Here is a 72,089-nt window from a genome sequence, read left to right as displayed (position 1 = left end):
TAACTGCAAATGCACTGTTCATTTACATATTTCTAAACTTGTATATTATATTTTTTTTACAACTCTTAGTTCCAGTCATATAATTTGATTGGTCAACAAGCTTTCCAAGTGTGCTTATATTTTATATAACAGCACTGCGATGTTTCACTACGCATATCACTCCGCTCTTCTGTGTTCGCCATGTGAAAATCCACTTCCTAGTTCGAAATGGTTGTGACAGTAGTGTTAGGAACATTATCAGTGGACATGACAAACGATACTTTTCAGGAATATTACTTTTGTCTTGTTCTTGTCAAATGAAGATGAAAAGGAAGAAGGGACACCAATTTTACTGGAAGCACCTTTATTGTGAATGTACAAATCAATGCGAGCCAGTTAGTCTGCAAGCCAATGACCTATAAACTGAAAGCAGTTTCATCAAGAGCAAAAATACACAGAACATTTGGCCATATTGTGTCCTAAATGTCACTTACTCTATATTCAATTCTTGTTTATAGAACTGTGGTGTAAAAGCAATATTGAACTCCCAATAGTGTAGATATACTCAATATTGGTATACTGATATACAGTATAACTACATTCTTGCTCATGCAATATTGCTTAAGTATATCATACTTTTATATCCATTCTACATACTGCTTAATGTTATGTGTACAATCATGGATGCACCTCAGTACCACTATTTGCACTGTATTGTACAATCTATATCATACATAATTTGCACAATTCATATTGCATACAATCTCAAACTTGTGCAGTACTTGCTGCCTTGTACTGTTTTCTCCATACATTTTGTCGTATGTATTTTATTTTAGCTATAGGAGAATGTCATTGTGGCAAGAATTGTAACATATGAAAACATATGACAATAAAACTTACATGATTTGATTATCCTACAGAAAGGTACACTGGGGCCAAATACAGTGTTAGATTAAAAAGTAATTAATGATGTAAATGATTTACTCTGGTCATACTGTATGTACTGCACATGAATCAAATCTTAGCAGTGGGATGACCATGAAAGGTTAGAGATTTACAGTTGGATAGAGTTGAACTGTTTGTGTAAACTACATACTTGCATTATGCAATGACTGTAACCACCATCACCCTGAGAACAAGTATTGTCTCCCTGCAGAAAAGCTTCATGGGTGTCCTACATCCCTATGTTGATAATGTTATAATGCCTCAAGTCAGTTGACCTTTCTGTCACAGTGACTGGAAACCTTTCCTGGGCTTCCCCTCATTAAAAGTTTGATGTGTGTAAAGGACAGTGGATTAATCAGCTTAGAGTATCTGTAATACCACATTTTCAACACTGATATGCTATTATTACAACCAAAAAACTTACTGTGAAATTATCCTGAGTCATGGATTAATGACTCGTCAAAAGAAAATTGCTCTTTAGGTACACCACTGCCGAGGTGATTAATTTAACCACAGAAGCATCTAGTTACAGCATCGCTCATAAACATGACCCTTGCTTAATTATGCCACATTGTTGTTTTGGAGGAGATCACATTACAGTCATCCACCTGCAGCTTCCTGTCTTTTAATTAGAGCAGCCTCCTAGAGGAGCCATGTAAGCCTGTCTTTATGATCCCACTATGCTTTTCTTGCTTTCTCACAGCCTAATAATGGTAACTGCCAGAGCTGCATGCATTCATTGTGAATCCCAATAATTTTAAATAAGCCCCTCTTTCCTCCTATCTAATCTTTTCAGACACAGATGTGGCTCCTCTCATAAGGTGCAGAGAGGAACATTTCATGCATTCATGCAGAGACCCCTAAACAGTGTTAGCACAATTGTTGGAAGGAGGAGGGTGAAAACAGCAAGCCCTGTGGGCTGTTGTGTAATTAAGAGCACTAATTGTAACGGCTGTTGCCATATTGACAAAGGACAGAAGCCGTGCTCTGGGCAGGTCTCCTGCGGATGGGGACACTGAAGAGTCCAGATGGAGGGCTCAGGTAGACGTTTTGCAAATATGGATTAGTTTATTGCTTTCAAAGAATGGATTACTAAGTGCACCTGTGCAGGCCTCTATTAAAAACAGTTTCTGGTTAAAATGCTGTGCAAAATCCCACCAAAGAGTATTTGAAATTTATATTTAAAGCCTGGGGTGTCCTAAAGAAAAGTGTCTCTTTCTATCAATTTCCAACTGACAGAGTTTTGCTAGTCATCATGGAATCGTAAAGAGAAAAAACAAAGCTCTCTAATCAAATGATAACCTAAGTTATGGTTAATAATGAGTGAGCCCAGGCCATGAATGAAACAGTGGCATCCCCGTGGGCCAGCTCTTCTCCCAGTTAATGTGGGGATCAAGTTTCATTTACAGCCCAACACATTTGCAAGGACTGGATGCAACATGGTGGCTGCCAGGGCTGCTGTGGCAGAACCAAGGTCTCAAACTTGCGGTCTGTATGCACGCTTTGCCACTGAACACAGCTCATTTGTCAGCCATTTGTCACCTGGCCACAGCTAAAGGAGACAAAGCTCTGTTAGCCAAGCGACAGACAGGCCAAAACATTACTCATCTGCTTAGGGAATCATTATGAGGCCATGAGGGCCCTAATTTTGTAGAGCCATATTTAACTGGCACAGCTATGGAGCTTGACTTCACAGCATCCTCCACCTCAAGCAGGAGGGCACAAAGTGATAAAAGCAGGCTACTTCCAAAAATATGCTTAGCAAACATCAAAGGTGTCTGTGTCATACGATCCTTCGGGTAATAAGGGAATTAACATGTCCAAGTTATGGTAGAGAGGATTATTTATTCTCCTCTTTTTGTACTACAAGCACCATCTTTTTGTGATTTATTCAGGTTGAAGGCCATGTGAAAGGACTGGCTTGTATCTTAGGGCATGTTCACACCTATTAAAAAAACACTGGCTGAGGAGCATGTAGGGCTGAAAAAGCATGTGTAAAACTCCATTCATTGGTCAGAATTATGGCAATGGAAAAAGGTAAACAAAGCTTTACAAGTGTGAACTGAAGTCAGAAATATCGCCCAAGCACAGAGAACATGAAGCCAGTGCTTCATAAGTTATGAAATAATTATATAAATAAGTAGTTTAAAACTTTTTTTTGTCACATCTACTGTCTTTTTGTTATTTGGTTCAGATCTCCAGAATAAATCACACTTCCTCAGTGCTACTGCTCTGTCCTTTGGATCAGTTTATTAGTTCGATTACAACTCAAATCACATGGCAGGTTTGGTTCCCTTAGTGCAATCATGTCCATTCAGTGTTGAATCACTTTCATGATAGAGTTCAATTGAACCAAACCAAGGTCACAGAGGTCAGATGATCTTGGACTGGCTATGGAAACTCCAACAGAGGCCCCCTACCTAGGTGTAGGCAAAACACTGAAGTCTCCAGTGGAAAACTACCCAATTACTGAACGGCCACGCCAGTGACCACTGCACATTTATTACATAATGCTTGAATAGGGAGGGGATGAAAAAAAAATAAAAGAAAAAGGGGCTTCTGATTTGTCTGACCAATTATTTGGATGCTAGGGGGGTTAGTGCCTGGAGAATGGCTTATTATGAGCACAGGCACAATAGCGAGGTGGTGTATCAACAGCTCATCCACTTGCCAGGTGGGCCATTCCCTGATGCCTAGGAGACCTGAATGGGTTGGACCGTTCTCCAGTCCAGGCCTTAAGCCATTAAGGTGCAGAACTGAGAAGGCTGCTCCACAGGGGAATGGACAACTCCATATGGAGCACCCAGTACAATAGAGACAATAGAGATGAACAAGGAAGGACTAGTTTTTGATATAGTGTGATCTGGACAGAAACTGCCTGGTGCAATTGTCCTCTTTCCCTAAGCTTTTTAAAAATTATGAGTCTTTTTTTTGTCTGTCATCTTAAAAACTGTCAGAGCATATTGACAATTTATGTTAAGATTCAATTAACTGACATTATTTAACAAATGAGAATGAACAAACCATGTACTTCAGCATTAATACACCATAAGTAATGGTAAAAAATTTATGCTTGTATTTATTGTTGTTGTTTTTAATAATGAAACAAATAATCAACACATACATGAACCATCAATGAGTGCTCTTACCATCAATGAATACACAATGAACCAACATGCCAATTAACATATTTATGGATATTAACAGATTGAAAAGCATATTTTAATATTTACACCTGGACTTCAGTAACTTATCAATATGTATTAATAAGCTGCAATAAATTTTGGCAAATTTATGTGGATTTATGTATTTTTTAGTCATGGATTGAATATCCCTTATAAATTGGATACTTTTGGTTCTAAAATCTGAATGATTGTACCACATTTGAAGCCTTGATATACACACATTTGTGACCACATCATAAAAGTTGAATTCTGCATGAATGTACAAGGTATTAAACCAATAAAATCATTACACTTACACCCTATATTACACCCTAATCTTTGCCTGTTTGCCTTAGAAACCAAAGCTTAGTGTTAATAGACTGCATCACATGGTGAAATAACACACTGTCACTTACATTATGTATTGTTTATTAATGCTTAATTTCATGGTTATGAATTAATTCAGTAACGTTAGTTTTAAGAGAACCTCATCTCAGCTATCTGAGACCGTTGATTGACACTTCAAATGAAATCTAATTCCATTTTTAGCAGGATCAGCAGACCATAATGTAAGTATACAGACTGCAGTGTTTATGGGGGAGCTCTTTGAAGCTCCAACACAGTAGAAATAACCTTAAGTCTTCCTGCTAATTGCTTCACTGGCTGGAGTAATCAGACAAAAGCATAAAACCCTCTGGAGGGTGTAAGGCAGGACTAGTAATGAGAAAGAGCAACATCTAATGCAAGAGGAAGAACACACTAATTCGATTCAAACCGACAGTGGTGTCATTACTGGCTGAGTAATGAACCCCTTGACTCTTTGCCTCTCTATCTCTCACACTTTCTATACACAGTTTTCCTTCTCACAGTGTATAATCCAAAATGGTTATCGAAATAGAACAGGGTTCCATTCTATGACCTTATAGCCCATTAATCCAACAGATAGAATAGAGAGGGAGCAAAGGCAAACAGTCTAGAATGTAATCCTTAAGAATGGCCGAAGAAGAACAAAACTGATTAGGGTGAATCTCCCTTCCATCCCTGTCCCTGTTGATTATTTCTTGCTATGTGGAGGATTCATAACTCATGAAGGTCTTAACACAATCCTTGGGAAAGGGGATGGGTGCTGGGGTGATCCTTGATGTTGTTTATGTTGTTTTCCTGCTCAATGGTTCACACCGTAATGCTGATGTGGTGAACGCAGTGCAGCTTGATATTGCTGCGACTTGCACGCTGAGTGGATTATGTTATCTCAGCTTCCTATCCTTAGCTTAGGTGCACTCAGCATTCCGGCATGCTCATCTCTGACTGAGTGAACATTCCACACTGAAAAGCCAGATCTCTATGTAATAACAATTTCCCCTGCAACCTTTGCCGTCAAAGGGCCACAGCTTACCTGGAATCCCTGCATCCCAACATACATCAGAAAAACATATTAAGTTGCCAACCTTCACGCATTTTGCGTAGGGGTTCCATATTATAACACTGGAGTATGCTAGTACAAGCTATCACTCAAAAATATGCCAGTCTTGATCCCCAATCTGGAATCTAGTATTGGCAATTTTACATTTTACATTTATTCATTTAGCAGATGCTTTCATCCAAAGCGACTTACAAATGAGGAAATACAAGCAAAGTGATATATCAAGCAGAGAACAATACAAGTAGTGCTACGATACAAGATATTTTAATTGAGTTCTAGAAAAGTGTGTAGACTAGAAGTGTAAGTGCCAGAGTAGGTTTTATAGGTATTTATTAGTCTATATATATATTAAAATATATGAAAATTTATATATATATATATATATATATATATATATATATATATATATATATATATATATATATATATTAGGGCTGCACAATTAATCGAATATCGATCGCGATTACGATTTTGACTGCCCACGATTAAATGAACATGATCGACTTCGATATTAACGTTTAAAGTTCGTCCTCTGCTCATGCTGCAGATCAAATCAAGCGCTTCCTACACTACAGCCAATCACCATAGAGCGGCGCAGGGATGACGTCATTTAGTAGTGCCAAAACCCGGAAACGGGGTTAAATCATGACTTTAACATGATGCTAAATGGCACTACAGAGGTTGTCGGGGACATTAAACATCATCACGCCGAACGGGAAAAAAAACTTTGCAGATAAACTCAGGGCTCTACAGTGCGACCATTTCACTCGCATTTGTGACTGAAAAGTATTTTGTGCGATTGTGAATAAATATTTATTCGCACCGGTGCGAGTGACCTGTTCGGAGTTGTAGAATACAATCGGAATAAAAACTACAGGAAGTCCAAAATGCATCTACAGTTACTTTCACACTGCTTTTCATCACCTCAGTCAACCGGACAAGTGTGTAAATACTGCAGAGAAGCCATTATGATGACAAGTAACATCATCTGCTTCAACTTCCCGATCTCACGACCGCCATCTTTTATTGATCCTGCAAAATGACCTGAACCCGCTACTGTGAGCTGCTCGTGTAGAAACAGCGGCTTTCGCGCGGAGTAAATTAATAATAATGCTAATGCTACAAGGTGGGTTTAATTCAAACTTCTTTATTAAAAAAATCCTCACCAATCATAATCAAGAGTAGCAGCTGTTTAGTCTGTACACATACAGTACACTGCCGCTCTCCTTCACTAACTCTAATTCACTTCATTTAAACTCACTGAACTGACTCCAGCCCAGAACCATGACAGTGGAAAATGTCTAAAAGTGTAGCGTTAAATATATTTAAGAGGAGCAGACTTCAAAGACTGAACATTGATGTTTATTGTATTTATTTACAAGGTGGAACAGGTTAACATTTGTTTTTTGCATACAGTCTGTAAAATGAGCTAAAAATATTAAATTTAGTTTATCAGAAGGTAAATTAATGTGTCATGGCTCACACTATGTTCCTAAATTCTGTCATAATTGACCAGCTCAAGTTTTCTCATGCCTACTTGTGTGTTATATTGTGGCATGAGAAAATTTAATAAACGTGAAAGTGCAATAAAAATATGTTATTGCTAAAATCAATTAATAATCGTGATAAATAATCAAGATCTCAATATTGATCAAAATAATCGGGATTATCATTTTGGCCATAATCGTGCAGCCGTACACGATGACAGCAATAACCTATGACATAAAATTCTAAATTTGTGATGATTCAAACTTGCGATGATTCAAACTTGAATCATCAAATTTGAATCAAACTTGAAACTTCACATGAATTTGTGATGATTCAGTGGGGAGGCCATTGTTGTCCAGAACACCTGAGAAGACACACACAGCCCAACCAGGAGACCAAATTGTCGTGGAAATTAGCAAGTAAACACTCGCAGACCTCTGAAGTTCCTCTGAAGGTAAAAAAAAAGGTTTATTACATAAAGATGGTTAATACAGGATAGAATAAATCAGGATACATTAATGAGAGCGCTCTGAAGTGCTTGTGCTGAACCACTACTATAGATATGAAACGCAGAGCATGACACACTTTTGTGTAGCGATAAGAAGTGGTTTGAGGAAGTTCAAACAGGCTTTGTTTCAGGGTCCTGGAAGATGAACCTTGAACAGAAGAATATGTTTGTGTCTCTGTATAGCAGATAAACATTCTGTACCGATCTAAGTGACATGACATGGCCTTCTTAGGCGTTATCCTCTGATGAGAATGAAACAGAACAAGAACAAAACTATTACAAAGTAAAAATTAATAATTTCCCTCACAGGTGTACCCCGCCTTGTGCCCGATGCTCCAGGTTTCCCGACACCCAGTAGTATAAGCGGTATAGAAAATGGATGGATCTACATTTTATATTTCTCAATCAATCATTACAGTCTGTTATGAACTTGGGAATTTCTGTAATATCCACTGAAAAGTTAAAAGTGTACGGCACAGCATTGTTTTGTCATAGGTTGATATAATCATACCTGAATGATGAACCTACATACATAAACATCAAAAGAAAAACAGCCTGCAGTTCAATCAAAATGTTCCAGGTTATGGGTTTACCATACTGTAGTGTTACAACCTGGAACCTGGAACTGACTTTTATATTAAAGTGGGGGATCAATACACACTAAAATAATACGTAATACAATAAAAACACAATTTGTTAAAATTATTTACAAAACAAAAACATTACAGTTGTTATTTCATAAGTATTCATCCCCGTTGCTGTGAAAGCCCGAAGTTCGTTTGAGAGACACAAGGCCACAGCTTCACATTTTTAGTTTGCTCATGAAGAGTTATATATTAGCACATTTTGTCATAATTGATGGCCTAAAGTTTTTTGTCCTGCTAGAGGAATAACAGTGACCCCGTGGGCAGTATGTTTGCCACTGCTGACCTAAACGTTCACCATTTCGCCTACAAAATATGCCGAATAGCGTCATCATTATTTTCCGATACACGTTAATACGCACCAAGACTTTATTTTGGGATTGAACGACGTCACAGGCACGGGTTACTCTGATTGGATAAATCCATGCGAGCTCATTGAATATTCATGAATTTGTCCGGTGCCCCCACCTGCCCAGTCTCCCGAATGTAAACGCTTCGAGGCCGGTGCGTGCGCGTAACGGTTCCTGACCAGTTTTAACGGCTCTGAAAAGCGATAAGGGATCAGAGAACTATCGAAAGGAACCACATAGCGGGTGTATGTGCTCATATGTAGGAAATATTTCACACGTTATCATGTAGCTTTTAGAAATTACTTTGGGTCTGTTTTTGTTTGATTATTTAGGCTACGGCCAGGTTGCTTGACAACTCTAACGGTCAATTTTGATAACATTAATGCTGTAGCTTGTTATTGTTAGTGATTTTCAGCTGTTACTGAAGATGAATGTGTTGTGTGTTAGCTAGCCACCTACTATCTAGTTAGTGCTAGAGAGTAATTGTTACATTCAGTCTCCTTTGTTTTCTCCCATCTTTGTACAAATCTTTTTAGCTGGAATGGAAATCATTGATACAACTTCTGTCACCTTGATCAACCCCACCTACTTCCCTGGCAAGTTGTGGCATTTGGTGAACGATCCACAGATTCACTCAATCTGTTGGGACGCCAGCGGGGAAGGAATACTTGTCCATCAGCAACCCTTTGAAGCTGAAGTGCTATCGTCCCAAATCAGGCAGGTGACCGAGTACTTCAGAACGACAGACTTCATCAGTTTCATTCGCCAGCTGAACCTGTACGGCTTCAGGAAAGAACGCACTGACCATGACATCTCAATGAAGCAAACCAACATCTCTCCCATTAAGCCCCAACTGCACCGCTTTTACAACCAGTATTTCAAAAGGGATAAGCCTGAGCTTCTGCTCGATATAGAGCGATGCACGCCACTCAACAAGGCCAAGCTCACCGGGATAAAGGTCACCAGCCGGAAGCCAAAACTTTTCCATCATGGGATGCTGAATTCGACACAGGAATCCTCTGCCTTAATGAAAACAGGTAGGTAGTGTTTCAACAAGCAGATAAAAAGGATAGACAGAATATATTCATTCATTCATTTCAGTAACAACTTTAACCTAGTCAGGTTCATGACTGATCCAGGGCCTATCCCGAGAAAACTGGGCACCCTGAATGGGACGCCAGTCCATCGCAAAGCACCGTGCGCACACACACATTCACACACTCGTTCACACATAGTGACAATTTACCATAAACACTCCACTTATAACCTGGAAACTGGAAGAAATCTACCTCAACCCTAGTCCACAGGTTTCTCCGCCACTGTGCGAATTTTTGAAATCTGGAAACATTTTAGCCCATGTCCTTTGAAAGACTGGATAGAGAAATCCATTAGCCTTAAAAAAATAAAAGATTATGCATATATAGGAATGTGTAGAAAAAAAGAGAAAATAGACAAATATAACGAGAAAGGGTACGTCATTTTGCTAGTACAGTGCCAGCTAGATAACTTTGTGGTCATCATCTGTAGTTTTAGTTTATTAATACTTGACTTGTCTCTATCTGTTCAGGTTCAATCTTGCTTGGACGTCAGGGAACCCCTTACCACCATCCCTGTAATGGCCCTCAGCAGGAGAAGAGGAGCAACACACCTCATCATTCACAGCACGGGTTTTACACACCAGGTGATGATTTATTACATTTTGTCCCCTTTATAATAGTTGTGAGCTCAGCCTTAATTAGTATAAGCATTCGATTTTCATGCTACTTTAGTAAATACAGTAGTATAGTGCATTATTCTGACGTGTAGTTTAATTGTATGCAATTTAGGATGGAGCTCAGTCCACTGTTTCACAATTTCAGTGTTGGTGTTTCTATCTATCTATCTATCTACCTATCTGTCTGTCTGTCTATCTGTCTGTCTGTCTATCTATCTATCTATCTATCTATCTGTCTGTCTGTCTGTATGTCTGTCTAGCTGTCTGTCTGTCTATCTATCTATCTGTCTGTCTGTTTGTCTATCTATCTGTCTGTCTATCTATCTATCTATCTATCTGTCTATCTATCTATCTGTCAATCTATCTGTCTGTCTGTCTCTCTATCTATCTATCTGTCTGTCTATCTATCTGTCTATCTGTCTATCTATCTATCAGTCTATCTATCTATCTGTCTATCTATCTATATTTTGTCCCAAATACCCACTTTTAATAGATAAAAATGAAGATAACCGATATTAGTCAATGTAATTCTATGTTTTGATGTTAAACCTTCAGTGCATAATTCAGATATTCAGAGTCTTGTAATGAGTCATTCTAACAACTGTTATATGTTTAATACCTGAACAACGTAGTTCTAAAGTTAGAAAATAAAATAAAATAAAAACAAAAAAAAACAAGCACACAACATGCCAGATTTAAATATCTATTAACAGCTAATAATATCTATCTAGCAACTAATATTTTACTTGAATGTGTCCCCTTTCACCAGCTCAAACTTCTCAGCATAAAATTAAAAAGGGCTGTGGGAGTGTACAGGAGCGGGGTATCAACACCATTACCGCCCATTGTCAGAACATGATTGTCCTTCATGTCATTAGTCTGTACCTATAAGCAGGAAGTCCCACAATGCCTTGCATAAACTCATTTTTAACATTAATTGAGTGATTATTACCCCATGGTGCTTGGAAATGTGGTGGGCTTTTAAAAAAACATATTCTGTTGCTTTATGCAGCAGATGCAGGCACAGCTTAATGCATTGTTGTTGTTTTTGTATGGCTTATTCATGGTTTATCATTTTACATATCTTCCAGGTTATTTGTACAACTCAGGAATAAAGCAAATTGACTTTTTCACCTTTAAATATTGACATTTCAACATGTTATTTAATACAATTAGCAAAGAATGAACATAAACTGTGTGCAGAGGGGCTGCAGGAGCTGTAATATCGTTTCTGAATAATCTATCTTATTGATGTGTTGTTTATGTCTTACCAAGAAATTAATCGTTTATTAACCTTCAATGTTTTCCACCCCCATTGTATCAGCGCTGTAGCCCAGACTTCTTGGATTCAACAGTGCCAAGCTTTCAACAACCAGCTGCTTCCTACTCTCCTTGTGGCTATTACCCTGTAAGAACTGAGAAACCTTTTTAAGTTTATGTACTGTTCTGGTCACTAAAAATGGCTTGTGTCGTTATTTTAGCCAGTGTAGGCATGTTAAGGTTTGATGGTACATGTTGCAGTATGAAGGGAATGCTGGGAGGTCAAACAGTTAAAAGTAAATCCTTGATGTGTAAATAATATTAATATGTATTTTCCCACTCTTTCCTCAGGACTACTCAGTCGGATACACTCATCGGATTGATCAGGATCCATACTTGGAAGCAGGTGATGTTCCAGAGTCCAGGACGAGTGACCAGGAGAAAGAGAAAGAGGAACTGGACGCTATATTAAATCTGGCGTTGGACATGCAGGTCAGATTAGATGATTTCCCATCAAGAACAGCCCTGAGAGTGTATCTGTGCTTACAGTGTAGTCAGTGCTGCCGTAGTACCATAAGGTCCAATAATCGGAATCCAGGACCAAGAACTGTTTACACGGTTCAAGAACATACAGTGCCCTCCACTAATATTGGCACCCTTTTTAAATATGAGTAAAGGATGCTGTGAAAATTTGTCTTTATTGTTGAGCCTTTTGATCTTTTGTTCAGCCTTCTTTGCTTATATTTACCAAGGGTGCCAATATTAGTGGAGGGCACTGTATGTGGTTTAAATCTCACGTTCCCATATCAAACTCATCAGAAATCATACCAAATCATACCAAATCATACCATGTGGCGGCTGTGGCTCAGGTGGTAGAGCGGGTTGTCCACTAATCGTAGGGTTCGATTCCCAGCCCACGTGACTCCACATGCCGAAGTGTCCTTGGGCAAGACACTGAACCCCAAGTTGCTCCTGATGGCAAGTTAGCGCCTTGCATGGCAGCTCTGCTACCATTGTTGTGTGTGTGTGAACAGGTGAATGGGACACAGTGTAAAGCGCTTTGGATAAAAGCGCTATAAGTGCGCCATTTACCATTTTACCATAAATGCTAACATTTAGCATTTATACCACACACTGTGAGTTTGCATGTTCTCCCCGTGCTGCGGGGGTTTCCTCTGGGTACTCCGGTTTCCTCCCCAAGTCCAAAGACATGCATGGTAGGCTGATTGGCATGTCCAAAGTGTCTGTAGTGTATGAATGGGTGTGTGAATGTGTGTATGTGTTTGTGAGCCCTGTGATGGATTGGCACCCTGTCCAGGGTGTACCCCGCCTTGTGCCCAATGCTCCCTGGGATAGGCTCCTGGTTCCCCATGACCCTGAAAAGGAGTAAGTGGTTGAAGATGGATGGATGGATGGATGGACCACACACTGTTAAGTCTTGTTGTTTTTTAATACTCAACTGTAGTGATGCACAAAATCTTTGGCCAGTTAATCAGGATTTTTTCATTTCTTAACCTGTTTATTAGCATAATTTATGCAATTTTGATTTGACTTTCAGGCAAACTGAATTAGGTACGGAAAAACAGTGACACCATAGTGTAACCATAAAATGTTTGCAGTGTAAATCAGTGTGTAGCCACCATTGTTAATCCATATTATTCATTATATTCATTCCTTATTTCTGTTCTTGCACCTGTTTTAAAATAATCAGCACATGACTGAACAAAACTTTTTTTTGTCATGAATTTGCAATCACAAGCTTAGAGACTTGTTTGTGAGGTAATGGATTTGAGTTTATGGGTGCGTCTCAATCAGCTCCATAGTTCAGTAGTCAGGACACTGATCAGGGAGTGGACCATTTGAAGGGCTGTCTCAATTGCGAAATCCTACCAGTGTGCACTGGGACTTTCGCTCCCTAAAAAATCCCACAATGCACCACGAAAACCAAGGAGCATAGATGTTCACTATTTTCCCTTACTGAAAATGACGCCATGTTTTCAGAAACCTCTCCGATCGAAAAATGTGGCGGACGAATGCTGTTGTTGTAGCTCTCAAATGATTACTTACGTTAGCGATTTTTAACTTTATTTGACGTTCTATATATATAGTTTATTTGAGTCTAACGACTTTATTGATTTTTTAAAAATCTACTAACTAGTCTACGATCCTACTTGAAGTACCATGACAGACAAATTAATATGACATATAATGTTAGAAAGATGTCCGTCCTGCATGTTGTGGTTAAGTGCCAGTGGTGATGTTTTACAACGCGAGTACGTAATCATGTTACCGGAAATTGAGTCATCAGTGTCCTAATGTGTAGTGAGTCTGGGTCTTTACCAGTGCCCGAGCTCATGTACACCATATACTGATTCACCATCTACGGATCTAGGGAGCTGATTGAGACGCACCCTACTGTATGTTTTGTGTAATGTGAAACATTAATGTTGGTGTTTTCTATATATTTTATTTATTCAGGCTGAAGTTGATGCCCGGAGGATGCTGCAGCGATCGGTCACCTGTTAAGACAGCTTGAGTGGGGAGCACATTTTATTTTGAAAATACACTGCCTCCCCTGCCCCCTGACCACACGGCACTGATACACACACACACACACACACACACACACACACACAGATATATATATATATATATATATATATAGATAGATAGATAGATAGATATACACACAAATACACACCAATAGACTACTACTGTTGTTGTTTTTTAGAAAATAAAATGTTTTTGTACATCATAAATGATTAAAGGGATTAAATCTGACAGCATTAATAGTCCAATTGTAAACTTATCCTTATATACAAATTTATACTGAGTTTTTATTTTTTAATTTTCTCTTACTGTAAGCGATAATGCTATTGTTACTGTATGTACTCATGCCACGTTCACATCATGTGGGAGAATGGTAAAATGTCCCATTGTTCTGACTTGAGAGCATTCGTGCATTGCCATTTTGTTTACTCAATGTAGTTTTTTATTATTATTATTATCTAACATTAGATAACATTAGCATACGATTGTGTTCATGTTAAATAAGTGAACATCTTCCTACATTTTAATAGCCCAAAAGAGGGTGGTGCAATTTACTGGCTGTAATTCATAATGACATTAAATTAAAATAAAAAAATGTAATTCCTTATTTCATTGGATGTGTGGCATGATTATGCAGTCCATTGCCTCACTACTGGTTTGGGAAAGCTCCCAAAGCTTGGAATTGCTACTCACGTTAACAGCTGCCATTAAAGGTTCTCAGTAGGAAATTGGGAATTACAGTTTTTCTCATATGATGTGAATGCAGCATTAACCAGCTCTTATGAATGTGACTAATGTGAACCAATTTTTTGTATTAATAAATGGTACTGATTTTTTATCTTTCTGATTTTCCTTACATTTCATATCTATCTAATGCTAAATTATACTAAACAGAGACTGTGTTTTGATCCTAATATAACTATAGAATCTCTAGAGTCAATGGAAGACAGATTTTCCAGCATATCTACCCATATGTGGAGATTGGCATGTCCAAAGTGTCCGTAGTGTATGAACGGGTGTGTGAATGTGAATGTATATATATCACATATACATTCACATTCACACACCCGCTCATACACTACGGACACTTTGGACATGCCAATCAGCCTACCCTGCATGTCTTTGGACTGGAGGAGGAAACCGGAGTAGCCGGAGGACGGGGAGAACATGCAAAGGGGGGTGGTCAGGGGGGCATGGCAGGCAGTGCCTCCCCTGTGTCATCATGAAATGTAAAAAACAAATAATGATTAAAAATAAATAAGTAATTGTCCACTGATCTGTGATAGAAATGTAATTACTGTATGATTCCAATCATTCCAATGATTTTTATAGTCAATATTACTGAATTTGTGTATTTTCCTGTTCAAATACGGGGGAAAGACACGAAGGGAGGCAGCGACGAGCTGAGCCTCCTCTCAGATTGCGCAATCCCTCACAAGCTGGATTGAGCTGTTTTTTTTTTTTTTTTTGCTGAACTTGAGCATGTGCAATTGATCTCTCTGTATGTCCCCAATGTAATGTTTGTACACACTTTTATTATATGTCCTCACATTCCATAGTCTAGGTCATGTATTTCATGAATGTGTATAATAGGGCTGCACAATTAATCGAATATCGATCGCGATTACGATTTTGACTGCCCACGATTAAATGAACATGATCGACTTCGATATTAACGTTTAAAGTTCGTCCTCCGCTCATGCTGCAGATCAAATCAAGCGCTTCCTACACTACAGCCAATCACCATAGAGCGGCGCAGGGATGACGTCATTTAGTAGTGCCAAAACCCGGAAACGGAGTTAGGATTTTAGCCCTCTAGCGGCCAGCTTCGCGTCGAGCTCCAGCGCTTTGCGCGAGGAGAAATCATGACATTAACATGATGCTAAATGGCACTACAGAGGTTGTCGGGGACATTAAACATCATCACGCTGAACGGGAAAAAAAACTTTGCAGATAAACTCAGGGCTCTACAGTGCGACCATTTCACTCGCATTTGTGACTGAAAAGTATTTTGTGCGACTGTGAATAAATATTTATTCGCACCGGTTCGGAGTTGACCTGTTCGGAGTTGTAGAATACAATCGGAATAAAAACTACAAGAAGTCCAAAATGCATTTACAGTTACTTTCACACTGCTTTTCATCACCTCAGTCAACCGAACAAGTGTGTAAATACTGCAGAGAAGCCATTATGATGACAAGTAACATCATCTGCTTCAACTTCCGATCTCACAACCGCCATCTTTTATTGATCCTGCAAAATGACCTGAACCCGCTACTGTGAGCTGCTCGTGTAGAAACAGCGGCTTTCGCGCGGAGTAAATTAATAATAATGCTAATGCTACAAGGTGGGTTTAATTCAAACTTATTTATTAAAAAATTCCTCACCAATCATAATCAAGAGTAGCAACTGTTCAGTCTGTAAACATACAGTACACTGCCGCTCCCCTTCACTAACTCGAATTCACTTCATTTAAACTCACGGTTGCCAGATATCACTAGAAAAGTCAATATCAGTTGCCATGTTTTGATTAATCCCCAAAACACACTATTATCAGCAGACATGGAACACTGTACTGGGAAACCCATCTAAAACTGATAAACAAACAAAAATAAAACTACTAAAATGTAAAGACAGAAAATGTGCTTAGTTATAAATAAATCATTTAATATAAAAAAGATATAATTTCATAAAATATAAATAAAATGAGAAATGAAATAATGTTTAATTACTATGGGTTGCATTTAATATCAATTTGACATTAAGCTTAGTTCGCTATTTCCTTAGAAAGCTATTAGCCTTTTTCCTAATATGGATCATTTTTGTGTTAGTCTACTCTTAATTAGGATTCTTTATTGTTTTTAAGATATTTAAAAATAAATATTTTATGCTTGTTTATTTATCAATTAACCAACAGTATCTCCTTGCTATTATTTTAATTCAGTTAACAGTGACCATGAGCAGAGAGCTTACATTTAACTGTTTATGACAGACCTCCTGATTAAAGTTTAAACAAAAAAAAAGATTGGTATCTGGATCGTATCGGCTGTAAAAATCCTGATTGGAGCGTCAGTAATGAACACCATTAAACTAAAGCGCTTTGCATCTGATGGGTAAATGAACTCACCCAATCACATCCTATATGAGATTATTCAGATATATACACAATATACACAGAGCGGTTCGAGAACTGACTCCAGCCCAGAACCATGACAGTGGAAAATGTCTAATAGTGTAGCTTTAAATATATTTAAGAGGAGCAGACTTCAAAGACTGAACATTGATGTTTATTGTATTTGTTTACAATGTGGAACAGGTTAACATTTGTTTTTTGCATAGTCTGTAAAATGAACTGAAAATATTAAATTTAGTTTATCAGAAGATAAATTAATGTGTCATGGCTCACACTATGTTCCTAAATTCTGTCATAATTGACCAGCTCAAGTTTTCTCATGCCTACTTGTGTGTTATATTGTGGCATGAGAAAATTTAATAAATGTGAAAGTGCAATAAAAATATGTTGTCACTAAAATCAATTAATAATCAATTAATAATAGTTTACATAATATTATATTCATTTTATATATAGTTTTATATATATTTATTTTGTAGGTGTTTTGAACTCTTCAATATTAACCAGCCCTCTGGAAGCCCCACCCCCTTCCCCATTTGACATTAGTAATCTCAACTCAATTATCCCACTTGAAACATGCAGCATCCTTGCTGTCTCTCAAGGAAAACTTTTAAGTTCATTAATGTGAAATAAAATCTGTCAATATATAAAGTTTGATTTAGCTAACATAAGAAAAGTATATGGTTAACATCAGTGAACTACTCAGTAAAAATGCTGGGTTATTTTTAAACAACTCTGTTGCTAGGTTTATCTTCTCAGATGCAGACCTGAAATAGAACAGGCATAATGCATCAAGATAAAATTTTTTGAACTTCCCACTGCATCTATCTGAGCATCAACCAGAAAATTTAGAAATGTATTTAGCTTTTTTGTTCACATTTAAATTTATTTATTTATTTATTTATTTACTGTAACCTTTTGAAATTAGATTTTTGTAGACATTATGTAGGCAAAAACTTAATATGTCTGTAGTTTTTAAAGTGTAGTAGCTAGTGTTAGCCTGCTGACAAAAAGTATAGTACCTAACATTATATGAGGAGGAAATGTAAATGCGTAATCTTTTTTTAAAATAAAATTATAAAGATTAGGTTAAATCCTTATATAATTATATAAGGCTTGGTGGTTAACATGTTTGCCTTGCACCTCCAGGGTTGGGGGTTCAATTCTCGCCTCTGCTCTGTATGCACAGCATTGGATATTCTCCCTGTGCTTTGGGGATTTCCTCCGGGTACACCGGTTTCCTCCCCCAGTCCAAAGACATGTGTTGTAGGCTGATTGGCATCTCTAAATTGTCTGTAGTGTGTGAATGGGTGTGTGAGTGTGTGTGTAAAATTGTGTCCTGCGATGGGTTGGCAACCCATCCAGGGTCTCCCCCCTTGTACAGAAGTTCCCTGGGATAGGCTCCAGGCTCCCAGTGACCCTGTGTAGGATAAGAGGTACAGAAAATACGACAAAGAGGAACGACAATGTGTCAAATCTAACACTTTACAAATAATTTAAATGGTAATGATAAATACAGAGAGATTAAACATTCTTTTTGCTGTCCTGAGGCAGTCAGTAAAGACGTTCAAACAGTTTGAGAAGCAGCAGATCAACGGTGAAAATGTCAGCTGTGTGGAAGCATTTCACAGTGTCCATGAGGAAAATTAGACAAGCAATATGTAAGAGGACTATGTCAAAAATGTATTGTGATGTTATTTAGTGTCTGCTGCATTTTTACCCTTACCCCTTTACCATTTTTACCCTTACCCTAGTCCGTGAGACTAACGTTGTGATGAACATTGAGAAGAAGTGTACCTTGCAGAACAGTGTCTCACTCCAAGGCACTTAGATGCCTAAATAGCTTATTGTCACTTAAAGAACACATTTGTGTGAATTTGAAGTTTTATTATTCTATCCCCTTAAATGTGGATACCTATAATCTCCTTGATCCCCTTACTGTGCTTTGTACATACCCTGAAGCATATCCTGGCATCCCTTTAAGCCAACATGCTATGGAACATTAAGTAATCGATCTGTCTGTGATATATTTCTTTACAAATGCCAATAATCATGGCAGTTGTGGATATCTCAGGAGAGAGGAAAAAGTTGCTGAGTTTAACCCAGTGCTTCTCCTCTTGTCCCTCCCTCATAGTCCTTCAGTCTTTAAAAGAAGCTCACTACTTTTTTCTCTTCCCTTCTCTCTACACAGTCATGCCGATCGATTGCTTCAGCAGCCACCTCAGCCAAAATCCACCATGCCCGAGGTTCGATAACTGGCACTGGATCTTTTCTTCTCTTTACGATCACTCAGGGGACACATTCACAAACATAGGCAGAAATAGTGTGCATTTTTGTAAAAGCATGGGGAAAAAAACATGAATGCACTTGAGAGAGGTTATCATAGGGTCTGATATTGGGGAAACATTAGATGAAAAATGAAGGTGTTTTAGGTAATAAAAAATCCATAATTACTCAATCTTTTCCACTCAAAAATCTATAAATACTAAATTCATCCCAGCTTCTTTCTAATGTGCACTTTGCTTCTAAAATGCAGACAGTCTTTTCTGGGACCTGAATATATACAGAGGCCCTTGTTACCAGGGTAACGGATATTGATTATTTTTACCACTGATTTAAAGTCATATTTATTAATATACCTACATGACTGTATGTAAGGTACATAATAATACATATGTAAGAGACGAGAAGCAGATCAGTTAGACTCTCTCACATATTGAAGAATGACTATGCTCTCTTACAAGCATACATTCAGGTTCAGCCTTCTTTACAGGATCTAGTTATGTTAGTTGAGTCACCCAAAAGCAAGACCTTTTACCTCTCCCCCTCTTTTCTTTCTCACTCTCCATATCTGTGTGTCTGTCTCTCTTTCTCTCTCTTATTTAATTATCTGTACCATCAAAATGAGAACAGGCACCATGGTAACCAGTTGGCAAGCAGAAGTGCAGCTCTTTTGTTTTCTCTCTGATCATGACTGCATGCAATAAGCCTGAGTGGATGGAGTGGGAGATAGAGACTGCGTAAGAGAAAACGATGGAGTGAGAGAGAGAGAGATAGAGAGCACCTGTTAAAATGCAACAGGACTTTAAACATGTCAGATTATTAATGTTGGCTAGTGTGGCCTCTTGGTGGCCGCCTCCATCGTCCCCTCCCTGCCACTGACTAAAGCACAACATTTACCCACGTCTGATGACTCAGTGCTATTCAGGTCCGACCTCCAGCTGAGCCGCAACAGAAACAACGTCAACCACAGTTCCTTGACCTGCAAACCAAACCGCCTCTCACCATCTCACACTAATCCAAAAGACACCCCTCTGCTCGCTAATCCCATCCAACCTGGGCCAAATATGAATCTTTCTTCCCTAGTCTCCGTTTCTGTTTTCTTCCCTCACCACTTCCATGACCAAGGTTAATGATACAGCATCAGATATACGTGGGAGTGTGATCATTTGGCACTTTTTAGAAGCTCACTCAAATTTTAATGACACTTCATCATAAGCAGGGAGCAGCAATGCAATCTCACCTCAGCATTATATTCAGCTCTTGATAGAAAGTCAGACACATAGATATTTTCCTCACTGGGGGAACACATGAAGAGAACTGAACCAAGTCTTTCTTCTGTAGGACATAATAAATGGAAAAGGGGAGTTGTTCTGTGGTATCCCCTGTTAACGTCCATTGTGGCATAGAAGTTTGATTTTCCTTTTTTTTTTTTTTACTGGACAAAAAAAAACCCAACTAAATAATGTTTTAGTCTCAGTCACTCTATAGTCAAACAGGGAGTCACAGCAACATCTAGTGGAAGGAAACAGAAGGACAAGAAGGGTAAGACGGCACAAAGCCCGTGCCAACTTGAACAACTTTGTTGAGTCTTCTGATTAAAGAATGAAGCAGAACATGCAGCCAAGCATTGATAAGATGAGAGGTCTAAAATTCTCCACACAGGATCACACAAAACAGTTGCTTCACACCCATCAAACAGGGGGTGTAAATAAAAAGTTTAATCTTTCTGGGGGGTTTTCCCCTCATTAAACTGTACCAGCATTTATTATCCTACTGTAAGTGGTATTGAATTTAAACCATGGAAAGGAATCAGCTCCAGCAGGTTTGTTACAGTGAAAAAAACAAGCCCTAATCGTTTAAATTGAACCAGTCTCTTCAGAATTAATGAATGACTTTAAAAAAAAAAGAGAAATCCAGTGAAAAGGAAGTCCACTTATTAAGAATGGAGGTATTTCTTGAGATTTTATGTTTCTAAAAGGACCAATAAATGCTGCAAAGACATGGTTACTACATTATGATACACTGTTAAAAGGAACTTATCTATGGCAAAGATGTTGTTGAGACCCATGGTTCTCAAAGTAGGGTTAGTGTAAACTCAGAGGTCCTTGAAGAATAGACAGGGGTCTGTGATTTAAACATTTTGTAACATTGTTAAAAATCACAACCTACCTTTACGAAATAGAAGTAAATTTTTATTGAGTTCCTACTTTTATTAGTCTATTTGACTGGTCACTTGAACTGAATGGGTTTAATTCAAACCTTAATAAGTCAAAAATGAGAAGGCCTATAAATAATGTCAATTTGAATAGTGTTAAGGAAATAAAAGCTCTAGTAGCTCTAGTAAATAGCCAAAATATAACCCATTTGAATATAGTATGTCTAATATTTAGGTATTTAAATCTGTAGAGGGAGTCCATGAAATTTTAATTTACAGTTAAAGGGGTCTTACACAATAAAAAGTCAACAGAATACAGGAAATTCAGTGCGAGAGAAGAGAAATGAGAAAGAGGGGGCTGAAATTGAGTGTGAGTGAATGAGGATGAGAGGGATTAGACACTGATGGAAAATGTAAGAAAATGCATGAGGAGGAGCAGAAGAGTCCTGTTTGGGTTTTAGCTCAGGCATATCCTGAAGAGAAAGCAGACAGAGAGCTTGGTGCATTGACACGGAGCTCATATAGTGCTGATCCCTGGGCAAACACAGAGAAAGCAGCACTATAAATTGGGTCTGGGCCAGATTGTGCGAGATAGCATCACTGGCTCGTCTCAGAGGAGCAGGAGACTGCACAAATACAATCACTACTACTCAATCATTGCCACTGTCCAGCAGCCTGCTTAATGCCCTCACCCACTGCCACTGGCTCGATAGTTTGAATTTATTGACACACTTGGCCCCAAGGATCAAGTGTTTGGTTGCATGTGTCTGTGTATGTTTGACTAGGTGTGAGTGTGATTTGGGAGCCCTGGAGGAGGAAGTCTTGTCCTGTTGATCTTCAACTTAAAGTTTATATTCCAAAAAGAAGCAACACTGATGCTGTCAGAGAAATAAAAACCCTGCAGATTTAAAGGTTTATGTCCAATCTACTTTGAATAGTACTACTTTTTATCACTAGTCTAACCTAGAGCAATATTAACTTAGACATTTACCACTCATTTTATATACCATATATAAATGTATGTAATGTAGCTCTCCCATCGTTCTAGACACAGACAAATCCTAGACCAAAATTTAATGGTGGATTTTACTGCAGAAACCTCATTGACAGTGCAATTTAGACTAAGACCAGGAATAATCTGTGTCTGTAAAAAGAGCCCATAGGGCAAATTGCAGTCTCTAGGAAGCTATAAATCTGAGCCCTTTTCCTCGACACCAGCAATTTATATGCCGTTCAAAAAGAGTGGAAGAGAGAGCCATCTTGTGGTTATGGAGATGAGCACTAAGATGATTTCAAACATAACCTTGCACACTTTCAGGAATGATTCATTTCATTTATCAACACGGTCCATTTTAGCATTTGAGGTGGTCTCAGATAGACGACTCAGCATTTTTGGGGGGAATATGTGAACACAATAAACACAGACCCCTCTAAAATGGCCCATGAGTAAACCAAACTTATACCATGTCTACAGATTATCTCAGTAAGATTCATTTGGGGTTCATTTTATTGGCTACTTGATTTGTTTTGATTTATGACTAACGTAAGGCTTGCTGTCAATACGTAGCTGCTGTTTTTTTGTCACAGATAAAAACCAAGTGGAAAAATATGCTAATAATGCCCGTGGGGCTATCTGGTCCCACAACAAAGTAAGTACTGTTAGATTACAACAGGACAGACTAATACAGGCTAATAAATACATTGTGGCACTAGCAATTATGCTATTAAACTTTAGTAGTTAAGAAGTAATAATAATAATAATAATACTATTGTATTATAAGTTGTGTATGCATGTATTTTGTGTTGATGCATACTTTTGTTTTGATTGTTCTGCAAAAAAATTTCTCTAATGGTTGCTTTCTTCTTTCCAGAAATGTTTGGATTTTTCCTCTTGTTTTTTTTTTTTTTTTTTTTTTAGCATTTTGAAGGACATTATCCATAATTCATTGGTACAAGGGCTCTGAGTTCTAAAGAAGACCTGGCATGAACAACAAGTGGTCTGAGAGCTCATCAATGGTAAAACGCCCAGGTAGAGCTCTCTCACTTTTGAGTCCGCGTGAATTGTGAACCACAGTAGCACTGAGGTCATTTGCAGCTAGTTCCCTGTCAGGTCCACTTTAACAGGACTGAGTATGGTGCATTTAAACTTTGGCTTAAGCATGAGTTCAAAGGTAGAGCTGTACTTTTGAGTCGGATTTAAAACATCTAGCTAACTTCAAATTAACCAAAATTGCAAACTTCACCATTAAAGCCCTTTTTAGCCATAATAAGCAACTGCTCATGATCATACATTTTGGTTGGGCAGGAAGAAATTAATAATGGCGTAGCTTCTCAACTTAATTTTGTTTGAAGCTAATCACACTTGGCAAATTTTTCTTCTTTTTCTCAGCCTTTGCATTGGAAACAAATGCTGATATACTAACATTATCCACTCCATAACTCCCCTTTCCCAATTTCTGCAATATATCATACGATAGAAATGGATCTGTACATTGCGGACACACTGTCTGAACTTACACTTTGCCTTTTTTGTGGAAAATTATTTGATTTAATTCTATTTGTTATAAAACAAGATATATGAGGCCACAGTGTATTTTTAATCTTGCCCAATTTAGTGTAAAAACAGCATTGTTGGCAAACCTCTCATTAATTGTCCTGACCACTGCTCCTCCTCTGAAAATGTTCAACGAGCGAGCATGGGGCAGTATGATTCCTGCAGTAATGGGCCTCTATTAGTGTTTATTACAGTTCCAATTTTTTAGCACTAGCTGCAATAATAACTCTATGCAGCTAAATGGGGCAGTGAATATCTAGAAAGGTGAATAAATAAATGGAACAATGACATATCTTTCAAATAGCAACATTTCTGTTAAAACATTGGTTAGTCAAAAGATGTTTGTAGTATTTAAATTAAATTTAATACTATAGATGAACCTCTACTGGTAACAATAAGGATTTCTTCACTGACTGGCGGTTAAAGATAGGGTTTTATAATATGATTTTATAATATGATGCATATTCAGATTGTCTAAAACTCTACATCCAGATATGGTTCTTAAATCTTCTCACCTGTATCCTGTGAGCTTAAGAAATACACCATACACCATCTGATGGCTTTCAAAGATGCTCCCAAAGAAATCCCAGGTACGGGGTTAGCTGGACCATGAATCATCTTCTGATCTCCCAAAGGATTTTACTGTGCGTGTGTGTGTGTGTGTGTGTGTGTGTGTGTGTGTGTGAGAGAGAGAGAGAGAGAGAGAGAGAGAGAGAGAGTGTTTGTGTGGTGGGCACTTCCTAGCATCTGGACTCTCCATCAGACAGTGAAATCTCAGCTCGAGGGGGTGGGGGGTGTCCTCAAGGTGACCTCTACATCTCATCTCATGTGCCCCAACCATGGAGTTTCTGTTACTGGAGCTTGACCTATCTCTCTAGAGGCAGGGCTAATTTACTGTGGAGATCCTTCTCTGTGGCCTACATTTCTAAAAAGCCCCCTGTCTCAAGTCTAGGGAGCACGTGAGATAGCTTTTCCACAGCTTTTCCATGTCTGATTAGTTACTGTAAGCATACTCCTAGGAATGTTTCACTTGAACAGTTCAAGATTGGTTTGATTTGTTTTTTATTCCATCCAAACATTCAAATGGCCTGGGGTTGTTACCATCTTCAGATCAACTTGGACAGAAATTTATTCATTTATTCATCTTCAGTAGCCACTTTATGCTGTTCAGGTTCAGGTGTATCCTGAGCCTATCCCAGGAACACTGGGCTACAGGCAGGAAAACATCCTGGATGGGATACCAAACCACTGCAGGGCATCTCACACACACATTCACAGACTCATTCACACCTAGGGACATTTTATTGCAGCCTGTCCTCCTACCAGTATGTTTTTGAAATGTGGGAGGAAACCCAATAACCTACAGGAAACCCACATGGACATGGGGAACATGCAAAACTCTACACAGACAGTAATCCGAGCTCAGGATAAAACCAGGGACCCTGGAGCTGTGAGACGGCAATGCTACCCACTGCACTAAAATGCCTCCAACCTGGACATAAATCTCTCACTCATTCACTTTCAATAACCACTTTATCCTGGCCAGGGTCACAGTCAATCCTGAAAACACTGAGCATGAGAAAGTAATACACTCTGGATAAGATGCCAGTCTGTTACAAGTCATCAGACAATCCTTCAACAACTCACCCACATCTCAGGAAATTTAGAGTAGACAATCTTCCTACTGGTATGTTTTTGGAAAGTCACAGGAAGCTGAAGAACCCATAGGAAACTCACATGGAAATGGGAGAATATGCAAAACTCTACACAGACAGTAACCCAAGCCCAGGATCAAAACAGGGACCCTGGACCTGTGAGACAGCAATACTACCCACGGCACCACCATGCCTCCAACTTGGACATAAATCTCTCATTTTCATTAAGACCTTTATCCTGTTCAGGGTTGTGGTAGATCCTGGGAAAACTACCTGTGACATGGGAATACACATTGTATGGGCACTTTGACATAAATGTCTCTGAGAAATATACTATATATTTTTCACATTTTAATGAATTCATTGCCTTTCTCACCTTCCTTAGGTACACCAAACTCATGGTCCTTAAATGATTATGTAAGATACCTGTAATTCTCAGTGACTCCTAAAGCTTACAGAGCAAAGCGGGATTATCATCTAAAAGATCTATATTGCCCTCCACTAATATTGGCACCCTTGGTAAATATGAGCAAAGAATGCTGTGAAAATTTGTATTTATTGTTCATCCTTTTGATCTTTTGTTTGAAAAATTCACAAAAATACTCTGTTCTCATGAATATCAAACAATTGCAAACACAACACAGGTTCATAAAAAAAAATCTCTGTTAGATATAAGTGTGCAACAATTATTGGCACACCTATGAATTCATATGAGAAAATATATTTGAAGTATATTCCCACTGATATTTTACATTTTCTTTAGTACATCTGGGTGACTATTAACAGGAAATTGTTCAACCATGACTTCCTGTTTCACAGGGGTATAAATATGAGGTAACATAGGCCAAATTCCCTTAGTCATTCATAACAATGGGTAAGACCACGGAATATAGCTGTGATGTGTGGCCAACAGTTGTTGAGCTGCACAAAATGGGAAGTGGCTATAAGAAAATAGCTAAAGCATTGAAAATGCCCATTTATACCATTAGGGCAATAATTAAGAAGTTCCAGTCAACTGGAAATGTTTTGAATCAACCTGGAATTGGATGTGTGGCTCAACACACTGTGAAGAGGATGGTTTGAGTGGCCAAAAAAATCTCTAAGGATCACAGCTCGAGAATTGCAGAAGTTAGTTGCATCTTGGGGTCAGAAAGTCTCCAAAACTATAATCCAAAGTCATCTATATCACCACAAGTTTTTTGGAAGGGTTTCAAGAAAAAAGCATCTACTCTCATCCAAAAACAAACTCAAGCATCTTCAGTTTGCCAGACACTACTGGAACTTCAAATGAGATCAGGTTCTATGGTCATATGAAACCAAAAGAGGTGGGTTTGGTGCACACAGAGAGGTAGCCATATGGAAAAGTACCTCATGCCCACGGTTAAATATGGTGGTGGCTCTTGTTTTGGGGCTGTTTTTCTTCCAGAGGACCTGGACATTTTGTTAGGATACATGGAATCATGGTCTCTATCGAATATCAACAGATATATAATGAAATCCTGACTGCCTCTACCAGAAAGCTTAAAATGGGCCATGGTTGGATCTTCCAGCAGGACAAAGATCCAAATCATACATCAAAATCAACACAAAAATAGTTTACAGACCCAAAATCAAGGTCCTGCCATGGCCATCCCAGTCCCCTGACTTGAAACACATAGAAAAAATATAGGGTGAACTGAAGAGGAGAGTCCACCAGCATGAACCTCGAAATTTGAAGGATCTGGAGAGATTCTGTATGGAGGAATGGTCTTAGATCCCTTGCCATGTATTGTCTAACCTCATCTGACATTATAGGAGAAGACTCAGAGCTGTTATCTCGGCAAAGGGAGGTAGCACAAAGTATTGATTAAAAGGGTGCAAATAATTGTTGCACACCTACGTTTAACGAAGATTTTTTTTTGGATAAACCTGTGTTGTGTTTGCAAATGTTTGATATTCATGAGAACAGAGTATTTTTGTGAATTTTTCAAACAAAAGATCAAAAGGATAAACAATAAAGACAATTTTCCACAGCTTAATTTGCTCATATTTACCAAGGGTGCCAATATTATTGGAGGGCACTGTAATCCCAGGCCAAGTATCCCAGGCCAAGTCGTTCATGTGAAATAAAACTCAAATGAACACCATAGAAATCAGAGAAAAACACCACCAAAAAAAAAAATGTATGTTTCACATGTCCTGTTGAGCCTCATAGATTACTTGCAAATGTGTGCATGCATTTGATTGTATCCATAGGCACAACTGTAAATTTGAGGAGACATTACAACTCCCTACAGCCCCATGCATTATTAGGTCTGCTCTTAGATACAGTTATGCAATCTTAGCATCCATAACAAAAAGGGTCAAAAGGGGCCATAAGGGTATCACATGACACTTAGCATTACTGGAAAAACCCTTTTTGGGTCACACCAAATGATAGTGTTATTAATGTATGAGAATTCTACAGTGAACATGGATCAGCTTGCTGGCGTTTCTGTGACAGTCAGCTTTGGAGAATATTAGCAAAACTGTGTGCAAGAACTGGCTTGCAGACCCATTTTGCATTGGAATGTATATACACCGCTTGCTTGCTTGCTTGCTTTATGAGCCAAATGGTAAAGAATAATCATTATTTGTCTCAAAACTGCTGGAGGGAGTGTCTGTACCATTTATTAATGACCCTGAAATAAAATGCCTTCCTGGGTAATAATATCATCAAGTTAGACTGAAAGTAACAAAAATACAATGTTTGGTCCCTTTACAATTATTTATAATTAAGAATAAGCTTTAAAGTATTCCATAAGACTTTAAAGCTTGTTGGTCTACCAGCATAATTACAGAAGCTTACGTATGAGAATGTCTAGGTGTGTTTGTTGTGTGTGAGTTGAAGCTGGAGACAAAGCTACTTAGAACCTTCCAGTTGTCTGTGCATGGTTGTTAAAATGTCGTGCCTTGGCATGGGTCATGTCTGCATGTAAACCACCGCTGATCAAAGAGCATAATTTATTTGTATACACAGAGCTTGCCTCATGAAGAGGGAATGACATTTACATATGCTGGAGATTTTGTGTGTATGTACATGCTTGTACTGCAGCCTAGTTAGCTAAGTAGTTTCTGTGTGTGTGTGTGTGTGTGTGTGTGTGTGTGTCTGTTTATACACCTGCATAAGTTAACGAGACATTAGTAACAATAAAACGCTTGTTGTTTCCCTGTGAAACCGCACACATACCCAAGCATCATGATTACATGACATGCTAATATACTGTATGATATATTAGTTGATAAATAATTAATTTATGCACATGTCAAATTATTTGGCAGATGGCAGAAATATCTGGCAAATGATTACATTTTTCATTTTAATGATTTTCTTTCTGTTTCTTCCTGTTGGGCATGTTGGGATGATTTTTGTGCAAACATGTAATAATAATAATTTACTCCATGCTGATTACTCAGCAAAGTGTGAACATATATGATTTACAAACGCAACCTGTATAGCTAAGTCAATCCAAGCTTAAATGTTTAAGGTCCCAAGGAATTAATGTATTCTGTCCTAGTGGTAGGTCTCTTGATCACATTTCCATTCGGTCTCTTAACAGAAATGTTCAGCAGTTTTACAGTTCGGAACAAAACACCTAGTGCATCTTCAGAGCAAGCAAACAGCTTCTGGAAACAGAGCATAATCAACTGCAGGAAGCCTGAGTGAATGTTTTCCATGATGAGAACATGTGGGTCCACTGAGGAGATCCTGAACAGATGGTTGCCAGATCACACCCCTCTGGATCAGTGCTGCTATAAGAGTTAAGGCATGGTCACACTAGCTTATCATCAATGAAATCTCACAATTAAAATAATATATTTGTTGGAACAGACTTTGAATCAAAGTGAGATTTTGCATTAGGTGCAACTTTTTGGTAATTACAGTTCCCTCCACTAATATTGGCACCCTTGGTAAACATGAACAAAGAAGGCTGTGAAAAATTGTTTAGCCTTTTGATCTTTTGTTCAGAAAATTCACAAAAAATACTCTGCTCTCGTGGATATCAAACAATTGCAAACAAAACACAGGTTTATCCAAAAAAAAAATGTAAATATAGGTGTGCAACAATTATTGTAACCCCTATGAATTCAAGTGAGAAAAATATATTTGATTTCCCATTGATATTTTACATTTTATTTAATAGACCTGGGTGACTAGGAACAGGAAATTGTTCAACCATGACTTCCTATTTCACAGGGGTATAAATATAAGGTAACACATAGGCCAAATTCCCTTAGTCATTCATAACCATAGGTAAGACCAAGGAATATATCTGTGATGTGCAGCAAAAGATTGTTGAGCTTTCACCATGTGTAGGGTTTCCCAGTCTGCCATACATATTAATCTCATCAAAGCAATGCCTTTTGGGAGTAAACAGACAACATCTGACTTTGATGAGCAGAATGTATAAATGTGTTTGAGTTGATATGACCACAGTCTCAACATTTTATGAAGTAACCTAGAGTTTGTGCCCCATAATGAAAGCACCTGGAGGTTTTGCAGCACATCACAGTACAGAGGTTTCCTCTTCATGTCTCCTAATAAGTCAGTGTTCTTTGCAAACAAGGAAAATGGAACACATATGTTCTCTCCTGCATGTTTCCCTTGGCAATTACGTTTTTTCTCCAATACGTATATATCTCACTCTCCCGCTACAGATCTCAAATCGCTCAGCCAAATGTCAACAAAGCATTTTGACACGGGCCAGCTGCCAAACATGACATGTTATCTTCTTGTTTTTCTGTCTTGCCTTCTCTTTCTCTATTGCTCTGTTTTTCACTCCATGTCTCTCGACCATGGATTATGCAGCTGCTTCAGTTCTCTGTGATGTCCCTTCATGCTTTTGGCCATCTTCCACTACCCTGCTGAAGAATGTCAGGTAGCTGCAGTGACCTAGCAGTTCTAATGAAGCCTTTTCCATGTGTTTGATGTCCTCTCCGTGCTGGCATTCTATTTCTGTCAGCGGGTCTCAGAAAACCTTGATTATACGGATTTCAAAGCTCCCTAAGATCCATCCTCATAGTCTAATGAGGCATAGCTCTGAGTTGGAATCAATGTTTGGCCAGCCTACAGCAAATGCCAGCTAGTCCTTTCAACAACTGATTATAAGCATGTCATGTCATGATCATGATTCTACTACTGAATCAAGATCACTTCAAGATTAAACACTGTAGTTTAGTGAGACTAAGACATAAGGAATAACACATGATGAACTGTTATGTTATAGGAAAAAGAATCCACTCCGGGATGGTGTGATAAAGCCAATTATTTTCCTATAACAACACAGCCCAAAGTCTGTTATTCCTCTTATACCACTGTGATTTGCCAGTGATTACAAATTTAAATTTAAACCTTTTATAATTACATTTACTGTTATAGAACATCCATGAACCAAGCTCATTTCTGTTATCACTTATAATATAGCAGCTGGCTTATTTTTTACTCTTTAATTTAGTTAATGAGGCAAAAAATTGAGCATGCCAAACTCCTCTCTATTGGCAGACAACTGACTGTTACATACCGCTCACACTGGAGACTCCTTCGCTAAATGTTAAATAAACATCTCCTTATAGAAACCGCACCATATCATCAATTATGGAGTTTTCTTTAATTAATAACAGCAAAGGTTTTAAAATCCATTTAATATTAGCCTTTGATTATGTGACTTGAAATACAAGTCCCTGGGAATGAGCAGTTACTATAGAAATGATAATGTATTAGAAAGAGAACATTAATATAAAAATCAGAGCCTTGCTACAATAGAAAATTAAATCACACTTTCTACCAAGTATAAATTTTAATATGACATGTATTTTAAATATGGTCTGGATTTCACAGGTACATTTTGTACACTAGCACATTTCTAAAGACCTATACCATATATGTCCACTGGAACTGCTTCTATATTCTTATATGAGTTATATATTATGGTGACTACCTTCAGGGTTTCTCTGTGTAATTATGAATATTTTCACACCATAATGTGCTTAATATTCAGCCAAGTAGAATGATGTTAAAACAAAATAATATTCTCTGCAGTGACTCCCTGACAGCACCTATTAAAGCAGCCGCACCTACGGCAATGTTATTTTATTTAGTCTACATCCCATCATAGGACCATTATGCTAAATCCCTTAATCTGCTGTGTAAAATACAAGGGCCCTGCCTAGCCTTGGTATTCCTATCACAGCATCACTGGCCATAAAACAGCATGAGAACATTCTCTGTTTTGTCCAACTCTATGAAAATCATACGCAATTCCAAGACTCATGGGACCTCCAGATCTAGAGACTTGCCAGAATACATGTTTCCCACCTTCATAGTTCTCTTCTCCCACCTTGTGTGACACACCTTAGGCCTTGATTGAAACTTGGCTAAAATTAAAGTGGCTGAGAGAAGAGCCGTGACGCAGACTGGCAGATGATTGCTTTTGAAAATCTTCACAGTTTTTATTTGTGAATGATGAAAGGCCATGAAGCTGAGCAACACCTGCTTACACAGATGCTGTTCCCTGAGAGGAGAATTATTTTCCCCGGCCCACCTTTTGCTTCAGAAGACATGGAATTCTAGTAAAGAATCCCAGTCTTGGACGACTAAAGCCCTGTATTCCTCTGTTTTGTTATCCCTACATGATTTATCAATTATTTATCAAGAACATCATGACCGGAGCCATGTATGAATCATGTATAACTAACCTCACATGTTCCCAATCTCTTGCTCCATCCCAATAAAGCTACAGAAGTCAAACTCCTTGATATATGCGCTATGAAATCAGCACATGGTCGATTTTCCCTTTCCAGCTAAATGTATGGTATAGAGTAAACTTGGATGGATTTTTAGATGAAGATATGGATGAAGACTCTCTTACAATAAAGCAGCATGGGAAATGCATGCACATTCAATGTATCAAGGGTCTGAGATCAGTTTAGTGAGGGTGGGAAGCCTAAGACAACCTGTCAGACTCACCAGGTTGAGGATCATTTGTCTAGTTATATACAGCTTGCCTGGGCTCCATCATTCATCAAAAGATGATCAGAAAGTGGCATCTGTAAAACACATTTCCACCCAATTCTATAAGAGAGTGGTTTCAACAGAGTAGTAAGTTAAAGTGCTGATTTCTTTTGTTTTGGTGTATATCTCATACTAATTTTTTTCAGAAAATAAAACAAAATATAAGACAAAGGCAACCACAAAATACAGTTTTTAAATGATAATGTTATTTATTGAAGCAAAAGAATTATCCTATATCAACTGGGCCTGTGTGAAAATGTATTTGACCCCATAGTTACTAATTCCCCAAATCTCTGAAACTGCATTCATAATGGGGTTTAGCTGGACTAGACGCAACCAGGTCTGATTACTGCAAACCCTGTTCAATCAAATCAGCACTTAAAAAGTTGGTTAAAATGTCTTCCCACTAACACACTATGCCAAAGTTGACAGAAATTCCAGAAATTATGAGGAAGATGGTGATTGAAATACATCAGTCTGGGAAGGGTTACAAAGCTATTTTGAGGGCTCTGGGACTCCAAACGACCACAGTGAGAGCCATTATCTTCCAAAATTCCTCCAAGAGCACAGCAAGTACTCATCCAGCAAGTCACAAAAGAGCCAAGCACAACATCAAAGGACCTACAGGCCTCTTTTTCATCAATAAAGTTCACTTGAAAGAGGCCAAAACCACTGCTAACCCAGATGAACATTAAGGCTTATCTGAATTTTGCCAAAACACACCTTGATGATCCTCAAAAGTCGAGGGTCAAGGGCATCAGGTCCTGGCCAACTTGCAATAACTGAGGAAAACATGAATTCTGCTCTATACCAGAAATTCCTAAAGGAGAATGTCTGGTTTTCAGTCCATAAGTTGAAACTCAAGCGCAACTGGATTATGCAGCAAGACAATGATCAAAAGCATAGGAGTAAGCCCACCTCTGAATGGCTCAAAAAAGAAAAATTAAAGTTTTAGAGTGACCTAGCCGAAGTCCTAACCAATTGAGATCCTGTGGCAGAACCTTAAACAGGCAGTTCATGCTCGAAAACCCTGCAGTGTGGCAATTCTGCAAAGAAGACTGGGCCAAAATTCCACCACAGTGCTGTGAAATACTCATCTCCAGCTATTGCAAGTGTTTGGTTGCAGTTATTGCTGCTAAAAGTGGCACAACCAGATTTTAAGTTTTTCACATGGGTCATAGATGTTGGATAACTTTTTTTGCTTCAATAAAAAAAAATATAATAATAACCGTATTGTGTGTTTACACAGGTTGTGTCACGTTGATCACGTAATGGAGGTTAGGATGAATGGAAGTGCAGATAAGAGCTTTATTAGATGAAAGATAGGCAGACAAATCCGAATCGTGACATACAGGCATGGTCAAAACAGGCAAAGGGTCAGGCAATCGGCAAATGGGCATTAACGAGTCTAGACTAGAATCAAAGAAGGCTATGCTATAAACAAGATCAAAACCATGAAACAAAACATGAGGAACAAAGGTTTGGCACGGTGACAACACTCACGCAATACTTCGCACCACATATAGACACACAAGGTGTTTAAATAACAAATATAATCAAGGGTGAACACAAAACAACCGAGACTAATGATGACACATAAGGGAACAACCAATGACAATACAGGGGTGGAGACAGGACAGAAATCATAACAAACGCACATGTCAAAAGTAAACAAAGTCAGTGTCACTGAAACCCGGAAGTGCGCACTTGGGGAAATCGTGAAAGGTTGCTTTTGTTTTATGTTGTATTTCATTTGAAGATCCAAAACTATTTAGTACGAGATATACACAAAAACAGAAGAAATCAGAAAGACTTGTATATATATATGCTTTGACCAGCGGTTTTCATCAGAAACAGACATTACATGTGAACACAGCCTAACTCTGTTTAGCTACTAAGCCATGTAAGATACTAACATTAGTTCAGTCAAGGTATCTTTATATAACATCAACTAAATAGCTTCACTGGCTAACGTAACTTAATTCAGTATATGAATATTTATGTAAGTTAGCTAAGTTAGCAATTTCTTTAGTTGTAAAATAGGCTACATTAATTATATATTAGCTCTTATCTGCTGTTGCTATTGTTAACATCTACAAAAAGTACTCCCCAACAAAAAAAGTTTATACTTAATTTATACTTTGTTGAGGCTTACCTTATCGATGCCTTGCAACTTGCTAATCTGAGTCGAAGGCTACCATCCCAAGTTGACAGGATCAATCAAACAATCAGCTGTTTGATTAGCTTGGCAATGAGCATCTGTCACACACCAATTACACAAACATTCATCCAAACACTGATTGTTGACTGGCAGGTCCCGTTGCCAGCTTACTTTTCCACTTGGGATCAAGCCACATCTTAGTTTTTTTGTTTGTTTGATTGTTTGTTTTTTGGTGGTGGTGTTGTTTTCTGTGTGTGTTTTTTGTCAGAGTATACAACCACTGTTTTTACATTCATTCTGATATGTTACCTAAATGCCTTTTTACATTCATTCGGCTTAAGGTGCTCCACAAAAACACTGCGCCTAAGCCTTTCTATGGAAGGGTAAACCTTGTTTGCATAAACAGAATGGGCCACTTGAGCAGCTGTATAACCCAACTTTGAATGTGACTCACTTCACCATATAACTGTTGACGTAAGTTTTGGACTTAAGACACGGAATCAGAATACAGCCCTAGATGTGTATATAAAAGTGTTCGACAGCAGATTTGCGCCGTTTAGTGTATATTCAGCTAACTGTTTAAAAAAAAAATCAATTATTTGCATATTGTAAATATTCTGATATTCTGAGGCCTACATCATATATCATCGTTTATTGTTTTTTTAAATTCTTTGTCATATATTGTATCTGTAAATGTTTTAAAATTTTCACCTCAACAGTAGTTCACACTCTACCATGATATTTAGTCTTTTTTCTGCAGCTGTATTTTCTTGTGTGAATATAATATTGTCACACAAACAGGTGGATGGAAACATTTTTGTGGCATGCACTGGACCAGGTCATAAAGAGTGTCTGCGAAAGTGAGTATATGAGCCTTCCAGTTTGCACGGTGGACATAAGAAAAAAAGCAAAAGAAGCATACTTTTCCAGAACCTCATCAAACCTCTATGGCAAAATCAATCAATGTTCACCTGAATCTATTTAATGGAAATGTAATGTAAGGTTAAGCTATTCTGAATGTAGAATAAGTATATAAATGCCCTTCCCCCATTCATAGAAAGTAATTTTACGTTGTCAACACTGTGAAAAAAGGAAAAAAGTATGTTCTTTTGCACAGGAAACCTGCTAGACAAAGCAAGACAATGATATAGATTAATGTGTCTTTATAAACTTTGCAAATCCTGTTCATGACTAAAGAGTCCCTGAACTATTCCATCTTTTTTCTCACAAATGATCACAAACAGTGCCAGCATTAATCCTGTTCCCTCATGGAATAAAAAGCAATGAAATCTAGTCTTAGAACTTTTGGCCTACTGCATGCTCCTACAGGTTATAAATCAATATGCCACACACTTGAAAGAATAGAAAATTGATGAAGCCTCCAGTCTTTGGAAACAAATGAAGCGCCTGGTAAGTGTATAATAGATGTACTTCAATAGGTAAGTCATGAATTATCATAGTTTATAAGTGAGTCCGTAGCTGTCAAGTGTAGCACTCCAGCTTGAGCTCTGAATTTGTTTCCTCCAGCAAAACCGACTATGTGCCTCATGTCTAATAGGCTAATTAAACTCTTTAGTCACTGCGACTGGAGATAGGTAAGTATTCGGCATGTAACATAGCACAGCAGAGTACCTTCATGAAAGCAAAATCATCTAATGAACATTCACTGTTTGTTTTGTCCTTGTAACTAATAGATTTTTTTAGAATATGAAAAATAACTATCATTAACAATAGAAAGTATGTGTATTTAAGGACAAATACACTGTTTATCAACCCTTTAGTAAGGTTGTGTTTAAATGTTTTTGTAAGCAAAACTGAACTAATTCCTGCCACATTTATGCTGATATTCTTCATGTGTTCGTATAGTACAGAGAAACTAATGTATTGATAAATGCCAATCAGCCACAAAAAATCAGTGATGCCCACAAAACTCCATAAAAGAGAAAGTTCACAGAGCTGAAAGCAACAAATTGACAACAGTGAATTATGGCACCTCTTAAGTATGGTGTGTGCTAAATCTTGCAATAATGCAGCTCAGCCATCAAAGCACATCTGCTACCACAGACAAACATTATTTCTTCATTCTTTTGTAGGGTGACATTTTGTTTGGCCTAATTGATAATTGAATGTAACTTGACATATTCTGCATATAAAACTGTAGTAACTCAAATCAAATGTACCATCAATGGAGGTTCAGATTAATGAGTCTCCTTATACAGTATGTAAATTTACGTATACCACATTTCTTGTGAACATGTTACTGCATGTTTTATGAATAAATTTGTTCATATTCAGGTTGATAAATGAGGCCCAAGGATTGCATGATCTATGAGTTATTCCTCTTCTTGCTGCAATTAGAGTATTAGGGTAAAACACCATGCAGAACCAAAGCCTGGTCAATGCTATGGGCTAAGAAAGGGCTGGAGGAAAACATTTTCATCTGAGATGCATGCATTTAAATGTTATTTTTCTGAAGAATTTGCCTTCCAGCCATCCCAAACGTTCCAAGGCAAGCAAAACAGCTTGGTTCTGCCAAGAGCAATTTTCTAATGATGATCAGAATGAAACCATTGTGGAACCCTGCTATTTGCTAATCTTTAAAATGGCTTCTCTTTAATGCCTTCAATTTTCAAACTTATGCTTAACTCAACATGAGGACATGAGGTCTGTGGCACATTAATGTCAGGCATTAAGCATAACATAGAACTGCATTTCATTGCTGATCCCCCAAGCCCTGTTTTCATCACATAATCTGAAGGACAAAAATGGAAGAAAATCCCAATGATACCACTGATGGCAAAATTGCATCTGTGTTCTAAAGTACCCATGCAGAACAGCTTAGCACAACCCAGACATAGACAACATCTTTGGCCAGATGTTATTCTGTTTGGCCCATCTGGTCTGCGATCAGGATGTTATTCTGGTTCGCCCATCTGGCTCCTGATGAGCTGAACTTCCTGTGATATTAGAATTGGGCTCAGCAGTATAGGAGAGGATGCTGGTGAGGATCAGCACCAACAATCAGGCCTAATGAGCACCGACGGTTCTCAGTGCATGGTGACAGTCAGAGGAGGCTTGGCAGGCAGCCCACAAGCCCATGCCATCTGCCCCCAGTGTGTCTCACATACTTAAATATGCTCTGAGAAATTTCCAACAGTCCTCAACCTCAAGACATCCCTCAACAGTTACAAAGCACACTCTGGGGGGATGTTGGCGGCAAAGGCAACCTGCTGCCCTCATATACACTAATCTAATTTGTAATGATCGGTGGTAATTAGTCCACAGGAAATGAGAATAAAGCCAAAGAGTGCTCTAGGGAGAAGCAATAGGGATCTCCATGTTAAATAATCTTTGTACAAGATTCAATGCATCTGTTTTCTCTTTTTTTTTTGACTGTGTTGTAAAGAGGAACAATTTTGAGACTGCAATAAAAACTACCAGATTTTATGAGTCTGTTATGATCAGTAGAGATGATGAAGGCTATGGGTGAACAATTCTGGTCCTGTCTGTAAAGGCAAGAGTTATCAAGACTGATTAGAGTAATTTCAGCTCAGAGCTATTTCAGTGGACCAAATGGAAAAGCCAATTCACTGAAAGGTAAAGGACGTGGCATGTGAAAAACATGCATTTGCTCCTGGTAGTCATTACTTTTGCTTCACTTAGAAAGTATGACCAGGCAAATTTTGACCTTGAATTTTACAAGCATTGGTCTTGTGAGCCAACAGAAAATAAGAGGGCAGGGTGGTGGTCTTTGTTTGGTAAAAGCACAGGGTACACAAGGCACCATCTTGTTCCTGCTAAGCTTTCATGGTAACATTCTTTTTTTGTTATTTTTTTTTGTTTGGTTGGTTTTTTTATCTGTAGATTTTGTTACTATTATCTAATAAAGTTTGTAGGGTTACATCACTAAGTACTGACTTTTGCTAGACAACGCAAATCTCATTGAAATTATTATGGTCAAGAAACATTGTGAATACAAAATCCAATCATGTTCCCCACATGGGGCCTCTGCCCTCCATGTTTTCCCACTCTTATACATCCATTTTAGACATATGCGCATGGAACATGCAGTGCATCCAAGAACCAGAATCACTGTCATATTTCATATGGTCATTTTAATTAAGTTGCTAACATACCTGGGAATAAATCATCAGAGGCTTTCACCAAAGCACTAATAGAACGCCTGTCCATTTTAAGGGGGAGGATATCCAGACAATGAGTTGCCACATTTTTTTGCATTTATGCCGTACATGTTTGAGCTGAGGTCTACCATCAACAGTTCTGATTGTGACAGAGAGCCACAAGGTCATCACCAGGAGGTATCATTTGAATGGTAGGCTTATATTTAATTCCAGCATCAAACAGCACTAATTTGGTAAAACAGTCCTGCAAATAGTGCTTCTAACATAACTGCAATCTTATGCAAATTCCACCGTCTAAAACCAGTCAGATTCAACCATTTATTCTGTAGTTCCCAATGGTTGGAAAAGTAAAAAGAGACAAAAAATGGAAAAGAGCCAAAAACATACTAACAAACCTTATTTGCTGCTAACTGCTGAGCAAGACCCACCTCTGGGGATATTACAACAACTAGTATGAGTATTACTCGCTTACCCAGTGATGAACTATAAAGATGAGAAACTAGTTTTAGCACTTTAACTAATTAATTTTAGAGTATAATAGGATTGGACAGCATATGCTACATCAAGTTCTCCACCATCAATAGACTACTCCGCATAAACACTGCTACGCTTTTGGAAAAAAAATATCTAAAACTAGCAGTGAATTTGTCATAGCTGATATAAACCTGTTCTCAGTTTCACAGAAACAGCCAGAGTACCACTGGAAGTGTATAATGTGTATAATACAGACAGTTTCTCAGCCAGTCTCTGTATCAGAGTACAGTGTTACTATTGCAATCTGGGATTTATTTGCCAGTTCTGACAGCAGTTCTTCAGGCAAGGGTTGTGAGCTCCTGTCTCCATATGAAACTCTCCTTTTTTAGTGTGTTTAACATGTTTAACATAACAACAACAAGGACAAAACAAAGAACCCATTAATGTATAAGAGTGAAATAGGAAAAGTAATTGCATTGTTAAAATGTACACTAAGTTTTTCTGAAGGTAAGGTAAAACAGGAAACAAATTCAATGTGTGCACCCCATATTATTTTACTCTTAAGCCTGCTTTTCTATTGAGTAAGAGGGGTGTAAACTGTATGATGCCTTTAAAAAATATCCAAAGGTGGCATAAGGTTTCTGAGGTGTGCAACTTGTTTTGGCCCCAGGGTTTGGACTCGAAATCGCAGCACTGAACAACAGGGCCGAAAGTACTCAAATTAATTTGCCAGCTGCGACCAAAACACTAGGCAGGAATGTTACATAAAGTGTGCATTTCCTGCTCTTCCAGGAGACAAGTAAGTTCCAGTCCTGAAAAATGAGAAGAGTGGAGAGTCTAAGCACAAAAACTGAATGAAGATACAATAAGCAGTGCAGCCTGGGAGAGGGGGGAAAAGGTACACCAGCATTAGAATTAAATTTAATTTACAGACCTCCGATGAAAGATGGATTCAGAGCCACAAATGGAGGAGGTGTTTAAAACTTGGAAGAAATCTAGAGTTTCTTATACACAAGAGTCTGTAGAGCTGCAGTATTCCAGTTCTTCACACTTTAAAAGTGTATTTTCAAGTAAAATGGTAAAAGGTGCACTTATATAGCACTTTTATCCAAAACGCTTTACACTGTGTCTCATTCACCCATTCACACACACACCAATGGTAGCAGAGCTGCCATGCAAGGGGCTACCTTGCCATCGGGAGCAACTTGGGGTTCAGTGTCTTGCCCAACTACACTTCGGCATGTGGAGACATGCGGGCCAGCAATCAAAACTCCAACCCTTCGATTAGTGGACAACCCGCTCTACCACCTGATCCACAGCCGCCATCTTATTTGTCAGTCTGGTACACGTAAATGTAAAGAGCTGATTTTCTTTCTTGGATTCTGGACAATAACTTGTTTTATTGGTTGTTGTTTCGATGAATACACTCAAGACACATATTAAAACTGTGCACATGTTTTGCATTTGAGAAGACATTGCATTTAACAGAAGAAGACATTTAACATGGCAGATCCATCTGAGTGCATTTTTAATGATTTTAATCATTTATCAGTACTTTTCTTGGTTTTTTAGCTTTTACAAAACTTTCAATTAATGTTTCTGTCATTAGCAAATATTCAGCAATTATTCTAATTATGCATGCACTGTGAATAATATGCTACAAATTCCCTGGTGACCTTTCAGTCATGCCCTGAATCTGAGCAAAATACTCCTTCTATAGAAAGAGAAAAACAGGTGTTGGCTGGGATGAGAGAACATGTATACTTTAAGACAGCTGTGTGAATGTGCTAGTCAAGTATATGCTACAGGTAACAGTGGAAGAGTGAGAGCACCTGAGAGAGGATGAAAAGAGGAGAAAAGGGTCAAGAAGAGGTAGAGAGAGAGAGAGAGAGAGAGAGAGAGGGAGGGAGTGGATAGAAGCCAAGTCAGCACCACATTCCTCCTCTGCACAGGCCGGCTCAAAGCGAGAGTGAGAGGGGAGTTAAACATTTATCCAGATGTGGAGGGCTTGGACTTCAGGAAGCAGGGTCCGAAAGTCTTCAGCTAACACATTACTTGAGAGAGAGAGAGAGAGAGCATGCATGTCCTGCTTGGTTACAACCAAGAAGAAACAAGAAAACAACGTGGCCTCTCACTGTGTACATGCTAGCAGCCAATTTTTTTTTTTCACAAATCTCAAGGTAAGTCAAATTTGGCACAGATTTGATTATCTTTTTAATTTATGCTGAGATTTGTTTTAACTTCTTTCAGTGTATTGAGATTAATACTTGTCATTTTATTTGAGAGTTGCTTTAGTAACTGTTTCATCACATAAAATGTTAAATGTTAATTCTGTTTGCACATCGAAAAGAGATTTAAAATAATTTTTGCATAAAAAAAAGAAAAATCTATAATAAGACATAAAAATGATAAGAGGGTTATATAAAACTTTTAATAATTAGATCACTTCTTTGTTTATCTTTTTGATGTTACTGCTGTGAATTCATATGGACTTGGTTTGTGTCAAGTGTGACTCAAATTCAAGGTTCAAGACAAAATATAAAATGAAGTAGCGATGACTCATTGTTAAAATATGGCCAGAATTTTATATTAGACAAAGATGAAAAAGTTGGAGCTTTGGCTTCAGCAACATCAAAAGTTCAATGGAGATCGTGTGGAATATTTATATAATAGGAGACCATTACATGTGCTAAATATGAGAAGCATATGACTGAGTTCTATTACATATGTTGACCATAAACCTCATCTGAAAGAAAACAGAAATATTCCACCCGTTCCCTGTTTCATCCTCACTGTAAAGATTAAACAGTTTAGTTGCGCAATATATTTAAAGAAAAAAATCCACCTTGAACAACAGTTGGTTTTGTTAGCCATTAACTGAAATGCCATTTGACTACCTGCTGATAGTGGCGCCAGTGGGATTTAGCTTTTGCTTTCATCTCTACCTAAAGCGAGCAATGCAGCAGCGCTTTAGTCCTTTAGTCTGTCCAGTTCTTTCACATCCTCATCTGTACACTCTCTTCAAACAGATCAGCTTCCAAAGCTTCATGCTAATACCATCATCAACACCATCATGCATGTCATATCACTGATTGATAACTAGCCAAGCTGAGTCTCTGCCATAACTTAGTACAGCTGCATTGTATAGCTGCATTGAATTCTGGATTTTGAGTCTGGCATTGGATGCCTCCAGTATTTCTATGCTGGATTTCTTATTAATATGATTTTTGAAGGTCTTGCTTTTTGACTGTTCACTTTAAGTTAAAAAAAAAAAATTCTAAGTTTAAAAAATGTTGCTTTCTTCTCTAAAGTCTCATGGAAATAACCAAAATTCAGCACCAACCAACAAATTGGCACCATAATCATTAAAACTGTTACAAATATTTTTCATATTTAATGTGTTTCAGGGTGAACTTTTCTTTTTAGCCCATTTTCTCCAAAATGGTCAAACATGGTATAAAACAGTAGTTGCATTCTTTAGTGACTTTTACACTTCTTGGCATTAACACTACATTACAAGATGATAATAGCAAATGATATAGCACTGGCATAAGATTTTGTAAGAAGTACTGATAAAATTATTCACTCCAGATGTTGGGGAAAATGTTAAAATGATTTAACAAACTCAAGCAACTTCTCTTCCTGCATTGCGGTAACACAAGGTAATTCCATCAGCATCTGACCAGGGTAGCTGGAGGAGCCCATTTCCCAAAATCATCATGGGTTATTATCATACCACTGACAGACAAATAAATCATGCCTCACATTTGGCTAGTTTCCCTCATATAATGAAACAAAAAGAATCTGGAGCAACTAAAGCTGGTGAATAAGCAATAAAAGGAGAGAACATAGGCCTAACTGACAGTCTTTGCCCTGCAGTCTAAATATTTTGCCTTAAAATATCCTTCAAGAAATTGATGGTGTAATTGGGCTGTCGAAAGCTTGCTTGCAGAGGAAAACACTTGAGCAATGACTATTTCTTGAGAACTCAGCAGTTCTGTGGGGGTGGAAAGATATAATATGTCCCCCTCATGTGCTGTAATTGTGTAATGCACAGGATCAATGTGAAGGAGATTGAAAGGGGTAATACTTTACTTGAATTTGCTGACTTGATTACCAATTATTAGCGTGGTTAAATAAAGCAAACCTTTTTTAAAACTTCTAAGCACTTCATTTTGAAATCTAAATAATCAGGACTTTGGCGCGTGACACCATGCCAACAGTGTCATGAGAGGTTTTTTGTGGTTAGTGAGTCATGCTGTAATAAGGATGTTACCAGCGCTTGCACAAAATGGTGCAGAAAGAAACCCAACGTATTGTTTATATTGGCAACTTGGAGTAGGCAGCTCTGCTAACACAACAAAGCTCTAATTTTTCTGATTAAAAAGCAGGGTCTAAAATAAGGCATACAGCCACAAAGAAGATTAATTGAAACAAATGCTTTTTTTTTTTGGCTTATTATGCACTCTAGGACACAACTAATTCCTTGTCTTGGATTGTTTGTTAGACATTTTATTGATTGTATTAAATATGATGTTTATAGCACAGCACCTTTGAATACTCAGTTCTGATTGGTTAGAAGGTGTTGATTAATTTTTATATAAGAGCAGCTCTGATGGTAGTGCTGGCCGTAATTCAGATCAAAGTTTTCTATTAATGTTCTTGTTCTAATATGTTATCTTTTCTGTACAGGGACACAGGGACTTGTATGGCAGATGCTACACATAAACAGTTTATTTAGCATTTGTGGAAGGAATCTCCAGTGTTAACTCTTTGTAACAGTCAGAGGTAAAGCTGTAACATTTCGACACAACAAAGTCTTCAGGATGGAAGGCTTTGTGTTTCTTAGCAACATGCCAAGCTCCATTTTTCTGCATTATGTATTCATTTAGAAGATGGATGAAGTAGCCTGTTTACGTTGTGCGACATTGGTATTTCAAATGACACACTTCCCGTTATGGCTCTCCACATATTTGCACATACATGTTCATTTCTGACCATAAAGTTATCAAATGGGCCAAACGAAGAAAAAACACCATTGTCTAAACAAGTTAGCATCATGATAGCATTATACTATTGTTACTGTTATATCACTAGATCTTTTAAACTGTGCTTGGATGTATACTTACATAGATTTCCCATCCACAGGTTGGAGGATAGCATGAAAGAGACATGGCTCCTCTGGGTGTCTCTGCTCCCTGGCTGAAGGCAGCATTGTTTCTGCTGCTCCTCATTTTTCCTGCTTGTGTGTGTGTGTGCCTGAGGTCCTGCAGTTGCCCCAACCCCAAAGAGGTGCACTGTACTTTTCGCCATCTCTCATCGTCCCCACGCAACCTGCCTAAGGACACAGAGAGAGTCAATCTAGGGTAAGCAGCTATAGTATGCAGACATATTATTGTAAAGTTGTAGCTAATATTAAATGTATAATCAATGATAGTACTTTTACATTCCATTTGAGAATAATGGACTTTCAGCCATCTTATTTTGTAATAAGATTTGTAACACATCAGCATTAGTTGATTAGAAATGAACCTCAATTTATGATGTAACATATTTCCCATGAAGCTATAATAGCATTGTGGCTGTGGGGACTTCAGATTTTGGACATCTGCACCAGCTAGAGATGCTTATGTTGCATGGGAATGAGATCAGCACTGTGGCTTCGGGATCTTTTTACCAGTTACGTTCCCTCCAGGTGTGTGGGTGTATTTGCATATGTGCATGTAAGCATTAGTGTATATGGCTGTGCATGCAGAAGCAATACACAGCTTTGTCATTATTATGTTTTAATTTGCAAAAAGATACACATTATGCCTTAGGTCAGGGGTGCTCAATCTTATCCGCAAACGTCCACAGGTGGGGCTCCTGCTTGGTTGGAATGAAAACCTGCACCCACACCGGCCCTTTGTGGATAAGATTGGACACCCTTGCCTTAGGCATTGCCACAGAAAAGGTCATATAAGGTACCTTTTTTTCTCTCACAGATATTGAAGCTGAGCTACAACAAGCTAACAAGAGTAGATCCCAGTATATTTGAGGGCCTGACAAGCCTGGTCCGCCTTCATCTAGACCACAACTTAATAAATTTTATTGAGCCTTTCTCTTTTAATGGATTAACATCACTGAAACTTCTTCAGCTGGAGAGCAACAGGTTGCAGGACCTTCATCCACACACATTCACCACCCTTTCTCTCTTGGGGACATTCTGGGCATCAGGCCTACGTCACCTTTACCTAGCAGACAATCAGATACAGTTCTTGCTGCCTGGTACTTTTCAGCACCTGAGCAGACTAGAAGTCCTCTCTCTGCATAACAATCCCTGGATTTGTGACTGTCAGCTTCATTGGCTTTTAGAGTGGGACAAGAAACATGAGGGTGAGATTTCTGTGAGATTTCAACACTTATCCTCCTTATAATGATGTACTTTAATTTAGCTCAAGCTTTGATGCAAGCACTGCTCCTGCTGAATTAATTAAGTAGTTAATTAATTTTATTTAAAGTGATTTTATCAAAGCTGGTCAGAAAAGAATACCTTAAACAAAAAAAGCTTTAAAAAAATACTAGGTCATTTGAACCACTAATAATTTGCCAAAAAGTGATGTACATGATATGTACATGAAACAAAAAGGTATAACAAATGCCATGATTATTTTCCTAACCTTATTATAGATCAATAGAATAACAAGCATAAAATGACTAATTTTACCAGTGCTCTGCCTCTCTACAGGAGTGATTAAGTGCAAGAAGGACCGGGACTCTGCATCCAGTGAGAATTGTGCTGTTTGTGCCTCACCACAAAGACTCAACAACAGCCAGATTTTTCAGCTCTCAGCACAGCAGCTGTCTTGTGATAGGCCTTCTCTACAGTCCCCACTGAAGCTGGGTGAGTATAATGCTTTGGAGGACCAGGAACCAGACCTCCCATACACAAAGGACTTGGAGCATCCATTGGGCCACTTGGCCTTCATGTTGTCTGATAGCCATGGGAACAGGGCCCATGTGGCTTGTGATGTAAATCGTCCAGTTGAAGGAACCTCCATGCTTTGGGAGAAGCTGAAAAAGTCAGATGAGGTGGCAGTGAATGTGACGTTACTAACCCTACTTGAGTGTGAGATTGACAGGGATGCTCTCCAGAACCTATGGAGACTTGTTGCATACTACTATGAAAGCCCAGCCATCTTGGAGCGAGGAGCAAGACATGAGAACACTTCAAAGGTGACCTTTCAGTACTCCCAGGTCACAAGTGAGGACTCCCCTTACTTTACTGAACTTAAAGGACATTTAATGGCTGAACCAGCCTGGTTGTTGCAACCCAAAGTTACTATTCAGTTGAACAGACGCCAAACAACAACAAAAAAACTGGTAATGAACTTCTCTACATTTATATCAAAGCAGATCAATGGAAGAGGAGAAGAAGATGATACAGTCTCTTCTTGGGCTTTGATTCCAAGAGGAACCTTGGAGAGGATTCAAATTGTGTTGGAGCACTCTGAGGCCATTCTGAACTGTAATATACTGACAAGTTCACATCATCTGTCTGTTGAGTGGATGCTTCCAGACCTAACTACTTTAGATAAAACACATTCACACAGAATTACATCAGACCATAACATATTAGTCATCAAAAATACAAGCCTGTCAGACAGTGGGCTCTATCACTGCTTTGTGCGTACTGAGACAGAAGTAGACATAGTTTCATTTAGGCTTATGGTTAGAGAACGTCTCCTCAGTCCTAGTGATCTAAATGGAAAGAAAATGTATGTGGAGAATGGGAAATCCCTCAGTCTTCCCTGTTCAGTTATGTCACCACAGCCAATTGAAACAAGATGGTTCCTACCAAATCATCAGTTTCTAAAGGCATCCAATGCAATGGGACAAATATATGTGTCACAAAATAACACTCTGATCATAAAACAAGTGAAGAATGAAGATGCAGGGGAGTACAGTTGTTTAGCAGCTAACCTTCATGGGGCAGACATGTTGTCTCATTTGGTTGTTGTAACGGGTGAAAAAGAGGAAGACCTCACAGATGTTAGTGTGATCAAGGGTGAATCATCACTGTATGTCAAGGAGGATGCCGAGGGGTCAGGATATCAAGAAATCAAGCAGTTGGCTGTTACACAAACACCGCACAGGGTGCTTGGAAAAGATAGGAGTACAGGTGGATTTTATCGACAGGGCTTTAAAGGTAAAAAGATCAGTGAGAAACAAAGGAAACCAAATAAATCTGTCAAACAGCTTGACCCAGGTCGCTGGGCACAAATGTTAGCAAAAGCCAATGCTAAAGTCTTGACGATGCAACCAGTAACAATTATGACAACAGTTGCAGCCACAACAGCAATGAAAACAACAACAACCACTACAACTACAACCACTACAACTACAACCACTCCTGCTCCTGTCACTCTCTCTTTTACTACCAGTGCTACTACTAGTACTCATATAAATTATTTTATTACTAATCAGGTGGTACAGTCTCGTAACAGAAAGCCGCAGACCGCAGTTCACCGCAGTTCACCACACAGAACACAACATCTGCATCAAAAGTCTAATGATTCAAACATTACAAAAATGGCTTCAATAAATCTTTACTCAACCACATTATCTCCTATTAGCTCAAACGTACAACCTGTGGCACAAACTGAGAAACAGATTGAAAGGCACATAATGGAGCAGAGAATAAGGGCAAATAATCGTATCCCCAACCCAAGACGAAGACCACCATACAGAAGAAGACCTCAATCAGGAAGGATGCATCCACTGAGACCTACACGTCCACCACCAACAACAACAAAAGTAGCATTCACAACTTTATTAACTACAACATCTACTGAATCTTTCATCACCACAGACACTCATTTTGAAACTAAGAATAAGAGACCAGAAATAAAGCCACTCACAGGTGCAGATATTTTGAGTGAACATGACCCTTTTACAACTTCTGTGGCTCCTGTCATGCTAGAACCAACACAAGATAAGTGGCATGGACACAAAAACATTGAGGATATTAATTGGAGTAGCAGCACAACAAATAAAGAAAACAATAGACAAACGATAACAGGTACAAGTTCTCCTACTATTCAAATCACTAACATTAAACCTCCAGTACCTCACAAAGAACTACTAACCACAGAGAAACCAGCCCTGACTAATAAAATTAGACACAGAGTGGACAACTCAATGAACAGACCTAAAAGTCCTGGTTTGCCTGTCCACCCCTGGTTAGCTCAGAGAAAAAAACAAATCTTGGTTACACCAAGGCCTTATACCACTTCTCCCTTATGGACTTATACCAACCGCATCCCAGTCTGGCCCAGAGTTCATGGATCAAAGAATCACTCTTCACTTGACAGAACCTTGCAATTTTTGCACACAAGCGGAAGGAATGCAGCATTCACTAATCGGCCGGAAATCACAGCACAAACAGCAAACCCCACATCTTACATCACTTGGTCGGCAGCAACCCCCTTTCCCAAAACTGTAGCACCACATGGTAGCTCATCCCAAGTAAGGGACTACTTGCTCTTCAATAGGCTTCGAAACAGATACCGACAATCCCAGTTTGATGCCCACCGCTTAGCCCAATCAGGAAAGCTAGTTACTCCCAAACCAAGAATATACCATCCCACCCCAAAACTATATCCAGCTCAAAATTTTCCAAGTATCTACAAGCCTGTAACACTCCCTTCTATGACAGCAGCTACTAGTAAGCCACACTCCACAGCAAGCATACTATATGGCAGTCGCTGGCACTACAGTAACTTTGGACCAAAGAAACTGAGCACCGCTCTGCCCTTTCCAAACCTGATGGGGAGTGGTGTGAAACCCAGAATAATGACAGTTGACTCAGCCACTGTGTCTGCACTGGCAGAAACAAATGTTCTTCTGCACTGTCAGGCATCGGGAGACCCCAAGCCTGTTATTTCCTGGACAAAAGTCTCTACAGGTGGGTAACCAATATGAATACAATATATACACTATATGGCCAAAGGTTTGTGGACACCTGATCATCACACCCATATGGGCATTTGAGCATCCCATTTCAGATTTAGTCTCCTCTTTGCTATTATAATAACCTCCATCTTTTAGGAAGGCTGTCTACTAGATTTTGAAATGTAGTTGTGGGGTTTGCCCATTCAGCCAACAGAGCTTTAGTAAAGTTAGGTACTGATGTCGGAAGAGGAGGCCTGGGGTGTAGTTGGCATTCCAGTTCAGCACAAAGGTGTTAAGTTGGGTTGAGGTCAGGGCTTTGTGCATGCTACTCGAGTTCTTCCACCCCAACATTGGCAAGCCATGTCTTCAAGGATCTCACCTTGTGCACACTGGCATTGTCATACTGAAACAGGTTTGGGCTAAGTCCCTTAGATACAGTCGAGGGAAACAGTCGATGTAATGCTACATCATACAAAAACATATTATAAAATTGGGTGCTTCCATCTTTGTGGCAACAGTTTGCGGTAGGCCAACAGGTGATTGTCAGGTGTCCACAAACCTTTGGCCATATAGTATATAAAGTGGGGAAATAAGTATTGAACACATCAACATTTATTTCAGTAAATATATTTCCAATGAGGTTATTCACATGAAATTTTCACAACACATCAGTACTAACTCAAGAAATCCGCAAATATAAAGAATTCACATTAAAGTCCATAAATAAAGTTGTGTGTAATAAAGTGGAATGACACAGGAAAAAAAATATTGAACGTGCTAAGAAAAAGCAGTTCTCCAAGTCAAGGTAAGACAAGGAACCAGCTTAAATCCGTAATTAGTTAGAAAATAATTATACCTCCTATCTGTGCAAATTAATATCAGCTTGGTTAGTAAATTGATGGTCTATAAAAAAGCTTTTCTTTACCAATGTGTCACACAAGAAACCTCTTATGATGGGTAAAAGCAAAGATTTCCCCCGAGACCTTCTCAACCTTATTGTTGCGAAGCATATTGATGGAATCAGATACAGACGTATTTTAAAACTTCTGAATCTTCCAGTAAGCACCACTGGGGCCATTATCCACAAATGGAAGCAACATCACTCTGTGATCAACCGGCCATGCACAGGAGCTCCTTGCAAGATTTCTGAGCAGGGAGTCAGAAGAATAGTCAGAAGAGTAGCCCAAGGGCCAAGGACCACTCGGAAAGAGCTCCAGAAACACTTGGAGGCAGCAGGTAACATCGTCACAGAGAAAACAATAGGCAATGCACTCTCACTTCAAGCTCACCTCAGAAGACTCCTTTACTAAAGAAAAGGCATGTTGAAGCTCATTTAAAGTTTACTACAACTCATTTGGTCAAGCCTATGAAATACTTGGAGAGTGTAGTCGTCAGACGAGAGCAAAATTGAACTTTTTGGCTGTCATACTACACACCATGTGTGGGGAAGAAATGGCACTGCACATCACCCTTAATTACTATACCAACAGTGAAGTTTGGAGGTGGAAGCATCATGGTGTGGGACTGTTTTTCATCACATGGTACTGGCAGACTTCATTTAATTGAAGAAACGATGAATGGATTCTTGATAAGAATCTGCTGCCAACCACCAGGATGAGACGTGGGTGGACCTTCTAGCAGGACAACAATCCAAAGCATACAGAAAAGGAAACTCTCAATTGGTTTCAGAGAAATAAAATCAAGGTATTAGAATGGCCCAGTCAATCAACTGACTTGAATCCAATTGAACAAGATTTAAAGACGATATGTTTAGAAGGATGGGCCAAAATCACACCTGAACACTGCAGCCAATTAATTTCTTCATACAGGAAGTATAAAAAAATTTAAGTTAGCGTGTTCAATCATTTTTTCCTGTCATTCCTCTTTATTACACATAACTTGTGGACTATGGACTTTAATGTTTCGATGTATTTATATGTGTGGATTTCTTGAGTTAATACCAAAGTCTGGTGAAATTTACATGTAAATAGCCTCATTGTAAATATATTTACTGAAAATAATGTTGATGCGTTCAGTACTTATTTCCTCCTCTGTATACACAATACATAGTCTGCAACAAAAAGTACAGTATATGTTTTCAATAATTATTTTAGACAACCTTTTGATTATAAAAACTGAAGAGCACAAATATGCTTCCAATGTATATTTGGAATATTTGAGTCATCCAGAGCATCATTAAACATCATTTGCCAAATGCACAGGCTCATTACATGTATATAAAGATTTTTAAGATCATGAGAAACATTTCAGTCAAGTGTCCCCAAACTTTCGACTGGTAGTGTGTGTGTGTATTATATATATATATATATATATATATATATATATATATATATATATATATATATACTACCAGATTTCACATGTCAGTGTTTACATAGTAAACTCAAGAGCACCATATTGAGAACTGTTTGCATTTTTAAAGAACACATGACATTGAACAAAATCTGTTCAATTTATTATTTATTTTATAAATTTTATCATTTATTATTATGAACAAATTCAAATAAATCTTAGATGCATGAGACAAATAATTGAAAATGCTGTCTCTGCTTAGGTTCTTAATACAGCAACAAATGTACTTGATTCCACTTTACATATTTTCCATACAGGTGCTACAATTCAAGCCAGCACCAAACATGGACAACGATTTGAGGTTCTTCCAAATGGTTCTTTTGTTATAAAGAAAGTACAGCTGCAGGACAGAGGTCAGTACCTTTGCACTGCACAGAACAACTTTGGCTCAGATCGCATGGTGGTCAATCTTATTGTCCAGACAGAACCTCCCAAAATAGAGGGCCCCAAATACAGAGATGTCTCTGTGTACTTGGGGAAACCAATCAGCTTGGACTGCATTGCATCAGGCAAGCCCCAATCTCAGGTCTCCTGGATTCTTCCAGACAGAACCATTGTTCAGGAGTTGATAACTCTTGATAGACCTATCTCACTTTTTCCTAATGGAACACTCAGCATTCACTCAGCAAACTTTTCTATTAAAGGCAACTACAAGTGTATTGCTAGTAATGCAGCAGGTGCTGATACTCTGACCTATCAGCTACATGTTGCTGCACTGCCACCAACAATCAAAGAAGAATCCTCTGAAAGTATACATATTAACACTGGAAGAAGTATCTATGTACACTGCACAGCTAATGGAGAACCTGAGCCACTTCTTAAGTGGGTCCTTCCGGATGGTTCACAACTGAAACCTACACAGTTCATTGGGAGGCGTCTCTTTATTTTCCCCAATGGCACACTCTACATCAAAAGTATCATTCCTGTGGATGCAGGTAGATATGAGTGTTCAGCCACAAATGTGGTTGGGTTTGCTCAGAGAGTGGTGAAGCTGGATATCAGGCAGGAGTCCCCAGGTCCTTGGAAAGGTCCATCTCAGCAGCATAGTGTTTCAGCCATGTATGGCTCTACAGTTTTCCTACACTGTCCTGAGTCAGCTGACTACCACAGAGGTACTGTATGGAGGCTGCCATCTAGAACACTGTTGGAACATCACTACAGGTATGAATGCATTGAAAACATAAGTAAACAAGAAAACATTTATGTTGGCGTTAAAATTACATTATACTGTGATTCTACTGCAATAAGAATGTATGATTTTCTACATAAATACTGAGCAAGTCACAGGCCCACCAGTGTAGGAGGCACAATCCTGTACAAAACACAGCTGGTGTGAGATAATAAAAAAACATCTGACTCTTATATACTGAAAAATCTAATCATCATTATTGTAATTTAAACAACGTCAGAAAACGTTAAACAATCTGTGGTGTCAGACAGGAAACCCACATAAATTTTGCTGATCCAGACGAAACAATAATGATTTCAATGTTTACTGAACTTAAGTTACACTTCTCATTACACAACTTGTTACAATCCATGCATCAGATTGACTTTTTTTTTCAAAACAAAACAATGCTGCAGGTGTCCTAGATTTATAAAATAAAAACAGTCTTAAAAAATAATAACAGACATGTTAATATTCTGATTTCTGATTTGTCTCTAGTCCACACAGACACATCAATGCTTTCCCTAATGGCACACTCAGGATCCTGCAACTGACTGAAAAAGATCAAGGAAGTTACTTGTGCATGTATCAAAGGCCCAATGGAGAGGATATGGAACTATTTCAACTTGAGGTCCTGATGAAGCCACCTAAAATAGAGAACATGGGCAGTCAACAAAAGAGAGTTACAAATGGAGAGAACTTCCTTGTGGATTGTGTAGCTTCAGGTCTTCCAGACCCTGAAGTGTCTTGGAGTCTCCCTGATGGCACAATGATAAATAATGCTCTCCAATCAGACGACAGTGGAACTCGCAGTCGTCGCTATATCATATTTGAGAATGGAACACTCTTGTTGCCACATATGGGAAAAAGTGATGAGGGTGACTACACATGCTATGCAAAGAACACACTTGGAGAGGATGCAATGAAAGTGAGTGTCCAAGTTGTCCAAAATTCACCCAGAATTTCCTCTAAAGGCCAAGGGTCTCTCCATTTTCCACTTGGCCAATCAGCTCAGCTAAAGTGTGATGCTACTGGTGAACCTCCACCTACAATTATCTGGATTTCACCAAACAATGAAATGATAACTTTATCTTCAGTCAAATATCAAATACTCAATGATGGAACACTTATCATAAATAAGGTCACTTTGGCAGACCAGGGAAAGTACACTTGTGTCGCAAGGAACTCAGCTGGTGATGACATTAAGAACGTGAAGCTCCAAGTAGAGATCAGTGAGCCATATATCAATGGAAAAAGTGGAAGAACTGACAGTAGAGTTTTGTCAGTGTCCTATCAGACTGTGCTGATGCACTGCAAAGCCGAGGGCATGCCCGAGCCCCAAATAACATGGACGACATCTTTTGGCATGTCCCTGCCTACACCTTATGTTGGAGGCAGATTCCAAGTCCATAAGAATGGTACTCTTGAATTGAGAGGCATCCGGAAAACTGACGAAGGTAAGTTTCTGTGTGTGGCCAGAAATTACCTGGGAGAGGCCAGCCTAGCAATTGACCTTGAAGTTGCATCACTTGCTGAAAAACCAAGCTTCCTTATTCCAAATATTGAGGTGTTATCCCTCAAACCTAATGGAGATGACATCATTTTACAGTGCCGGGCTATGGGAAAACCCAAGCCAGAGTTTGTCTGGATTCTGCCCAACAGCACAGTGCTGGTTCCAGGAATGAAACTAAAGAGATTTATTCACTCTTTGGAAAATGGCAGTTTGCATATTATTCAGCCAGTTCCCAGTGACAAAGGTGTTTATCGTTGCTTGGCCAAAAATGTTGCAGGACAAGCAGAAAAACGCTATGCTTTGGAACCTGGAAGGAAGCCTCAAATTCGAGGTACACCTACACCTATGAAGATTTCATTTGGACAGACACTAAACATGCCATGTACAGTGGAAGGATGGACCCAAGCAACCATCACATGGACTCTTCCAAATGGTTTGGTATTGGACAGGCCTCAGGTTAATGGACGAGTCACCTTTTTATCAAATGGAACCCTTCAGCTTAGAGAAACTGCAAAATCTGATAGGGGTACTTACATTTGCAAAGCTACTAACACATTTGGATCGTCAACACTCTCTTATCCTGTGACTATTATGGTACTTCCACCACAGATCACTAATGCACCCCCATCTATAATGAGAGTTGCTAAGGGGTCTCTAGTGACACTAAAATGCATTGCTACTGGCACTCCTAAACCAGACATTTCATGGACTCTACCTGGGCGGACCACACTTGTGCCCAATAATCGCTTCACCTCACTAGGTGGAATTTACATGACAGAGGATGGTAGTTTGGTCATACAGTATCCCAGCCTTATGAACTCTGGAATTTATAAGTGTAATGCCAAAAATGCCTTGGGAATGGACTTCAAAGCAACATATCTTCAGGTGAACTGAACATGTGAAGGAGAAAATATTTGTTAAACTGAAGTTAAAATGGTTTAAAACATGGACACTATATTCTTGTAAACCAGTTTAATTAGAAATCTGCATTTACTGTTCCTGGAATAATCTCAGCAAGTCACAAATGGGCATTGTAAGTCCATAAGAATGGTACTCTTGAATTGCGAGGCATCCAGAAAACTGACGAAGGTAAGTTTCTGTGTGTGGCCAGAAATTACCTGGAAGAGGCTAGCCTAGCATTTGATCTTGAAGCAAGTCACAAATGGGAATTATACATCTTTCTTCTTAAAAAGACTAGCAAGTATTGTTATAGCCTTGGGTTGGGAACCAACACACTAACGTTCCAGAGTACCCAAGGGATTTATTTTATGTTTTTGTACTTAATTTATGGAAATATCGGTTTGTACATAAAATTATACATCCACCTCTTATATAATCTTACACATCAATGTTTTAAAATTTTCTAAAAATACACACATATGTATATTTTTATATGCCAAATAGATTTCATTTGAAGCCTTTCTGCTGTTTATATGCAATGTAAATGCATGTCAAACAAACAGCCTCAGGATGTAAACTGTCTACAACAACACAGCCTTTCACTGTTGGAGTAGAAAGGGAGCCTTGTAGGCACAAATGTTAGCATTGTTCTGACAGTTTTACCAACAACTAGACACAAGAAGTCAATTCTGTAACAGAATCACTGCCACTGCTTGAAGAAAGATTTTTGGACAGTCACGTTTATGAACAATCCTAAATGAATAAATTGAAGTATAGCCTAAAACCAGAAACTGTGTTGATATTCCACTTTTTGTGAAACTGTATATTTTATTACTGCTATTATTGCGATTTAAATGTTCTAATTTTCTTACAATTTTGACAGATAGCCTGAGCTGCCTATCTTATACTATCAACACATCATCACATTATCAACATGATTAATATTCGTTTCTCTTTTGTTTTCAAGAACAATCAGAAATGAATGCTTACAGCTTGGGCATCAAACATTGTATTTGTTTTTTTTTTATTCATTCTGAAGCAATCCAAGCAGAAATATCTGATCATAATCAGAGAGACAGTCTCATGGGTGGTAACTGCCACCCTTGAAATAAGTCTTACCATGCCAAGTCTCAAATCACATGTGACTTACTTCTATGCAGTTCCTGCAGATGATGTTAAATCGTTATTTTAATAAGTATTTTGGGTCAAATACCTTAAGCATAAGGAACTACAGATGAAGCCAATACAGGATGCAATTATATTATCTATCCATTTACAAATCAGATATTCTGCAAAACACAACATTCTCACAGGTTCCCAGTCCTGGTCCTGAAATAGCCTAGCTACTGTCTTTTATATTTGAGTGTTTTCCCTGCTCCCAACACACCTGATTCAAAAAATTTGTACAGCACATTGGGTCGTCCAGGACCACGGTGTGGAACCTGGTGTCCTATACATAAGAGACACGCTACAGACCACGGTTAGTTTTGCATCATTGCACTAACGACTATGCACTTGCCTGTCTTGAATGCATGAGTGCATTTGAGTGCAACCCCTTTCCTCCATCCCCATCAGAAGAGCAGCCGTGCACGAGCACGTGAGTGCGTGCGCGCGCGCGTGTGTGAGCGAGCATCACTTCGCCGCGATGGCGAACGAAGCGCAAGGGCGCGGAGAAGGAGCCGGTCTCGCGTCCAACTCCTTAGACCTGAGCACGTCTCTCGAGCGCAGCGTGCAAACGCGAATCTTTAAAATCATTGTGATCGGCGACTCGAACGTGGGCAAGACGTGCTTAGCGTTCCGCTTCACCGGCGGTTCTTTTCCGGCAAAGACGGAGGCCACAATCGGAGTGGATTTCAGGGAGAAGGCGGTCGAAATCGAGGGTGAGAGGATAAAGGTGGGTCATGGAAAAAACAAACAAACCGATAAATAAATCAAAAGCATGCACAATTTATATTCCGGCATGTTTCAGATCAAGGCAATAAATTGGAGGATGTGTGTTTCCGGTATGTCTCTGATTGGGTTTTCTTCCCTTCATGTTTACACTGAGATTCGTGTCGCACTCTTGAATAATTGATTGTTGTGTGCGCTCAGAGAAAGGCCTTCACAATGTCTTTGGATTAAAATATCTCCTACCTTTAAACCATGTCACAGTATCTATTCACTATTGTGTTTTAATAGCTACACCACTATCAGAATGGATAGCAATATATTCACAGTATGATGTTTTACACACATATTACAGCCAGTGAGCAATTTCTGTTGATCTGCTGTATCTAATGAATTATTTTTGAAACACATTTTTGTGAAAATGTTCTCTTTCCGATGTTTCAAACTGAATACCTTACTCAATTATACAGCAAAATACTATTCCCAAGCAATTATAGGCACTGATAGGCTACTGGTGGTACACCGTAGGTGACATGTTATTTAGCACAATAGCACATGATTTGGCACACAGGGTTAATCACAGAACGCATGAGGTGATTCGTGGATTTTGGATGGCGATGGATCATGGGCATTGTCTCGGTGTGTCACGGCTTGAGAAATCACGTTCATTAATTCAGTCATTTATCTTCAGTAACCATTTCGCTCTGGTCAGGGTTGTGATCCTATCCATGGGCATAAGAAGAGAATACACTCTGGATAGGATGCCAGGACCTTCATTCACATCTTGTGGCAATAGAGTAGCCAGTCTACCTACCAACAGATTTTTTTGTGAGGTGGAGGAAATGGAGAACCCAGGCAAACACAGAGAGAACATTTGAAGGTCTGGGCAGACAGTAATTCAAGCTCAGGAATGGACCAGGGATCCTGGAGCTGTGAGGAACAACACTTCTTGCTGCAGCAACATTCTGCCACCTCAGTAATTTGTACATCAGAATACTATGCTCTAACCACTAAACTCAAACTGGTACACCATAGGTGCACATTATTTGACTCAAGTCATATTTTCATTATACTGGGTCAGGTGCAGTATTTCACAGATGAAATCTTTGGCATTGACTTGGTGTGTCAGGGCTTATGTCAGCTTGAGATATTACATTAAAATGGAAAAATTGTAGTTTTAAAATGTAATGTAAAACCTGTTCATTGTGTAGATAAAATGAAAGGGTCCCTGATTTGATCCTGAGCTCAGGTTACTGTCTTGTTTTTGTATGTATGTGGGTTTCTTCCAGGTTCTCCGGTTTTCACCTACCTGCCTAAACTCCTGCTAGGTGTCTTTGTGTGGTGACTTGAAATGGACTGGTCTTCCATCCAGAATGTGTTTCATCGTGCCCATTGATCCTGGGATAGGCTCCAGATCCACTGCTACCTTGACCATGATAAAGCAGTTACTGAAGATGAATGCATTAATTCCTATGAACTACCTGCCACACAGCTGAGTTAAGCCTTCTTTCATCATATTTTTGTGTACAGGTGCAGGTATGGGATACGGCCGGCCAGGAACGCTTCCGCAAAAGCATGGTGGAGCACTATTACCGCAATGTCCACGCTGTTGTCTTTGTCTATGATGTCACCAAAATGGCCTCATTTGAGAACCTGAAGACATGGATCCAGGAGTGCAACGGGCACCGTGTGTCAGCCTCAGTGCCCCGCGTCCTGGTCGGTAACAAGTGCGACCTGGTGGACCAAATCCAGGTCCCGTCCAACATGGCGCTTAAGTTTGCTGATGCGCACAACATGCTGCTGTTTGAGACATCTGCTAAAGACCCCAAGGAGAGCCAGAATGTGGACTCGATTTTCATGTGCCTGGCATGTCGTTTGAAGGCCCAAAAATCTCTTATCTATAGAAATGTGGAGAGGGAGGATGGGAGGGTGAGGCTTAACCAAGAACTTAATCCCAAGACTAGCTGTCCATGCTGAAGACCTGTGAAGCCTAGAATAATCGTATCCTGTTTTCCACACCAACTGAGACTAATGTTGAACTGCAAAAAAAAAAAATGTGCCTGCAACTAATGACGTTTTACATTGAGGCTTTGGTTTGTCTATTTGTCTCTGTGTAGCTTCTCTAATTTTTCTTGCTAATCACATTGTCACCTAGTAACCTTTGTTATCCACAGACTACAATGCAATTTAGTGTTTGATTTGTTGTACATGCCTTTTTAACTAACATTTCAGCAAATATTTGGAAATCGAGATTTTAGTTCATATACCCAGTCAGACACATAACATCCAGTTGTATTCATTTGTGTTCTACCATTTATATGGATTCACCTCCCAGCACACAATCAGCTCGAGAGATTATTGCGCGCAATAAGGCATACGTATCATACCACACAATTATTTATTCATCTATTTGCAGTCATGAAATGCGTATAAACGGATTCATGGGCCTTAGGTTTTACATGAGCTGTGTATTTGATTGCAGTTGGGGATTTTTCATGGCAGCCATGCAGCTGTTTAAATGCCTTAATAATGGGGCACGTATTGATGTCTAACAAGTCTTTGCATTCACACAATAGTGGAAATAGTAGTCATCTTGAATAGTTGCATGTTGTGTTATCAGATATTCTCAATGATGATTACCCTGCATGCTGAAAGTGTGAGCTGACATAAGGAAAGAATATTGGGAGAGTAAAAGTTATTGATAGTTGCAACAAAATAAGACACTGCCATTCCACATCAACGCATGCATTGGACTGGATAATATGTGGAGATATGAGCAAGATACATGCTAACTGTCAGTGTGTTATGTCACCTCCTATTTAATATTGCAAAATATTAATGGTTCTGAAAGTGTGACCAACCTTTAACAGTCTACGAATGGCATAAAAAAAAATTATTCCATCTAATCCAAACTGTTTCCTATGTGTCAAACGCTCAAATTCATCCAATTATTTACTAGAACATCAGTCATTTTAGGAAGCATCCCAGATGCTAAAACTCCTAGAATTCATTATAACGAGACAGTCATATTGTTGGGTTTTTGTTTTTAAGTATAAGTGTGTCCAAAAAAAATTTAAAGTGGCCGTGTGTAATTGTGTCAGCATACATCAGTGTTAAGGCTGAGTAATTATTTTCTTTACACATGAAACAATCGTGTACAAATGTTACATGTTAAAATAATTGCTCACTGAAAGTTAAATGTATTACATAGTTCTTGTGCCTTCTGCATAGCTGAGTGTGTTTTATCCGTGGAACAATAGTGTAATCTCTTTTCCAGTGTCTATTTGTGGTGCATTATTTATGCCGGCTGACCAACCAACTCAATGTCCATTACTCATTATTAGAATGAATTCTAATCATTTTCTTTTAAACACTAGTATTTGGGATACACTGCATATTATAAAATTATTGGTGTTATGTAAGGAATAGACCATTCAAGGCATGCTTTTATAGCAAAATAATCAACAACAGGGTGGTGTGATGTGTTACTACACCAAAGCTGAATATTTTCCAGTAACAGAACATCGTGTTTTATTCCACTTATACCACAGCAAATTGCCAATGATTAAATTTGTTTATTAATTAAAGAATTACATCATTTATAGTCAATGTTATGGGATGTCATTTGTCACTTAAGTTATAGCAGCTATAAACAGCCATTCCCTCACCAGCCTCCTCTGTTTTTTCTTATACACATTTATGTGGAATTTCCACCATACAAGTTCCAACTGATAACAGTAACAGAAATTCTGTCTGAGCCATGCTGTTACTGAAAAGTATTCAACTCATAATTTGTATGATTTTGTCCTAGGAAGTTTCTCAAACAATGATGAGTGTTTCATGGTCAAATGAATGTTCCCAGATAAAGGTACTGTTGGGCTAGTGTGGACACTAAAACAAGTTCATTTTGAAGTGCTGGTTGCACTAGTGATTATGTATTCTCAGCCAGACTGTGTTCAGCGGCACTTTGCCAGATCCTCATTCATTCTCCTTTATATACTTGTCCATGCCTTTGTGTTTATTGTGTGTTCTCTATGAGGCAGTGTGTTTTTCTTTATGATTTGTCATGTTTTTCAGACAACAGCATTTGCAACGCGATGCGTTCCTGTTTCTCTGTCCAGTTCTGAGCTCTAAATTAAACCTCCAACTATATTTATTATGTGGTGCTGATTTCATGTGACAGAGCTGAAAAGAAAACATTCAGATCAGAAAATTCATTCAAGAATGAATGCATCCTGGGGTTTAAAAAGTTTGCCCCGAGTCTTTTTGATGGAATGAGAGTGAATATTACAGTAACAGCCGGGTGTCACCAGGTGGTGCTGTAGTTAAATTTATCCCAAAATAATTGCATCTAATTCACAAAAAAGGCAGTGTTCCACATTTCATTTGTTGGCTGTTCTAGTATATTGTGTTAAAATAACTTAATCTTATTGATTTCTTACTGAATTCCATATGCCATTTGATTTGAAACACTTGCTGCTTTAAAGTGCTTCTTTAATGGTCCTATTCTATTCTGTACCTATAAGGTTTTTTTTTATTTTTATAAACAAACGCACACAGAGACACACACGATGTCCCAAAAGTATCCATACCAAGGAGAAATGAACACTTTTTTGCAAGATGTCTTCCAAAAATTTTTCCTACTTAGTTTAAATTATATACTTTCTTTAAGAATGCCTTTGACAAAAGAGGAACATATTGAAAGTATTCTCATGACTGGTTAGGGAAGCTGTCACAAGGTTTTGATGGACTTTAACAGGAAAAATGGCAAACACATCACACACGAGATTGTTACCAAATTAAAGAGTTTTTACAAAGAAGGATGAAGAGGATGATTTGTAAATTTTGTTAAAATGTTAATTTCCCCTATGTATGGATACTTTTTGGACACCGTGTGTGTGTGTGTGTGTGTGTGTGTGTGTGTGTGTGTGTGTGGTTTACCAAAGTATTCCCATGCCCATGTCAGGATATCCATTTCAGACTCATGACAGTTTTTAAGACAGTGACGTCTGAGAGATCGGAGATCATGCGCATTCAGAAGTGGTTTTCGGCCTCGCCCTTTACACACCAAAATTTGACCAGATTCCTTGAATCTTTTAATTATATTGTGCACTCTAGTAGGTGAAATGCCCAAAATCCTACCAATTTGTGTTTGGGGAATGTTGTTATCAAATTGTTGGATTATTCGCTGATGCATCTGTTGTCAGATTGGTGAGCCTCGACCCATACTTGCTCTTGAAGGACTAGGCCTTTTTTGGAGGCTCTTCAAACACTTAAAGTGACCCCATGCTGGCTGATGTAATAAACCGTCTTTTGTGTAAATATCTGCAAAGTTCAGAAATCTCATCTGGTCACATTTGGGTTAAAGAGGACCGTCACAGTGTATGTGTTGCTGTCGGACCTCTACAAATCACAAAGCAGTGGTCTGGGATGTGAACCTATCACCCCCTGTTCACACTCGCGTGTGGCCAGTGCTCTCAGCTCGCACTCCTGTGTGAAATTTAGCGCAGGAAATTAGAACGATCCAAATCTGAGAGGAATTTCCTGTTAAAGCAGCAGAGAGCTGGAAGAGCACAGGGCTTATCAGTGGCCAACTCATTCATGTGTGACCCTAAATTCTACTCAAGGTTCTTGAGGTTCTCTGATTGTCCACATGGTGGCAGCATCAGTAAATAAAATATTTGTAAAAAATTATTGTGGTGCATAAAACTGTTACTGAAAACGAATGAAGGAATAAAAATCACAGAAAGATTTGCTTTATTGTTTTCTAAGCAGGGAATAAAACACGACAAGGTGTGCTGTTATTGTGATAACCATTGTGCTCTTAAACCATAGCAGTTCACTAACCCTAACCCCAACAATTTTTTATCACATTATACTTTTTACTCATTTACAACCCCAATTCTGAAAAAGTTGTGACAGTGTGGAAAATGCAAATAAAAACAAAGAGGAGTGATTTGTAAATGTACACAAAATGTATAAAGACAAGGTATTTGTTTTACTTAATCAACTGCATAGTTTTTTGAAGGTAAAGGTTTATTTTGAAATTGATGCATGCAACATGTTCCAAAAAAGTTGGGACAGGGGCAATTCAGTACTAATAGCGACAAGTTGAAATAAGAAGGTGATGTGAAACAGGTGAGGCAATCGTCTAATCTTAGTATATAAGGAGCCTCCAAAAAGGCCTAGTCCTTCAAGAGCAAGGATGGGTCGAGGTCTGCCAAATACTTTGAGAACAACATTTCCCAAAGACAAATCGGTAAGATTTTGGGCATTTCACCTTCTACAGTACACAATATAATTAAAAGAGTCAAGGAATCCGGTCAAAGCTCGGTGTGTAAAGGGCAAGACCAAAAACTTCTGAATGCATGTTATCTCCGATCCCTCAGACGTCACTGTCTTAAAAACCGTCATGAGTCTGTAATGGATATCCTGACATGGACTCGGGAATACTTTGGTAAACCTTTGTCAGTCAACACCATTCGCCTCTGCATCCATAGATCCAAGTTAAAGATTTACTATGCAAAGCAGAAGCCATACATCAACACTGTCCAGAAGCGCTGCCGATGTCTCTGGGCTCGGTCTCATCTGAGATGGACAATAGCACAGTGCGATCGTGTTTTGTGGTCCGACGAGTCAACATTTCAAATAGTTTTTGGACAAAACAGCTGTTGTGTTCTACAGGCCAAAGAGGAAAAGGACCATCCATGCTGTTATCAGCACCAGGTCCAAAAGCCAGCGTCTGTCATGGTATGGGGGTGTGTCAGTGCCCATGGCATGGGTAATTTGCACATCTGTGATGGCAGCATTAATGTAGAAAGATATGTACACATTTTGGAGCAACATATGCTGCCATGCAGAGCAGAACAATGCCAAACCACATTCTGCCCGGATTACAAGCGCATGGTTGTGTAAACAGAGAGTGCGGGTGCTAGCATGGCCTACCTGCAATCCTGGCCTGTCTCCCATTAAGAATGTGTGGCACATTATGAAAGGCAAAATAAGGCAACGAAGGCCCCGTACAGTTGTGCAGCTGAAGAAATGAATAATGGATGAATGGGGGAAAATTCCACTTGCTAAACTTAACCAACTGGTGTCTTCAGTCAGCGCCCAAACGCTTAATAAGTGTAAATGAGTGTATATTTTCAAAAATAAATTCAATTCACAAAGTAAAACATTAAATAATGTGTTTTCAATATAGTACAGGGTGAATTGACTTTCAAATAACTCTTTTTATTTGGTTTTTTTTTTTTTTTGCATTTTCCATACTGTCTCAACTTTTTTGAAAATGGGGTTGTATAATAACATTGTGTTGTGGAACATCTGTGATCAAGTTAGTTCCTGTTCTCACTTACATTACGCTATATATGTATATCTCTTTTTTTAGTTTAATCAGACAAAAAATCGCAGCTTGTCATGCTACTGAGAAACTGCAAAGATGCGTAAACTCCACTGTCCTGATGATGTCAGAAAACTTACAGTTACAGCTTCACCTCTGTTACAAAAGCGCTGCCACTGGAGACTCCTTCCATATAATGTTACATAAATGCCTGAGGGCTTAATAGACCTCGATCTGTGATATTCTCTGTAAAGAATCAGGAAAATAAAATCCAGGGTTATGTGCACAGCACTGCCTAATGTCCCTTTGAGGGAGCACTTTAACTTTTATTCAACCAGATCTCTATCCGTCAAACATGTACAGTGTATATGTGATGTGTAAAACTACAAATTCACAATATATAGAAGAATTTATGGTTATACAGTACCATAACTAGCAGTGTAGTAGGTGACCACACAAAAGTGGCAACTTTACTAACAAGAAAATCCTAGAAAAAAAGAGTGACTTACATTTATCTCATTTATACAGCAGAGCATCTGAGGGTTAAGTGCCTTGTTCAAGGGCCCAGCAGTGGCAGCTTGGCACCTTCTTGTTTTCTATTAGCTCACAAGACCAAGTGTAATGAAATCACAGTTCCCCTTTTCTCACATCCCATGTCCTTTTTCCTTTCAGTCCTTTCCCCTTCTTGTCCACCAGGTGAATTTTATTCACGTTTGCTCAGACCTCTGCTTTAGCTGTAGGTTTTTGCTTTAGCTTTAGCTGTATAGTTTTCTCCTGCACCGCTGTAGCAAGTGGTCAAACATCATAAACCCTATAGCTAAATCATAGACGTGCACTTCTGCACCACAGATTTTGTACCACAGACCACAGTTTGTCTGACACGTTTTTCATCTAAATAGCCCATGTAGTTTCTTCACTTACTTTTACACCTCCAGCTGCACTTTTTAAAAGTCAATATGGATAAGAAGTGGGTTAGACACTTTAGTGAGGCTAAACTTGACTATGTTTTTTCCGTGGGTTTTTTTCCCGCAGAGCCACGGCAGACCCGTGTGGTTGCTTTGAGGCTTAGGACCGCTTTCCTGGAGTCTGATTAAATGAAGTCTGCGACTAAAAGAAATTTCCTGTGCAGAGTCAGTTTTAACTACCGTCTGTGTTACAGAATCCCAAGTATTTATGTGGAGTCATATATATTTATGCCCTTGGGAAAAGATGAACAGTACAAGTGAAATTCCAATCAAATAAATTTATTCAGTTCACCTAGCTTTTATCATAATTTCACCATACTATGTAAAATGACCCCATTTACTGTATAAACTTAAATTGATATTTTCTGCTGATGTGGCCATGTGGTTTACAAGGTAACACTCACAATCTACCATAACTGCTGGAGTAGTACAACTACTATAAATACTCACGTAGGTTTACTGTGGTATCTGGCACCAAGACGTTAGCAGCAGATCCTTCAAGTCCTGTAAGTTGCGAGGTGGGGCCTCCATGGATTGGACTTGTTTGCCCAGCACATCCCACAGATGCTCGATCGGATTGAGATCTGGGGAATTTGGAGGCCAAGTTAAAACCTTGAACTCTTTATCGTGTTCCTCAAACCGTTCTTGTTCCTCAAACCGTGCTCTCCTAACATCTCTACAGGAGCTCATATAAGTAAAGTTTGTAGGGGGCAGATTCATTGAGGACTGTTGCACTAGAGGTGTCCTCTAACCAAGTTTCAGTTAGAAACATAAAATTCAAGTTGTTTGTGGTTGTTTGTCATTGACTAAAAATGTCTTGTTTTTAAGTGAGCAGATGTTTAAAAGTGCCAACTTAACAGTTTCTGTTTTTGGTTCCACAGTAATCTCATATAGATGTCCAATAGGCAGCAGATTACACAGATTTGCTGTATGCCTTGAGAAGGTCTTAGTCCTTCTGTCACTACACACAACAGATATAGATAAAACTAAAGGGACATCGTGTTCCTGATTGTTTTGTGAACATTGGGGAATGTTGCTACTACTGTAGCAGGGACCCAACACATATCACTGGGACTTGTTATCAGTTGTTTGCTGTTTTCCCAAAACAGATGAGGTATGGTGTGGGCCCTGATGTTGTGGCAGCAGCCGGACAGATTTTGGTCGTAGAGCAGCCTTCCGTTTTTTTTTTCTTGGTTTCTGGGGGCTCATTGCAATGGCGTAGGATAGTTTTGTTCCAGCAACCACCAGTTCCTCAATTATCTTAAAGAAGTTCAGAAGAGGTGAAGGTAATGTTGATGAGAGGGAGAAGGTGTCACATGAGAGTGACTGCTCTAGTGTTTTTGGAAGCTATAGCATGATATCTTGACTTCCTTTGCTTATTTCCAGGAATTCATCCTTCTGTCCTGTATCTTGGAGCCGTTCTAATTTGTCACATTCCAGCTGTTAAACACTCTGTGAGTCGGGCTCAGCCTGGGTTGTGTTCCTAAAGCCAGGTTCACACTACACAACTTTCAACATCGGCAGATTGCTGTGCTGTTAACACTACACGACTTGCTCTCTTATAATCGGGAGTCAGGAAGTCACTGTGGTGTTCAAACTACGTGATTGCTCAGCAACAGGGGGTCACACATTACACGATCGGACAACGACTCTGTCACCCAATGACTCTATCTGGTGTCCAAACTACGTTTTGTCACAAAAACATATACGAGAAGTGACACGGATACATGACGTGAAAACCACACACAAAACAGCAGTTGTTTATTTGCAGATGGACGTATCACAGAAACAAGTGGTACAAGCTGTTTGCGTGATGATTTGTGTTGAAGAAACCCCAAAAAGGAAAAGACAAAGAAAATGGGTGAAAGAATGGGTTAAACGTGGGCAGCAGGGATTGTGTGTGCTACAGAGATAGTTTGTACAGCTTCTCCCCTTTATGCTTCTGCCATAGGTTTCGTGGGTTTCCCTCCCTTATTGGCTGTAGCTTGTCACCACAATCTCTGCCAGTAACGACATTTTTCACACCACAGGATGTGGAGTCACCTGACAGCTCCAGATATTTAGCATGGCAAATATCTGTGTGGCATCGGTGATGCCTCGGCAATGTGTCGGCGAGCCTCCATGATGCAACTGAAAAGTTCAGACGTTACACGACTGAACTTTTAATCTTTCAAGTGCTTCAAAGAGTTCATTGAAAGCCCACTTCAGTAGTTCTGACTGCTCTTTATGAATATAATTTTTCCCAACATGTATTATAACCCGATTCACAGTCTTAGGCTCTAGCAAAATGCTATGAAGTTTCTTATTTACTTCAGAAACTGTTGCTTGAGGAAGGCAGCAAGTGGTAGTAGTCCTGCTTCCAATGTTTCTGATAATGGAATCCCCCACTTTCAGTGTGCTGGGCTCAGTTGTGGTCTCGGCAGATCACCGCTGCCTGCTTGACCTTGAGTGCCTGCTAGATGCCGTGCTAGCTGCTGGCTGATGTGATCTATGCCTGATCACTTTTGGGGTTTCTTCATCCACATTTATTAATGGTTCAAATCTATTTTGAAGTCTAATTGGGGGTGGAAGAAACCAGTATTCGTTTGTCGAGTCATGTCAGGAGTTGAACATGCCCTTGCTCACACTTTATATAGTCACTTTTGCCACCTGTTCTGCTGTTTTTTCTGCACTCTGTTTCGCATGTTTAGGAGTATTAGAATCACAGGGCTCACCAGCTGTAGGCTGTAGGCTGTAGGTGAGGGGGTCCACGGTAATGTACTCCAGTGTGTTCTGTCGATGATGGCAGTACCGCAAGTAGTTTTGTTTCAAGAACTAAGATCCTCTGAAAAAGGGGTTGGCAGCCCAAGCAGCAAGTAGAAAGAGGCATTTTCTTTCTCATTTGTCTGTGTGGAAGCAGCTGTATTGTCCCTTTTCAGAAATGTAAATTTCTCTTCACAGGAGGCGAGTAGTCCGCTTTCAGAGAAAAAGAAAAAACTTTTTTGTTGTAATATTTCAGTCCCAAAAGTCTTAGTTTTAGTGTAGGTGCCAAGTTAGGTTGTTTTCAGCACTTTGCTGAACAGCTGATGTGAAAATGAGACGTTAGAATGTAAAAGGAAGGGAGTGACGCATGGAGCAGTAAGCAATAGCATCCGAAGCAGGAAGTAGAGCAGAACATTGCCCAGAGTGTCACACTGCCTCTGCCAGCTTGCCTTCTTCCCACAGTGCATCCTGGTGCAATCTCTTCCCCACGTAAGTGACGCACACACACACCCTTCGCATTAACGTTTTCAGCAATTTGTGCTACATTAGCTCTTCTGTGAGTCCAGACTAGCTAGCTTTCGCTCCCCACGAGCATCAATGAGCCTTGTGTGCCCATGACTCTGATGGTGGTTCACCGGTTGTCCTTCTTTGGACCACTTTTGGTAGGTACTAACCACTGCATACCGGGAACACCCCACACAATCTGCAATTTTGGAGTTGCTCTGACCCAGTCGTCTAGCCTGCACAATTTGGCCCTTGTCAAAGTCGCTCAGATCCTTACACTTGCTCATTTTTCCTGTTTCCAACACATCAACTTTGAGAACTGACTATTCTCTTGCTATCTATATATCCCACCCCTTGACAGGTGCCATTGTAATGAGATAATCATATCACCTGTCAGTGGTTTTAATGTTATGACTGATTGGTGTATAACATGATGTTTTGGTGATTAAGAGAATTATTTACATTAGACTCAGGAAGCACATGACTGTTCCTGCTATTCACAGTGAAGAGCGTATTGTGCGTTGGCATGCTAATTTCTCCTCCTTGGCAATCATGCATCTCACCAGAAGCATTTTGGCCTTCTAAACACACACACACAATTATTCTGGTCTCATGCTTGCCCTAGGGAGACAGGAAGCAATGGTTTTTTTGTTTTTCTGTGGTTTTCTGTAGCAGAATTGAACGACTTTGAGTTCTGTGGCTTTTCCATCATCAATTGATTTTGATATCAGGATCAAAAGGTAAGAACACGGTTGCACATGGGGCTCTGTGTATGTGTGTGTGTGTGTGTATGGTGAGTCAATACGACCTGCGTCAGCAAACCTCTTTAGTGCCTCAGAGAGTCGTGACCACAGGATGATTCAGAGGAGATCAGACTGACGGAAATTGCTGTGACGATATTGAATGTGATCACAGAGAACAATGCTGTCTTTTAAATAAAGGAAAATTACACATGTTATGTGTTGCCCAGATACAAGAGATTATTTCAAATGGTTAAATATTCTGAAGTGTTGATGTAGGAGTCACATAAGCCACCTGCTACCACAAATCTCTACAGTTAAACAGCTTTAAAAACAAACTGAGAAATGAAAAACGAATGCTTGTTAGCCGTCTGTTCATTGCCAACGGCTGTTCATGAACGTCACAAGGCTCCAAATCCACATTAAACTCTGAAATTACTCATTACCTTAACTATGCTTTAGACCAAAATGTTTCATGTGTTCAGCTCTGTCATTGGCTTCAGATAGCTTTAATGACTTACATTTATTAAAGAGCATACATTAATCTTACACTTTCTTAATTTCCGGCTACACTGGACAATGGAAGGACACGTAACAAGGTCACTTCAGTTCACTTCAATACTGTTTTACGTAACTCACTTTCTCCTAATGGTTTAAGTACGCCACACCTACAGTATGTCACATGAACGGCCAGTTGCAGAACTTATCTTTCCATATCATTACATTGCAAAGTCTCAGTAGCTATGTTTCCATAAAACATTTGCGAATAAAGCATCGTTTCCATCCCACGTGTTCAAGATAACAAAATCATCACTTCTGAGGAAAGTTGCACATCTCATGCTTCACCATTTTTATTTTTCTAAGCCAATTATCCAATCAGATGATTTGTTCCAGTAAAGTCACATAACTTTTTTTGATGCGCATCAAGGAATTTATTAATTAAACTTGTTTCCATCTGAGTTTATGCACCTGTCTTCTTATCGAATAAAGAAATTCTCTGTCTCAATTGAGCACATACATTTTATTGGAGATTTTATTCACATCTGGTGTTTCCATCCTGCGTTTTTTACATTTATTTAATTTTATATGATATCCCAAAATTCACGTAAAAATATGTGGATGGAAACACAGCTAATGTTCTCAGGATATTATGTTTTCATTGTCCTGTATTCCCAAGACCAGTAATGTACTGTAATAATTGACAGTAAACAAATGTAATACGTTACAGACAATGTTCCCTCTAATGTTTTACAGCACTGAGCAAATAAAAATTTCTCTGAGCCAAATTTCAAAACTTTGAGAAACTTGAGCAAAAATTTCTTCTGTGACTGTACTGGTATTTTACCATAACTAATATAGTTTTGGATGACTTACTCACTGTTTTGCAGCAAGTACAGCAACTAATAAAAATATGAAAGTACAATATTATAATTAACCAGACACATTTTATTAAACCTATATGCATATAATATATGCTCATCATGCATATATTCATCAGTCCCTTGACTGGCCCTGCAGGTTTGTGGAAGGTCTCTCTCAGAGCAGCATCTAAAAAACACAGACACTGCTAAAAAATTTGCAGTACTCTGTTAATACACTGTAATTGCACAAAAATGCATTTACAGCTTGGCAATGTGACAACTAACATACCTCATTCAAAGGTCTAAAAGACAGTGAATCCATCTCTAAAACATTTGCCAGCTCTTCAAATTTGCTTTTCTTCACAGTAGACCTAATAAATAGTGAATAAACTGTTCTAAGCAGTGTTTCCACTTCCTTCATCAAAGACACACCTGTCCAAGCATCATCAATTCCCAAATCCTCTCAATGAGCAACACAATGTTGCTCCATAAAGGTGCGGTATGTGTCGTCTCAGTATTGCAGTGACTCCATTATGTTTACCTAACATGACAGAGGCGCCGTCGAAGGTTAACATTACAATTTTCTGTAAATCAAGTTGGTGATCTGTGTAGAACTTTATTATTGCCATATGCTGAGTGCTGCATCCTGCCAGCTGAATGATCCCGGTAAACACAGTTTTGTAAGTGATGTCATTTTGCTTCCTAAATTTAATGTAAAGAACCAGAATTTTATGAACTGAAATGTCAGTGCTTGCAACTATCAGTGTGTGAACATGGTTAAAAGTTATGGATTTCATGTTGATAGACAAAAATGTTTTTGTATATTGCACCAACAAATTTGATGGCATGATGCCAAAACCAGTCTAAGGCTGTATCTCTGCAATGCTTTGACATACTGATACTACACTTCGCATTTGTCATTGTCACCGTTCTCTGACCACACTACATCAATTTGGCCACATCGCCACCTATTGGTCAAACGTGATAAGCATAGACTTGAGTGCAAAACTGTCTGTGGCAATTGTAGTCCTAGCCATCATACCATAACTGCT

General features: G+C 38.8%; 2 protein-coding genes across 3 annotated transcripts; both read left to right on the top strand.

The window, feature by feature from the left end:
* The first annotated feature begins 43,351 nt into the window (after window positions 1-43,351).
* si:ch211-159i8.4 (matrix-remodeling-associated protein 5) lies at window positions 43,352-56,471 on the top strand. Of its 2 annotated transcripts, XM_053631563.1 has the most exons (7): window positions 43,352-44,400; window positions 44,761-44,978; window positions 45,178-45,307; window positions 45,597-45,987; window positions 46,340-49,558; window positions 52,176-53,079; window positions 53,585-56,471. In XM_053631563.1, exons 2-7 carry the CDS (start codon window positions 44,785-44,787, stop codon window positions 55,491-55,493), a joined length of 6,747 nt encoding a protein of 2,248 aa, XP_053487538.1. In that variant the 5' UTR covers window positions 43,352-44,400; window positions 44,761-44,784; the 3' UTR covers window positions 55,494-56,471. The 2 variants fall into 2 exon arrangements, with proteins under 2 accessions (XP_053487538.1, XP_053487539.1); XM_053631564.1 differs by lacking the exon at window positions 43,352-44,400 and having other exon boundaries at window positions 44,676-44,978.
* A 673-nt stretch (window positions 56,472-57,144) lies between these two features.
* Window positions 57,145-61,958, top strand: rab33a (RAB33A, member RAS oncogene family). The gene is made up of 2 exons (XM_053631705.1): window positions 57,145-57,393; window positions 58,917-61,958. Exons 1-2 carry the CDS (start codon window positions 57,145-57,147, stop codon window positions 59,361-59,363), a joined length of 696 nt encoding a protein of 231 aa, XP_053487680.1. The 3' UTR covers window positions 59,364-61,958.
* The last annotated feature ends 10,131 nt before the right edge of the window (window positions 61,959-72,089 follow it).

Source organism: Ictalurus furcatus, chromosome 8 (genome assembly GCF_023375685.1).
Source record: "Ictalurus furcatus strain D&B chromosome 8, Billie_1.0, whole genome shotgun sequence".
Classification (NCBI taxonomy): domain Eukaryota; kingdom Metazoa; phylum Chordata; class Actinopteri; order Siluriformes; family Ictaluridae; genus Ictalurus; species Ictalurus furcatus.
Note: the sequence above shows the minus strand (reverse complement) of the source record. Positions and strands in the feature narration are given on the sequence as shown.

What these genes read in the sequence shown, in the direction of transcription:
- si:ch211-159i8.4 (XM_053631563.1), top strand. Translation starts at nt 44,785, where the DNA reads ATGGCTCCTCTGGGTGTCTCTGCTCCCTGGCTGAAGGCAGCATTGTTT. An exon ending in ACCAGTTACGTTCCCTCCAG is followed by an intron (nt 45,308 to 45,596) that starts GTGTGTGGGTGT and finishes TTTCTCTCACAG; the next exon opens with ATATTGAAGCTGAGCTACAA. An exon ending in CTGTTGGAACATCACTACAG is followed by an intron (nt 53,080 to 53,584) that starts GTATGAATGCAT and finishes ATTTGTCTCTAG; the next exon opens with TCCACACAGACACATCAATG.
- rab33a (XM_053631705.1), top strand. Translation starts at nt 57,145, where the DNA reads ATGGCGAACGAAGCGCAAGGGCGCGGAGAAGGAGCCGGTCTCGCGTCC. An exon ending in TCGAGGGTGAGAGGATAAAG is followed by an intron (nt 57,394 to 58,916) that starts GTGGGTCATGGA and finishes TTTTGTGTACAG; the next exon opens with GTGCAGGTATGGGATACGGC.